The sequence below is a fragment of the Aotus nancymaae genome, unplaced genomic scaffold (assembly GCF_030222135.1).
Source record: "Aotus nancymaae isolate 86718 unplaced genomic scaffold, 86718_ANA_hifiasm-v0.15.2.pri h1tg000088l, whole genome shotgun sequence".
In the NCBI taxonomy this organism is placed as follows: domain Eukaryota; kingdom Metazoa; phylum Chordata; class Mammalia; order Primates; family Aotidae; genus Aotus; species Aotus nancymaae.
Window position 1 is genome coordinate 17,907,091 of NW_026988503.1, and position 72,089 is coordinate 17,979,179.

The 72,089-nt window shown below is 37.8% G+C and overlaps 1 protein-coding gene across 2 annotated transcripts; it reads right to left on the reverse strand.

Annotated features, from left to right (window-relative positions):
* Positions 1-4,132: 4,132 nt before the first annotated feature.
* Positions 4,133-46,097, reverse strand: OBI1 (ORC ubiquitin ligase 1). 2 transcript variants are annotated; one of them, XM_021675790.2, is made up of 7 exons: positions 45,980-46,097; positions 33,656-33,791; positions 31,507-31,598; positions 28,671-28,919; positions 24,936-25,024; positions 10,378-10,449; positions 4,133-6,929 (listed from the first exon to the last, which is right to left on the reverse strand). In XM_021675790.2, exons 1-7 carry the CDS (start codon positions 46,049-46,051, stop codon positions 5,390-5,392), a joined length of 2,250 nt encoding a protein of 749 aa, XP_021531465.2. In that variant the 5' UTR covers positions 46,052-46,097; the 3' UTR covers positions 4,133-5,389. The 2 variants fall into 2 exon arrangements, with proteins under 2 accessions (XP_021531465.2, XP_064225175.1); XM_064369105.1 differs by lacking the exon at positions 10,378-10,449.
* Between the last annotated feature and the right edge of the window lie 25,992 nt (positions 46,098-72,089).

Sequence of the window (72,089 nt, forward strand, 5' to 3'; positions counted from 1 at the left end):
TCAAATTCCTTGGGAAATTTTGGGAAAAGGGTCTTTATATCCCCAAATTACAAACGTCGCATAAGGCCCACACTTCTACACACCAATAAACTAACACCATTTATTAGAGAGAGTCTGCTTCTTATTAAGACACAGCACTTTTTTTTTTTTTTTTTTTTGAAATGGAGTTTCGCTCTTGTTACCCAGGCTGGATTGCAATGGCACGATCTCGGCTCACCGCAACCTCCGCCTCCTGGGTTCAGGTAATTCTCCTGCCTCAGCCTCCTGAGTAGCTGGGATTACAGGCACGCGCCATCATGCCCAGCTAATTTTTTTTTGTATTTTTAGTAGAGATGGGGTTTCACCATGTTGACCAGGATGGTCTCGATCTCTTGACCTTGTGATCCACCCGCCTCGGCCTCCCAAAGTGCTGGGATTATAGGCGTGAGCCACCGCGCCCGGCAAGACACAGCACTTAGAATCTATGATAATGAAATGAAAAAGACACAGCAGACCCAAGAATCCACTTTGTTTCAGAAGTGGAGCTGTAACTGAAGGCATTCTGGACTGTCTCAGTCGTATAAAACTGAAGATTGCCCTAACTTGCACTCCAGGTGGGTTCTGTAAAGAAATCTGCATCTTCACAGATGCTTCCCAGCTGAGTGGGGTTCCGAGAATTAGGCAATAAATGTTCACTGTACACTCTTGAGATCATTGCTTAAAAGGTTATCTCTCTGCCAAGTATTATTAAAAGGATCAGGTTACATCGTGATAGGCAAAAGCTGTGTTGTACAAAAGCTGTTTTGTAGGGCTCCCACAAATAGGAATGAAAGACCTTCTTATGAGGCTTTGGGAAACCTTCTAATCTAATAAAGCACATCCCATAAACAGTTAATCTCAGTTTGATTTTCTCTACAAATATCCTACAAAGGTACAAAAGGGGGGGAAATCTAGTGTATGTATTTCACTTTGAATCACTGAAAACCATTCACGTAGAAACAAGAAGTTCCTGAAACGTCATAGATTCAAGACGAAGTTCGTCTCTTTTTCAGTAGTTTCTTCAAACCAACATGGATGCCCAAGAGATGATTGGGAAACAAAGCAGACTTGAAATTAAGGGACTGTAAATCTTACTGTACCATTTTCTTTATGTCAGCTGACTCCATAAAACAGGAAAAAGACTTGTCATTTCTGGATGGAATGATTTTAAAACAAGAAATGAATACTAAGCCATGCCCCCCCGCAAAAAAACCTCGATAGCATCCTGTCACATTCCTATAGCCAAAGCATTTTAGATAAGCAGACAAAAGATGTTTTTCTAAAAACATGAACTGTCTGCTTCCTTATCATGAGTACCTCTTTTTCTATCATAGCCTTAGTGAAATTAACCAAGACAGGAAGGTTAACTTAATCTAAATGTCAGAGTCAATGTGGCACACACAACTCCCATCGTTGAGCTTCTGTTTAGTAGTCAGACTCAGGAACTAAATGCTACTGTAAAAAAAAAAAACAAAACAAAACAAAAAAAAAAACATGCTGAGCCCAAGAGGTCAAGCTCTAGTGAGCCGTGTTTGCACCACTACACTCCAGCCTAAGCAAGACTGAGACCCTGTCTCAAATGTAAAAATAAAAAATTAATAGCTAATACTTCCAAAATATTACTTTAAAAATAATTGGTGGCAAATTTCAAATTTGTTCATCTGGTCTATAAATGTGAATTCTTTATTACACGAGAGGAAGAGCAGAAGCTCTAGAGCCACAGACCCAGCTCCAAAATATGGTTCTACCCATTCCAGTGGTGTGATCACTCTTCCTCGATTTGCTTTTCTGTAAACTGGGGACAATAGTATTTGGCTTGCAAAGTTTTAAGTAGGAATTAGATGAAATAGAGGTTAGCTTAGCAAGATACTTAGTTTCAGTACAAGATAGGGATTTTTTTTTTTTTTTTTTTTTTTTTGCTTGGAGTGTGCATACCTAATAGATATATTTAAACATCTATGAAACCATCGTTATTTACCATGACGTCACATTATGGTAAAGCGGTAGAGTACAAATGAAAACGTGTGATTAAAATCAAATCCTACAAAGATTAACGTCCCTTTCAATAAAGAATGGCACATGTTTAACTAATGTATGCAATACCATTTTAGGGAGAATGGAGGGATGTTTCTGAATATAAGCAGTGGGGAAATACCTTGGTCCAACATAGATGCTCTCACCCAGGTTAGTCATTAGTAAATCAGGTTACACACTCCAGATATCCATGTTACAATGTCAGTGTGTATTTGGACTAAATACCCCTTGTCTTCATCCATTCGTGCTGCTATAACAAAATATTTTAGACTGAGTAATTTTTAAACAATACAGTTTTATTTCTCACAGTTCTGAGAGGTCCAAGATCAAGGCACCAGCAGATTCTGGTGAGGTCTATCTGCTTTAAAGGTGGTACCTTCTAGCTGTGTCCTCCTTCCATAGAAGAAGCAGGAAAACTACCCCACGCTTTTTTTTTGAGATGGAGTCTCACTTTGTTGCCCAGGCTGGAGTGCAGTGGTACGATCTCGGCTAACCACAACTTCCACCTCCCAGGTTCAAGCGATTCTCCTGCCTCAGCCTCCCCAGTCACTGGGACTACAGGCACGCACCACCAGGCCCAATAAATTTCTTGTATTTTTTGTAGAAACGGGTTTCACTGTATTAGCCAGGATGGTCTCGATCTGCTGACCTCATGATCTGCCCATCTCGGCCTCCCAAAGTACTGGGATTACAGGTGTTAAATCACCGTGCATGGCCCCCAGGTCTTTTTTATAAGGGCATTAATCCCGTTTAGAAAGCAAAACTCTCATGACCTAATCACCTACCAAACGCCCCCACCTCTTAGTATTATTAGCTTGGGTGTTAAAACATATGAATTTGGAGGAACATATAGATTTAGACCATAACACCACTAAATTTAACCTGTGACAGAAAAATCTTAATTTCTACATTTGAGTTTCTAATGTGTAGTCATATTATCAAAGACATTTAAAGTGCCAATGGCTCTGAATGCATTCATTAGCTTTAACATATCAGAAAAATAAAATAATGAATAATTATTGGAATATATGCATCATAAAGCAAAATTCTGCTTTAAATTAGGTCTTTCTGGCTATGACTTCTGTAAGTGAAGGGCATGATTCTCCAAATCACAAATGATTTTGTTACACATTTATGGTTTCATTGAATCCTCAGTCTATTATAAAAAGGGTCAGCAAATATTTCTGTAAAAGAGCAGATAGTAAATATTTTAGGTGTTGCAGATAATAAGTAAACAAATGAGTTTAACTGTGTTCCAATAAGACTTAGAAGCACTGAAATGTGACTTTCATTTTCCTGTGTTATGCAAAAATGTATGGATTTTTAAGAACCATCTACAAATGTAAATGCCATTTTTTGCTCACAGGACTTTCAAAAGAGATTTTTAAAAAGATTAAAATGCATAAAATTTAATTTTATAAAATTGGCCAGCTTTGGGAGGCCGAGGCGGGTGGATCACGAGGTCAAGAGATCGAGACCATCCTGGTCAACATGGTGAAACCCTCTCTACTAATACAAAAAAAAAAATTAGCTGGGCATGGTGGCGCATGCCTGTAATCCCAGCTACCCAGGAGGCTGAGGCAGGAGAATTGCCTGAACCCAGGAGGCAGAGGTTACGGTGAGCCGAGATCGCGCCATTGCACTCCAGCCTGGGTAACGAGAGCGAAACTCTGTCTCAAAAAAAAAAAATTGGCCAGGTGTGGTTCAGCACTTCCAGAGGCTGAGGCAGGAAGATCACTTGGGCCCAGGAGTTCAGGACCAGCCTGGGCAACATAGTGAGACGGCACCTCTGCAAAAACTATAAACTTAGCTTGACATGGTGGTGCATGTCTGTAGTCCCACAGATCTTTGGCAGGGTAAGTGAGAAGAATGGCTTGAGCCCAGACCACCTGAGGCTGCGGTGGGCCATAATTGCACCACTGCACTCCAGCCTGAGAAACAGCTGCAGGCCAGATTTGGTCCATGGACCATAGTTTGTCAACGTCTGCAGTATAACATCAATTTAAAAATGGTAGTTTTTCCTAGTCTTTGTAGGCTAATTCAAGATATGAGACAAAGAATCATCATCAACATCAAGGAATACAGTGCTTATGACATCCTTTATTCAATTCACATAGAAAAGCATGCAGTATTAATGTAAAACAGTATAATATTCATGTAAAATGTTCAGTGCACATCAAACAGCATACAAACCCATTTTTAAAGGCCTATATAGGCATACCAAATATGTTTAGAACAATACACTTTTTCAGAGCCTAAATTAAAAATTGTGCTTACCTCTTACCTATTCTCATCCCAACGCTCTTCACAGAAAAAAGTTTTGTACTACATAAAAGATATTCTATTAGCCAAACTGAAACCTCTTTTTCTTAAGTATGGAAAACATAGCAAAAATGCTACCATGCATACAGTTTCCACAAAGAACAGTAACATGCAAACAAGAAACATATTACTCAAAATAAAACTCCCCTGGAATGTAAGTGGATCAAGAACTTGGCGATGGGCTCTTTCAAACCTGTACATCTGGAGCAATGAAGCTATATTTTACATTCCTGTAAATCCAAGTTCTTCATGCCTTCTTTCCAAAGTATGCTCAATTTCTGATTTTACACACACAGACACAGACACACACATACACACACACACGAGAAAACATAAGCTAACATAAAACAAATGTTTTCATATAGAAAATGTATTCTTTCATACCAGCAGAACATTTTCACAAACTGGACAAAACACAATGCTAAAAAATGCAAACATAGACATAAAACCTAAAAAAAAGTAAATCGACAGTAGACTAACATTAGAGTGCTATTTCTCTGTCACGGTCCTGCAGAAAAATTAGGCCATCACTAAACATAAATAAAAAGGGACAGGTAAAATAATTTCCACCCTAGGAAAAGTTTTAAAGAAACTCAAGTTTCTTATTGAGCAGTGTATAGACAACACTAAAAGTTTTATTTAAGAAATCTTAGTTCTGAAGACAAGTGGGGTTTATCAACAGGCCACTATATCAAACAGTTAAATAACATTTTTTAAAAAACATTTTTTTAAATGTACACCCGAGATACATATCAAATTCAGGAAAAAAAAAAAAAACACAAAACACAAAAACAACCACCTTTCTAACTTCCCTGGTCACAAAGATCCCCAAATAAAAATGAAAAGACCAAAGTCTTTTCAAAATGAAAAGCATTCTGTGTACAGGTTAATCCACCTGACTTGATACTTAACTAAAGATTATTAATTCAAATTTGTATAGAACTTTTATGAGGATAAAATAACTTTAACAACTTTTCTCTCAGGATAGAACTACAAATGACACCTTTCTAATGAGTCAACTTTTAGTTGCTTTTGATGGGCTGGCATTGGAAAGGCTGCTCTGGATCTTTCTTTTTGTTGATTGATTCACATTTTTATTCCTCTTTTCAGGCACAAAGGAAGTAGACCAAGGAGACTGAAGGTGGTTATGAAGACTGTGCATCTCTGAGGACATCTTAAACAAAGATGACCCAAACCTTTGATCTTCAAATAGTCGATGTGAACTGCTTAACAAAATGCCTTGGGAAAACTCTGTCTGAAACAAACAGCTTGGGGGTTTGAGTTCATTAGTTCCTGGACTAGAACTAGAATGGAGTGAAAAATCATCATTCATTTCTTGGTCAGATGGAGAAAGGAGAAAAAAAGAAGTGGGTTTCCATTCATTTCCATTTTCTAACTGATCATCAGTTAGAGAAGCTTTGGAAAGGTTTAGCTTAGTTTTTTCTTCCAACTTATCGGGTTCCTCAAGAAATTCACTGCCTTGAGATGATTTTGATAACCCATCCAAATCCAGTGACTTAAAACCGTTATTACAAGGGCTCTTGCTATTGTCTGACTCTGACATCATTGAATCCAACTCAGAGATTTTGTCAAGGTAAGCAGCATCCATCGATGCTTCACTGGATGTTCTTGTTCGGTTCATTTCAAAAGAGCGAATAGAATTCAACCTCTTGGATATACATGAGGCTGATTTCTCATTCAGTTTTGAAGATATTTCTCCAACAGAATTTGCTATCGTGTTCGCCTCTGAACTTTCAAAATCTAAGCTTTGAGCAAAGCTTGTAGAACAACAGTCCCAAAATCCTGTTTTTGGGGAAGTAAAACATTCTGATTTCTTTTCATTTTCACTTCTACTTATATCATCTTCTGAAGAATCTTTATTAGAAACACTGGAAGAATCACAAAAGTCATCAAATACCAATTTTCTCAGATGGTTTGAGTGCTTTTTGGAACCTCCTGCTTGGACCACAGAGCTCTCTCTACTTTCTGGAGTACTGAGCTGAAGGCAACTAAGGGACAAAGGAGTACAAGGAGCTGGAAGATCATAAAGTTCTTCACCTTTGTAGGGTACACAATCACTTGGTTTATTCCCCCATTCTCTTTCCAAATAAGTATCCATACTTGTATCTGTCACATCTAACATTATTTCTACCTGTTTTTGGTATAGGTCTTTGTTCTTAGAACAGTTAAGTTCTGCTTTGCTGGTACTTTCCTGCCTGGCAGAATTGGTGTCACAGAGTCTGCTGCTGGAAGGCTTTGCTAGGCGAGAACTGGAGGTGGATGAGCCAGGCTGCTTTCTGGCACTATCGCCTTGATTCTTTGATGCCACATCCTCCTCACTGCCTTTGCTCCCCTTGCCATCTGCAGAAAGTGCTCTCTGGCAAATGGAATTCATAGCTTTCTTCTCTTCATTTGAATTTTTTAGCTGTGCAACTTGAGATTCTAGTTCCTCTATATACTTATCACTTCGTTCCAGGGCTTTCTTGAGGCGATTGGTTTCACGCTCATACTGTTCTACTTTGGACTGAAGAGCAGCAACTGCAAACCTTCCAAATCTACAAAGAATGAAAAGATAGTTAATCCTGTAAGTCAAGCTTTTTTTCTTTTCAAGGTTTGAGAGTGTAAACTGTCCCAGGCTATTCTAATTTCACATAACAGTGACATTTCAGACCACTCAATGAGCAGGGCAAATGCCAGATGCGTATTTTCAAAAAAAGGTTTTCCCACTTACGTAATAATAAACATATGACAATAACAGCAAAACCTAATGGGATATTTTTGTGGTTGAATCAGACTAGTGGTAGCAGAGAGGCAGAAACGCACTGATGATTTCCCCTCCAAGAGCTGGCTCTATCAATTCAGCTCATATATGCATGAAGAGTTATCCCCTAAAACAATGGCAAAGATTTATGATAACATTTGAACAGTGGTCTACATCTTGAAATATTTACATTCAATCATTTTCCTATCATACAGCAGTGTTTTACAATACATTTCTTATACAATGTCACCTTGTCAAACATAAAATGCCAATTTGAAATTCAGAAATCTTAGCAGTCCCAGGAGGGGTGATTTTAAATACTTATTTGGGCCCTTTCAATTACAGCCACCCTTGATCTGAAGCTTTTCTGTGGCTTTTCAGAGCACAGGCCTTTAATTCATGTCAGCACTACTTATTTTTGGCATTTTACAACTGTGTGGGACATCAATCTCATTTCTTTCAACTTTGAAATACGAAGTCAGTGCTTGTGATTCCAATATACTAGGCAAAAAAAAAAATTGTACATTTTCTGAAAGAGAACATGTTGGAGAGTGACTGAAAAAGAATTCCTTTATTCATAAAAATCTACTCCTTTTACCTGGGATTATCTTGCCTTTATTTCCATCAAGAATGTGTGCTGGGTTAAGCTCAGGAAACAATTTTTGAGTACCTAGTGTAGGTTAGGTGGTATTTTGGGGGCTGAAAACACAAAGATAAAAAGACTGTCCAGCTCCACGGGACATAAAATATCTACCTTAAATTCAATCACATCACTAAAAAAATTCTATCTTTCAGGAAACTTCTTATGAGTCAATAAACAACATAAGCCTTTTTATAATCCCATGAAAGACCTTATCTCCTCCAAAATTATTTTCAAAAGCCTATTCTTACATCTTTTTGATGATTTATGTATTGCCCCATTTCTAAGAATTTAGGGATTGTCTGTCTAAGAATTTAGGGAGGAAGATATGAGAAGATGATTTTTAAAATTATTTTTATCTTTGGGCTTATCTTTTTCTTCCTTTTTTCCCCCTAATTTAAAAAATAATTACAGTTAAGAACATAATCTAGTATTAAAAAAATAAAAACTACCAAAAAAGCAGAAGCCAATAGCAATTGCCCCTCTTAGAATCAACCACAACATGTTTTAGACTCCCACTTAATGCCCATTACCTCCCAAACCACTAGCCTAATTCACTCCCCATCCCAACCCCTACATAATCCCTGCACTCTTGTCACTGAAGGAAAAGGCAGAGGCAAAGGCAAATATAGAATCATAAAATCTCAAGATTAGAAAGGGCTTTAAAAGACATGATTGCTGAATATTGATCTACTCGCTGCAATTAACTGAACCCCTAGAGAGAGCACACTCCCTTCAACTTCTAAAAAAACAAAGAAAAAACCACAGGTATAACAAAAACAAAAGCAACTATAATAACAAGCCTCCCGTTTTAAAGAAAAAGTTTACTCTGTATTTGGTTAAATGAACTATGGGAGTTTTTCTTCTTTGTTAAAAATGTTTTGGCTTATAAATGTAGTACTTCACAGAGTTGTAGTTCCTTAAGAGAACTTTTCAAAAGTGGACAAAGACCTTTCAGTCCATTAAGTAAAAATGTCTGAGAGTTCTTGATTGTAACTACTCTGTCATAATCAAATAACCCACGTGTTTTTAAATGGAAAAAGTGTGTAGCATGTTTATTTAATGCAAATAAGCAAAGTGACAGCCTTACATTTGCTTACCAAGATAATTTTCTCAAGCGAAATTTTTATAATAAAGGTATCTCCTCAGATAAAAACAAATCAAATGACTTAAAATCAAATAATGCTACTAAATAGTAAGTCAGTTGCTACCAAAGGACATCTTTGGGAACTCAGAGGCTTATACACAGAAAAACTAATAAAAAATAAAGAATGCTTCCCAAAATATTAGCAACTCCTTGTTCCAGGGCTTTAGCTCGGAATTTCAAATACAATATCATCTTAAGACATTGTATTTGCCTCTATATTGTTTTTTTAGAAATCATGTTTTTAAAAGATGTAACATATGGTTTGAAGTCAGTGAGAGCCATAAACATAATGTTTGTGTTATTTCAGAGAAAAATAACAAAGGCCAGCAGCAGATCACATATGAGAGGAACAAGCAAGGAGAAGTCACTGATGGGAGTTAGGCTGTTTTCTAAAAGGCCACTGCCCCCAATTTCCCTAAGTTTCATTTCAATACTCTATAAATCTATAATACTTTCAGTGATCAGACCATTCTCCCAGGGTAGTAAGGGACCTGTGCTGGTGGGCAGACTGACAGAAATGTATACTAAAAGCTATGCAACTAATCAATTAATCAATTCATGTAATTTGTTTGCTTTCTTTCTCCCATGTTAGAATAGAAGCTCAAGGAGAGCAGGGAGCTGTCTTATATTCACTGTAAGATTCCTAGAACAATTGATAGTATACAGCACTTGCCTGCTGTATATTTCCTGAATAAAAGTCATTCTCTTACTTTAAGATACATTAGTGCCTCACATTAAGACAGGGTTAACACTGCAGGATAAGCTAAAGGTCCTTGGCCTTCTTTTACATGTTAAGTATTATGACAGTCACTGTGTTACTAAACTACACGTTTACTTTACTGCATTTGACTGGTTCTTTTTTTCACTGACACCCAGGAAAGCAACAGAGACTGACATATATACAGTATAGCTTTTTTGCTACAGGCTGGGCATTCTATACTGCTCCACCCAAAAAGACTTCACCTTAGTAAGACTGCAAATCACGAGATTTTCAGTTTATCCAAGATAACTATATTAAAATTGGCAAAGGGCAATTTATCTTATTATACAGAAATAACAAGTATCTGATGCTATACTTCCATAGAAGACAAGGAGGGTAAGAGTTTATTTATCTTTGGGTTTTAATACTTTCTTATTCATACTAATTCCAGATATTTCAAGTATATAATATTAAATGAAGCAATGCCAAGGCAAGCCGGAGGGATTTCTAATATCATTTACCATACTTCCTTTTCCTGAGCAAATTTCAAAATGGAGTATTTTTTATAAACATTCCATTAGAGACCAAAAGGCTTTGATTTTCAAAGTAGCAGTGATGGCCAAGGGCTTCATTATGCCAGAGAAAACACTAGAGCAGTTTGGGAGCTACAACTGATATCAGAAGTGTATTCTGCCAGAATCTAACAGAAGCTTAAAGGATTTTTTTTTCAGCTTGCAATATTAACTGATACATACATTCTGGATGAGAGAAAAGGATGAGAGTTCCCCTTGTCCAAATGGCTAAAGGAGACAAGATCATTTCTGTCCCTAGAAGAGAAATGGAAGTCCTATTGGTATGACCTTTGAGGTAGTATAACTAAATAAAGAGCATCTCTAATAACAGAAAGTTCTTAAGACCATATTTTCTCATAGTCTATCACACAGAAAAACAGGATGTGTTTGAAGGGGGTTTGAAGAAAACAAATATGGTAAAAGAATACCACACCTGAGTACTAAAAAACTAGTAAGTGCTAGTGCTACGCTACTATTAACTAGTTATGAACCTTGCGTAATTCACTTTGCCTTTCTTGTTCTCAATGGCAATTCCAACAAAATAGGTAAATGTAGCAAGCCTAGTGGGTGGGCAAGACTGCCAAAATTCAGAAATGCCTTCTTTAGGAACAAGGGGGCCACTGGGGAAGTCAGTTCAGTTGCCTCCTCTTCAAACTTTGACTTTATATCTTTTCCTTATTTGGTAGCTGAGGTAATAATGAAAACAAAGTGAAAGCAATCTTTGGACCTGGACCAGCTTTTGTGGTCTGGCCTATCTGATAGGTTTTCAGTATTGATATCCTTGCTTTATATAGTTTGAATATGCACACATTTCAGTTACCATGGTTTAGTTAAATAATACCAGTCACCCAAAAACATGGTTCAAATTTTAGTTACCACACCATATTAATGAGTAACTGCATAAAGTAAAACCTTCACTTCTAGCTTTTCAGTTCACAAAATGCTATATAAATAATAGACATGCTTCATGATCAGTGACCCATCAAGTCACTTCTTTCAAGGTCAGTCAGTGATTAGTCACTGCATCTACCTGTTTTACAGTTAACACACAGATAGCAAAGTATGTAGTTGGGCTGCCTCCTTGTCTCCTAGTAAAAAACCCACATGACGTTTCACAAAAACAGATAATAAAAAGAGCTGATCAACAAAGATGAAGGTGTAGCAAAGAAATAAACAATAATAACATTGGAAGTGAAATTGGAATCAAATGTAAATGTAGTTTTGGAAGAAATCAGCGACCGTGGGACTATGACAACAATGTCAGTCTATTCAAGAGATTCTAGATATGCCAGAAGTACTTTGTAGAGGCAAACTTACTAATCTGGATGAGAAAAAATTTGTAGTGAAAAGCATGAAGATGTCGAGAGAAAATGACGGGCTAACAAAACACTTCACACTAAAGCAATGTGGAGCTCTTTCACAACATTGAGAGCAAAGGATAAAATGTTGGAAGTTGATGCAAACTTAGAAGTGTGAAAATTCATCAAGGTATCAGAAATGATGCTAGCTTCCTATCATAAATTATATCAGAAGGGAAGCACTATTCAAATTATTCTCCAGAAGTTTTTCGCAAAACAACCCACTAATTCTCAATGTTTCTCATGTTTCAAGTTGTACTACATATATAATAATGTACTAAGTAGTAGTTTTACTGTTTTTGCCTGTCCATATACATATATAATCAACATTAGGAGTTAAATATTTTGATCAAAATTTCTAAAGGTCATAGAACAATTGTGATTTTTCTCATTAATTACTAAGATTGCTTTGGGCCATGGCTTATGCCTGTAATCCCAATGCTTCGGGAGGTGAGGTGGGAGGATGGCTTGAGTGCAGGAGTTCAAGACCAGTCTGGGCAACATAACGAGATCATGTCTCTACAAAAAAACAAAAATTAGGCACAGAAACATGTGCCTGTCATCCCAGCTACTCAGGAGGCTGAAACTTGAGGACTGCTTGAGCCTGGGAGATCAAGGTTGCAGTGGGTATCATAAAGTAATGGTTGATATGGGAGAAAACCAAATAAATGTATGTGAGTCTCAAATACTTTTCCTTAAAGAACTGTCACTTAATCTGAGAAAGAATGATCCATATTGTGGAGTTGCCTGTCTACACAGCTGTAGTAGCTTCTCATTTCCTGAATTTCAGAAATATTAGGAAAGTATCTTTTTTATTTTAAACACAGAGAAAGGTCAGGTTTTAGAGAAAAGAGCCTCCCATTAGCCCTTTCCTTTCTTAATTATATCTCGCAAAGCATAATCTACCAGTTTCAGATTCTCTGAGTTTCCTAACTCCTCTTTTGATTACACTTAATAACTGAGTAGCTTTAACAGAAGATCATTAGAAATCTGAATTTTGACAGAATTGGGAAGAAAACTGAAAGGTCCTGGTACCGGTATCTATCTCGTGTATATGTGCAGAGTTGGTGAGTGGGATACATTTTAGGAAAAGCGCACAGGGAGGACCAGGGCTGTAGGAAACTCAAAACTGTATTTGGTGGTGGGGGAAAAGGTTCAAAGTGTCTGGCATCCCTTTTCTCTCACCTGCTTCCTATGTGTCATTTGTGCATTGCCCATCATTGTATATGCCTTGAGAGGGTAGAGGGGAATCATTCTGTCTTTAAACTACTGGGGAAGCTTTGGGAAGCAACACATACATTTATACTGTGGTTGAACTGTACAATTTGCCATTGTTTCCTCAAGAGAGGTTTCTTTCTTTTTTTCTTTTTTTTTTTTTTTTTTGAGACAGGGTCTTACTCTGTTGCCCAGGCTGGAGTATAGTGGTGCCATCTTGGCTTACTGCAACCTCCGCCTCTGGGGTTCAAGCAATTCTCCTGCCTCAGCCTCCCAAGTAGCTGGGATTACAGGCACTTGCCACCACACCTGGCTAATTTTTGTATTTCTTAATAGAGACGGGTTTCGCCATTTTGGTCAGGCTGGTCTTGAACTTCTAACCTTGTGATCGTGATCCGCCCGCCTCAGCCTCCCAAAGTGCTGGGATTACAGGCTTGAGCCAACGCGCCCTGCCTTTGTTTTTTTAATTTATTTTTAATTTATTTTTGAGACAGAGTTTCACTCTTGTTTCCCAGACTGGAGTGCAATGGCACAATCTCAGCTCACCACAACCTCCGCCTCCCAGGTTCAAGTGATTCTCTTGCCTCAGCTTCCCGAGTAGCTGGGATTACAGGCATGTGCCACCACTCCTGGCTAATTTTGTATTTTCAATAGAGACGGGATATCTTGATGTTGGTCAGGCTGGTCTCAAACTTCCTACCTGAGGTGATCTGCCCGCCTTGGCCTCCCAAAGTGCTGGAATTACAGGCGTGAGCCACTGCACCTGGACTGAGTTTTCTCTTTTTAAAATTAAACTCTCAGTTACAAAAACGCTACATTCCTAGAAATTTGTTAATTATAAAAGCACTATCTATGGCCAACCCTAGATACACATGTTGGTTCCACAAAAATGCTAAATGAGGTATACTGAAAGAGAACATTAAAAAGAAAGAAAAAAGAAAAGAAAGGAAAGTGAACTTTTGGCTGGAATTTACCAAAAGTAAGTGTAACAAAAACATCTTTAATACTATAATAGTACAATTACAACTGACTACTATTGACAACGATGACAAAAAGAAAAGCAGCTGCCACAATTCATTAAATGTTTACCTGATATCAAGCACAGCACTATATACCCATTTAATCCTCATGTCAACTTTATGAAGCAAGATCCATTATTCTTATCTTAAAAATGAGAAATGAGAAGTTTAAAAAGGGTGTAGTGGCAGGAATAGGATTTGAATCCAAGTCTTTCTGACCACATACACCATGTTTGAAACCATATTAAATACTTGAACATAAGGTCCCTTCTTAAATAATATCAGCACCTATTTACATTTCATATCAAAATATAGACTAGATTTTTGCTGGGCACAAAGTGTGTATACACAGTCTATGAACCAGCATTCTTGTGCTATTTATTGGTACATACATTTGCTAATAGAAACACAGAGCAGAAATACAAAAATTGTAGGAAGACATACCATATGTATGCAAAAATTCAGTGAACATTTATCAAACAACCACCATACTTTAGGAATAAGTCCAATAATATTTTGAAATTTTAAAAGATCATTTATTAATGTGGCCTTGCATGGAAGTACAGCATTGACAGACCACCCTGATAAATGTCAACCCAAATATTTAACCAGAGATATAAAGACTAAGTTTGAAACAGAGCTGAAAACACAATGCTTAAATGTGCTATATACAGAAAGTGTATATGATCAACTTGTCTAGCTCATGCACAATTGGTGGGTATCTTCAACTAATCTTAGGGTCTAAACATCACATAGGTTCTTTATCTCAGGGTATAATTAATTAAAAAAATACAAGCTATGTTATGTTGCATCTTTTATCACAAAACAGAAAGTGTTCCAATATTTGCAAGAATAAAAAAGCCAGTATTTCCCCTTAAACACAACCTTGATAAAGACGGGAATAAGACAAAGAATTAGGCCCTTGCAGTAATTCCCTATCCCTCCATCTTCTAAAAGTACCATTTAAAAATCAAGGTAGAGTTTGCTTTGCAAGTTTTCAGATGAAGAGCAGGGTTAATAACTAATAGCTCATATTATTAACACTATTTTATTTTATTTATTTATTTTTGATCAGGGTCTCATCCTGTCACCCAGACTTAAAGGACTGGCATACAGTGACATGATCACAGTTCACTGCAGAACAAAATTTTAAAGGAAATCCTTTGTGTGTTTATTTTATTAAACCAACTATGCATTTGTAGTGAAAAACTGTGGTGTTGAAAATTCTAGCTAAGATGCCTAGAAATTATTAATAAAAATGACCTGAGTGTTGAGCAGCATATGTGAACTGAAGAGGAATAGCCCCTTTTGTGGTAAGCCTCTAATAAGGGCTAAACCACATGGTATTGGGTCAGTAGGTGCATAAGGAGAAATACAGAACTAAACTGTGTCCCATGCTGGCCAATTTCACCCTACCTGCTTCTATGGCAATTGGGACTTGGTCTCTGTTCTCCTGTCTGGAAACTGCAACTAGTTAGTTGCATTTCCAAGTCTTCTTTTCCTTCTCTCCATTTCCAAGGCTTCTTTTCCTTCTCTCTGGGCAGCACACTGGGCAAAGTTGCTCAAAACAGGTTGCCTAACTCTAAGTACTACTTTCTCTGCATTGCTTGTGAAGACAGACTACTCTTTTTACTGTAGAATAAATTCCATTCTATTTGACAAATATATTTCATTTTGATTTCATGCAGAAATGCCCTCATTTTCTCCCCCAGACCCCCTCAGCCAACAAAGACCAGCCTTGAAACTTGCATATTAACAGGGATTCTAATCTGTCACAGAAAGGAGAGAACATTAAGACACACTATTTCATACCTTTTTCTATTTCTAAGAGAAATAAAGGACTTACATATTTTCCCAAAATAAAATAACCTTAACAACAACAACAAAATCTCAATACTGTAAAAGAGTCCAACTACTGTTGAGCGATAAAAAAAAAAAAAATACTTAAAAATCTCTGGATTAGTATCTACCTGTCTATACATTTTTCGCCTTAACTAAATTCTCTCTTATTCTCTCTTAGCATGAAACAAAATCTGAAAGAAAATGAAACAAAACAAAAAACTGATCTAGATACCCTGTAATTATTATTCAGATGACAGTTACTGAGGACTAATGTGTGCTCAGGGGCTATGAAGAAGGAAAACAAAGGAATAGAAGTGATCATTCCTCTTCTCAAACAGTTCATAATCTCTCTGACAACCTTATTGTTTAGTCATTAGCATACACTGCTGCCTCCCAAAGTACCTTATCAATACAATAAAGACAAGCTGACAGAAAACTGCAGTACCTGTCTATCACCAATTAGCTGAATATCCAGAGAAGGGTCCCTCAGGCAGCCAAGGGGCCATAGCACAACTGGCTGTCACAGTCTGGCCCCAGGGTATCATCAGGCTCCCCTGACAGTCTACAAGTTCCCCTTCCGGGAAAACCAAAGGGCATAGCAGAATCAGTCATTGGATCAGGCTAGGGTCAAATACTAAGAATCACCACATTTGTCAGAGAAGAATCATGAGAAACAAAAAAGGCCAGAATAGGTCAAGAAGGGACAACAGCAAGAGCCAGCCAGACCAGCGTTGTTGATAAGGAAGCAGAAGGTTACAGCACTACTAACATCTTGAGACATAGTTTAGAAAGAGCAGACCTGTGAACTGGAACTGGGGCACAGATTAGAGTCAGCATGGAGGTAGGTAAAGGAAGGAAAATCTGGTCCAAGTAAATAGATGCAGACAAGAATCTCAAGACTGTAGCCAGGCAAGCCCCTACTATCACCTCCTCTGCTTCTCTAACTCCAAATCTCCGGTATAACTTAAAGAGAAACTTCAGGAAATCCTTTACTCGAATTTGGAGAAAGTTCCAGGAGTCTCTGATTTCCTGCTTTCTTATATCCTTTGTACTTTAAGCTTCAAGTACAATATTGGAGTATAAGGACTCCTTCCTTCTGTAAGACCCCATAAAAGGAAGATACACACACATGTATACATATTTTGTACAGATAAACAAATGTGCATTTAAAAAATATGTCTTGGTGCCAAGGAGCTGCCAGATTAACTGGGTACAATAGTCATGGAACTGATCAATATAAAACATGATCATTAAAACCACAGAATAGAAGAGTAATCAAAAGAACAAAAAGAAAGTGCTACTTCTGTCTGAGAAAATTATGGAGGGCCTCACACATAAAGCAACAACCAGGCTAGATCTCAAAGGACAAACAGTGATTAACCAGGAAGAGTAAAAACAAGAGGGGCTAATGTGGACAACCAGGGAAGACACAATATGATCAATGTGGGCCCAATGAGAAGTTCAGCATAGCCAGAGCAGGGCACAGAAGAGAGGGGCTAGAAAAGAGGCAAGGAGATTAAACCAAAGTCAAATAGTAAAGACCCTTTTATACTAGACTAAGAACACTGGGATTTAATATACAGACTATGAAGAATCACCAAAGGTTATTAAAGGAGATCATCAAATTTATATTTCAGAATTCAGGAAACAATAAAGCATGCTTGAGAGCTCAGCATAGAAAAGAAAGGTAAGCAGTAGGAAGGTTGTTAAAACAGGCTAAGCAAGAAATAATATGGATCTAGGATAGTGAAAATGAGAAGATGGATTATAGAGGCATTTAAAAAAGGTCGGCTAAAGAGAACATATGAAAAAACACCAGGTGTGATATGAGAAGGGGTGGAGAAGCAAAGAAGAGTGAGGTTTTAATCTCAGGCAACTAGATAAGTACTAAAGTCATTAAGAGGGACAGAAACAAAAGGAGAGGATAAATACTCTTTTGCATGGGATGGGGGATTATGGATACGATTTTTTAGATATACACATTCCCCCATCCCACCTCTCCCCATCCCACCTATATCCCTTTTTTTAAATTTCTTCTAAAAAAAAAAAAAAAGAAAGAAATACATGTGCAGAACATGCAGGTTTGTTACATAGGTATATGTGTGTCATGGTGGTTTGCTGAACCTATGGACCCATCCTCTAAGTTCCCTCCCCTCACCAGGCCACCCTCAACAGGCCCTGGTGTGTGCTATTCCCCTCTCTGTGTCCATGTGTTCTCAATGTTCAATTCCCACTTATGAGTGAGAACATGTGATGTTTAGTTTTCTGTTCCTGTGCTAATTTGCTGAAGATAATGACTTCTAGTTTCATCCATGTCCCTGCAAAGGACATGAACTCATCCTTTTTTATGGCTGCATAGCATTCTATGGTGTATATGTACCACATTATCTTTATCCACAGTCTATCAGTGATGATCATTTGGGTTGGTTCCATGTCTTTGCTATTTTAAATAGTGCTGCAATAAACATATATGAGCATGTGTCTTTATAGTGGAATGATTTATATTCCTTTGTCTACTCATTCTTTATACAACATATTGTGTCAAGGTAATAGATTTCCTTTAATTCTCACAATAACACACCCACATTTTATGTAAAAAAAATAACTTCAAGATATTAATTTATCCAATGTTATTTACTAATTTATTCATTTAATTATTCAAAAATATTTATCAGGTATCTTCGGGGCTTTGGAAATGAAGGGGATAGGCAGCAAGGAGCTTAGAGTTTAAAATGGAGCTTAGAGTTTAGAATGGAGGAGACAGAATGCAAATAGATCAAGCAATTAAGTGAACAAGATAATTTCAGACAGTGATAAAGGCTATGAAGACAATACTATAATATTAATTGCTAACTATGAACTCTGTTGTAAGTGTATTTTAAGTTTTATTTCATTTAACTCTTACTACTACTTATAGGATAGGTAGTACTATTAACCCCATTGCACAGAAGACAAAAACTGAGATACAAAAAGGTTAAATACCTTTGTCTAAATCACAGAGCTAGTAAGAAAGACAAGACAAATGTTTGGTCATATGGAGTCTGGCTCCAAGGTTTGTGCTCATATTTTACCAAACCATGCCCTACTATTTTACCAAATCACGATTTTATTATTATGATCTTCTAATAAGGAAGTAGAAGGTGATGAGTGAAAGGGTAGCTTTAGATTGAATGATCAGAAAAGGCTTCTCTGCATCTGAGAATTGAAGGAGACAGCCATGTAAAGATCTGCAAGGAGAATATTCTAAGCAAAGGAAATATACCCAGCATGTGTTAGAAATAAAGTCCAGTAGAACTGGAGTAGGATGAGCTGGAGGAGTTAAGAATGAGATTAAGAAGAGGTGGCAGACGTAGACTAGCCAATGAAGAGTCTGGATTTTATTTTAGGAAAACACTGAATAGTTTTAGGCAGGAGATTTAAATAATTTGATATGTACTTTATTAAAAGACACTTTTGAGTATGGTGAAAAATGAATTGGGTAGGGAAAGGAGGGATAAAATGGAAGAAGGAAAATTTGAATCCAGGAAGTCTGATTCCAGAGTTAAGCTCTTAACCACCATGCTCTGTGGTTAATTTAAGGTACAGAATCTCTGGCAAAGGTACAAAAAAGATAGATGAAAACATAAACCTAGTTCAGGAGAGAAGTTGAGGTCAAATATTTTGATTTTGTTTTGTAATCTCTGACAAACAGGCAATTACTAAAGCGATAAGATAACTAATTTTAAATTTGATTTCTGATGGCTCAAGAAATACAAATACAGCAAAAAAGGAAGCACACCCAGGTCATAAAGTCTATTCTTTCCTCTTCAGAACACTTCTTGTCATATATTAGTAATAGGAAATATTACTGCCCAGAGTATCTAGAGCCCTTATCCTTCTCCAAAAGGAGCTGAGGCACAGGTAAGACTTGTCTATAACGACAAGGATTGGGGATGTTGCCGTGCAGTAAAATGAGCTGCACTCAGGGAGACATTATCAAACCCATAGACCTCACTAAAGCCACAATGACAGAACACATAACACTCCTGCATACATATTTATAGAAAGAAAAGCCATTAATTTGATTATAACCAAGTTTGATATAAATGGCCTAATAGTACTCCCGTACTATTAAGGTAAGTTAGTAGCTGAGGACAAAAATAGTTGCTCTGCTAAAGCCTCATAATAGTTGGTGACATAGCATGATCCCTGCCTCAAGTGGCTAGAGAAAAAAAAAAAAGTGGCACAACTGAACAGAGATATGGAGAGAGGGCAGGGAACTTTCAAATGCTTTACAAGTCAATTCTTCACATCTCTTAAACTTAAAAAATCACTAAGGAACTTCTAACTCTACCAAGCACAAATACATCCACGTTGCTTTGTACAGTTTAAGAGCAGTAACTGAAGTCAAGGGAATTTAGGAATATGAGAAATCCAGTACTAAGTGTTCCCTTCACCATCTTCCCTTTCTTGAAGTTTCTTCCCATGTGGAGGTGTGACACACTTCACATTCCCCACTGAATATTCAGACTGAAACAGGCCTTTCTGCTTAGAGTAGAAAGTGGTGGATGTAGTGGAGTCATGCTACCAAGCTGTAAAAGTAGAGTGATGATGGTCACAATAGAAACATGTAAAAATTACATGGACTTTTGCTCTAATGAATTTGAGAAGGAAGCCACTGTGCTTACTAAGTAGTACCACGATATGTGGCTACTTTACTGGAGAAAAAGACTGGGGCTGAAGGGACCACTTAGTACCCCTAACAGCACATGGGGTTTTCTCTCACTCAGAATGCCTTTCTCCTCCTGGTAATCTCCATCCTTCAAAGCTGGGTTAAATCCTTTTTGATAAAGACTTTCCTTATCCCTGCAACCCAACTGCCATTCCTCTGAACCCATACTGCTGTGCTGTCTGTTATTTGGCTCACTGTTTAGCATTTAATTGTTTCATGTATTTTCATGTCATGCCTTCATTCACTATGACTTTTCTGGAAGCCAGGACCATATTTTGCTCTTTTTCCCCACTTTACTATAAAAAATTTAAAACATTCACAGAAGTAGGGAGAACAGCATAATAAACTCCCATTTACTCATCATGCACATTCAACAATTATCAAGATTTTTGTCTTATTTCCTTTGTATGTATATCCTTTTTTGTCTTTTGCTAAAGTATTCTACAGTTCATGTTTTAGGATGCATTTCCAAAAGAAAATATGGTTCCATAGACTAAATGTTTATGTTCCCCATAAACTCTTATGTTGAAACCTAGTCCCTAATGTGATGGTATTTAGAGGCAGGGCCTTTAGGAGGTGATGGTATAATATTTAAAGGTAAGGGCTTCTGGGGCCTATAGGTCAAAAGGTTCAAGCCCTCATAAGTGGGATTAATGCCCTTTAAAAGATGTCTCAGAAAGCTCCTTTGTCCTTTCTGCCATGTGAAGACACAGCAAAAAGACTCAGCTGTCCATGAACCAGGAAGTGGGCCTTACCAGACCAGCTGACACCTTGAGCTTAGACTTCTGAGCCTCCAGAACTGTGAGAAATAAATTTATTTTCTTTTAATAAAATACCAATCAGCTTATGGTATTTTGTTATAGCAGCCCAAAAGGGACTAATATAAATAGGTATTGTCTTAAGTAACCATGATACCTAAACAAAATTAAGAGTAATTCCTTGGTATCATTTCATTTAATACTTTCTTCATGTTCAAATTTACCCAGCTGCCTCAAAAATGTCTTTCAACAATCAGCTGGTTACTAATCAGTATCCTAACAAGTCCACATTGCATTTGGTTATTATGTTTCTTAGTTCTCTTTTATTGAAAAGCAGCACCCTCCCTCAATGACTTAATGCAGAAACCTAGTCATTTTTCCTATTGTGTATCCCACATTCTGGATTTGTCTGTATGTTTTCTCAGTCATAGGAGTTATGCTTTTTCATTCATTTACACAACAAATATATATTAGGAGCAGCATAGGAGCGAGAATCTTATAAAATGAAGTGGTTGCAATAGCATACTATAGTACTGGCTCAAACAGAACAAAGTCATAAAACAATTACACAAAATATTAATTATTAGCAGTTGTGATGTGCTAAGGGAAAGTACAGGTAATAAGAAATTATAGCAAGGGAACCCAACCTCCGTTAGGGGTCAGGGAGAGTATTTATTTTGTTCAAAGCATCTAGCACAATGTTAAGTAAGAAAAAAAAATCATTATTTCTGGGTTGGCAAGTAAGTCTTCTTCACATATTGCTTTTGTAAACTTAAAGGTAGATCACCACCCCTTGGGCTCCGAAGAACAAATCTGAATCTCTCAGGAGTCCACGTTAGGGGAAACTGAAGGGGCAAACAGGTGGTTTCCTCTAGGTGAAATAAATAATTTAGAAGCATAAGAAGAATTCAGGAAGTGGCCACAGAGATAGAGTTAAAAAAAAAAAAAAAAAAGACTGCATTTTCTGGACCATGAGTATGGATATGAGGACAATGAATTTTTGGCAAGGAACAGAACATGCTTAGTAGGCTATCTGCCACATTGCTCAAGAGGGCTTTTAAGTTGAAAATGAAGAAGGCAAAACATCCAGGTACACTATAGCAGAGAAGACAAATGATAACCAACACTTTCATTTTAAAAGATTATAGCACCAATTTTTAAAAGATTGTAAAATATATTACTTTTTATACCATACAATGTTCTTGAAATCAATGTAAATGTTTGAGTCTCCTTTGTTAGCATCAAATTTTAGGCAAGTTTTTGGGAACTAGCATGATATCTTTTGGAGCATTTTAGAAAGAAATACATTCTGTGATGGACTGAGCCATGTCCTAACCCTTCCCTCCAAATTCTATGTTGAAGCCCTGACCCCTAATGTAACTGTATTTGGAGATAACATCTTTAGGAGGCAATTAAGGCTAAATTATCTTATCTGGCTCATTTTGTTATGACAATCTGAGCTAATACACCTTCCTAAGATTTTTCCCTCTCTAGGGAGGGAAAAATCTTAGGAAGGTGTATTAAAGCTCTCTCTTCTGTATGATTTGTAGAATATGTTTGCTCAACTTGCAGGATACATTGAAGACTAAGACCAAGTGTATTAAAAAAGTATACCCTGACACCTAACCAAGTAAAAAAGAGAAAAACAATTAGTCAAGGCATTTCCTAAATCAAAGTAATAAAATGGAATGGGTGATTTTATTTGTGAACTCTTGAAATGTCTTATTCTTTTCCATACAAATAGGAGCTCTCCTCAGGTGAACCAGGTCTGGGTATTTTCAGCTGTGGTCAGCTTCTCTCTGAATCCCACTAGGGTTTGGTGATGCAGAGTAAACAAGGCTATAAATCAAATGCAATGCATTTAATACCTCGATGCATTGCAAATTGATCTGGAATACGGTTTTCAGCTCAAATCACTTTTCAAGTGAACTGTTCCCTTCCCCTAAAGGGAAGCAATGGAAGTTAAAGATGGAAAAATCCTCAAGTTATATTGGATTCAGATGTGCAGCTCCTTTTTCGAGAGTAGACAGAGGCCAAGTCTCCTGAGGTGAGATTCTTCAGTTCTTTATCCAGTTTGAGCCATGGATATTTAAAAACACACAGCCTTGTGGCTGGCATTAAATGTGAAATCTGGTGGGCAAGTTTTCAAGAAATAAGAGCTACAAACAAAATAGCTTTCGTTCCATTCAGCATGCTGTGGGAAATGGCTAATGGACAAGCATTACTATGACTAGCAAGGCACGCTGCCAATAAATGATAGGCGTAGAGATTCAAACCACTACATAACAGCAACACTTCCTAAGCTTATTTCACTAATTTGTCAAAGTAGGACATTATCTGATGTGAAAGAAAAACGGGGTTGGAGAGCACAGGGGAAGAAACTATTTAAACGTTAAACCTATGCTTCTTTCTCATTGGTTAGTTATCTCTGCCTCCAGTAATTATGGTTAGTTTCTGCCATTTCCTGATACCACATCTGGTTTTACCAAGGGCAACATTTCCTCCTTTTCAAATGACAAGCAGAGAGCTATTTCTGGTAGGATAAATTTCCATTGTTTGCTTATTCCTGCATTGTCTTTTTCCATTAGAAAGAAATGAAGTCCAGTGGTTGCAAGGGAAGAAAGTGTACAGTTCTCATATGCCATCCCTCAGAGAGGGTGCTAGACATTGGGGGCCATATTGTCTTCTCATTTGTCATCTTTTTTTTTCTAGAAAAGGAAGAACCTTAAGTGCTGTCTGTGATCTTTTCTCTATTTGCAACCCTTAAATCCCAACTGTTTCTTAAAATTTTAAACAAATTGTTAAGCAGTCCAATACTTGTATATTATTATCTTCTGGAATAGAATAGAAACTATTCCATAAGTGAAGAATAAATTCACTTATTTGTATAGTTTTAAATCTGTAAAAAAATTCAATGAACAATGTCCTAAATGCTATTTCAGACAGGCTTTTTAGTGTAATAGGTAACAGCACAGACTCTGGGGCTGGGCTATCTCAAGGTCAAATGCTATTTCTTTTGTTTGTTTGTTTGTTTTGAGACAGAGTCTCCCTCTGTCACCCAGGCTGGAGTGCAGTGGCGTGATCTCTGGCTCATTGCAACCTCTGCCTCCCAGGCTCAAGTGATTCTCCTGCCTCAGCCTCCTGAGTAGCCAAGATTACAGGCGCCTGCCACCAGGTCTGGCTAAATTTTGTATTTTTAGTAGACACAGGATTTCATCATGCTGCCCAGGATGGTCTCAAACTCCTGACCTCAGGCAATTTGCCCAACTCAGCCTCCCAAAGTGCTGGGATTACAGGCAATGAGCCACCACGCCTGGCCAGTCAAATGCTATTTCTAACACTTCCACTCATGCAGATTTAGATAAATTAATCTATTTATGCCTCCATTTTCTCATCTGAAAATAGAAAATAATAATAGTTCTTCATTACAGGTTGTTGTACCTTGCAAAGAGAAGGAACTATATGAACATTAACTATTTCTAAGACTATCTAAGAAAATGGCTAAAGGGCATTACCTTAATCTCACTATTATTTGTTAGTTCTATTAAACAGTTATACGTAAAACCAAATCAATGTTCACCTGTGTTAGGTCACATAAAACAATTATCTTATTCATCAGATAAGAAAAAAGGAAAGGCATAAAATTCTTTAAAATTAGCCTTCACCGAGACTAAAATTTTATCAATAACATGAAGTATAAACTTGACTTTTAGAACAAGACATTCTACCTAAATCTACATGATTAAATGAAGAGTCAAACAAAAAACAAACCCTCACATCAGCCTAGTCTAAAATACTGATATAATCTGAAACATTGCTCTGTGAGCAAAATACATACTTCTGAGGTGATCTGTTATCAACTTCAGCCTTCAGTCGTAAATTCTCCCTCACCAGGCCACCATTTTCCAATTTCAATTTTTTATTTGCCTAAAACAACAAGTTGAAAATAAGTAAGCACAAGCTAAAACAAAAGGGCCTTGTAAAAATTACATGAGCCATCTTTTTTCTTTCAGACTGATATCAGAAAACTGAATAGTAGAACATGGCCTTCAGAAACTTAAAATCACTACTGGGAATGACTTCTGAAACTGTGAATACGACCGAGCATTTTAAATCCATATTCCCCAAGCACTTTGCAGATCTCCTATCCAGGGAAATAAACGAAGCTATGTTAGTTAGCTTAGAGTCATTAAGGGACCATATTAATGGCAAATATGTGTGTTTTTTTTTTCTTTTTCACATAACTGAATACTCTAGGCAAGGTAACATTATACCACATTCCGTATCGGCAAATGAATGCTGAAGAGAATTCTTGAGCTATGAGATTAATTTCTGGGTTGCTGTTAAACATTTTTTTTTTCCTAGTGATAACAAAACTAATATGATTTAGCCACTTGATTTTTTCTTCAAAAGGGTTTTTCAATGTCCTGGTTTATAACAAGGGCCCTCAAAATTGGATCTATCTCTCTATCTATCTATCTATCTATCTACCTACCTACCTACCTACCTACCAACCTACCTATTTTTTTTTAGACAGTCTCATTCAGTCACCTAGGCTGGAGTGCAGGGGTATGATCTTGGCTCACTGCAACCTCCACCTCCTGTTCAGGTGATTCTACTGTCTCAGCCTCCTGAGTAGCTGGGACTACAGGCATGTGCCACCACACCTGGCTAATTTTTATATTTTTAGTAGAGACGGAGTTTTGCCATAGTGGCCAGGTTTGTCTTGATCTCCTGACCTCAAGTGATCCACCTGCCTTGGCCTCCCAAAGTGTTGGGATTACAGGTATGAGCCACTGTGCCCAGCATGGATCAATATTTTCTAATAAATTCCATGAAATTTTCCTTGATTAAGAAAAATAAATAAAACTTCCAAGTACAATTTTCTTTCTTGAATTATATAATACCTAAAAATTACCTAACAGGACACTAATTGCTAGAAAATCTAGAGGCTCAATATTGATTCTGGACATACTGAACACTAGTGTGCTCAAATTTTAGAGTCTTCTTAGAAGCTACTTCCTTTAAATTCCCTAGTCATTGCTTTTATGTGTTGTATTACAAAGAAAAATAACACTTCTTGGACTAGAAACCAACCTCACTCACTTGGGCAAGGGAAATTCTTTGACTAGAATATTTACATTCAAAGTAAATGGGTCGCAAGAATAACTGGCACCAAAAAAAGGTTTAAACCAAGAAGGCTTAAACACATTTTTCAAAAATTTGGTCATTACTTTGACAAATTTCCAGAACTTCTGACTGTATTATTTATCTACCCACATAAGCTGCACCACAAGGATCACAGGAGAAATAAGGTAGAGAACATTATTTTGGCAAAATTCTAACTCCCTTACTTAGACTCATCTAGCTTCCCTGTAGGGTCTAAGCACCTGCTTATCTTCATGGATGCACACCAACCAGGACTGTGGAGAGTTAATTCTTTAAGTGATTGATAAACACCATTACTGCTTCTCTGAAGATATAAGGAAAGTCATTTACTTCCTCATATATGCAGACAATGAATTAAGCTCTCAAGCATAGCACCATAAGGGGAGGCACTTAGTGAATGCTTTTTGATGATGATGACAAGCTTAAATTAGAAACTCATTTGACTTCCTTTCCCCTTCCCTGGCCCCCACCACTACCATATGGCTATGTTTCAAAGTCTCTCAACAGTCCTGTGACTCTCTAATACTTCTCATTATAGGCTTGCTAGTTCCTCAACTATCAAAGGTATTTTTAAGTTCAAGAGGGTTAAGCGAGTTGAAGTTAGGAAGGGCAGAGTTCTGCCTACCTGTTGCACCTAAAAGTAATGAATACTTCAGCTAATACTTCTGCATTTTTAACACTGACTGGGTAGTGACAATAGCCTTGTGATGGTTCAAAACTCGCCCATTCCAGGTAACATCAGGAAAAAAGTCCACTTCATTCATGCTAAGCAGTCCTTTATTCTGAATCTTTGGTACTCCTGTATTTGATTTATAGTATGTTACTATTCTGCACTCCATACTTCAGTTTTGTCTCTGCAGTCCATGTTTTTTCATTCACTTATGATCCCAGTTTATAGCCTATTACCTACTAGCATCACTAGGCATAGAAAATGGGCTTATTCAATATCCCAAATAATTCTGAAGTCCCAGGATAGCTTTGAGTATTGAATTTAACATGTGACCATTAAAAGAGCAAAGGAAAATTAACTGTGCTTTATGTATTCTTCTTTAATAAACATCCCTCATATCACGCTTATAAGCTTCATATTCTAAGAAGTATTTACTGCCAAAACTTTAAACAAAGTTTAACCACTATAAAGTAGACCATATAGTGCTTACCAATGGCTCAAGAAGAACCATGGAAATTAAAGGAAACAAGGCAAATTGATAAATACTGTAATTTCCCAGTTGGCATTCCTTTTAGTATCCTTTTATCTTCTAACAAATCAACATACTAATGATGGCCATCAATAATCAAAGAAACTACGTACTTCCCCTTCCTATACACTTATAACAAACTCAGTGTAATTATGTCTGTAATTTCTTTTTTCTCTGAAAGCACTAGGTTCTCTTCTTCCTCTCACCCTAGCCTTTTCAGAGCAACAGAACATTTATTTTATATGTGGAAGATGGCTTACATCTAAGTTGCAGGCATTTCTCTGCTACTTAACCTGGGGACCTGAGAGCCAATATACAGGGGAACTTCTTTAAAATATCACATGGAGCTCATTAATAATTTGGGGAAGCAAGATTTAGTAATTTCACACAGAAATAGTATTTTAAGGAAATGCAAATAGTTGAGCACGTGATTGTAGAACTGAGTACTACAAAGCCATCTCCATTCAGCGCAAGACGACTCCACTGTGGATCAACCTGAACTCAAGCTAAAAGCTGGTCACTTGGGTCAGACAGCATTGCAGCAGTTGACTATAACATCTAGCTGATGGCATGGATCTTGCTGATGGCATGGATCTTGTCTCCCTTTCTAGACTGAAAAATCCTAGAAGTTTGCCTTTTTCACCATGCTCTATCGTGCTCAAATAATTGAAAAAAATGAACCAGTTTCATAAACCACAGTATTCTTTTGCATGAAACAGTCCTGGAATTAGTTACTAAGCCTTTATTTGTCTATCTACAATCTTAAAAATAAGAGAGTGGTAGCAATAGAAAAGATAAGGTCAAAACTCTTCCTTTTATACATGGGAAAATGGGTATGTGCTTGTTTATACCTACACAAGGAAGTCATTGACATAAGCTTAAAAAAACTAAGGCAAACCACAAAGAGGAGGAAACAGAAACACATCCTTTAAATTGATATTACTCTTCTAGAAGATGCAATCTTATACAGAAGCACTACACAGTCTCCAATTATAGTTAACAAATGGAACCACCTGATATTTCTCGGCAGTTAATAATATTTAAATGAGAAAAAGTCTTCTTATTGCACATAAATGCTCATCCAGAAATTCTGTTCTTTCCTCACAAATCATCTGATGATAAGTCAAGATCATATGGCTATTTATAAAGATACTTGAAATAATTTTAAAAACAACCATAATAGATTTTTTAAAACCACAACTTACCTCCTTTAGCTTATCCACATCATCTTTCACTTTTTCATAGATTTCATTAGCTGTTCTGAGTTTTTTCTTCCACTCTGCTACAGTTTCTGCATTACTTTTACTTGGATTATCTGTGACTAGATGTTTGTCTTCATTTTGGTTGCCCTGCACCAAGGTTAGAGGATCCAGAATAGTCTTGATCTGTGACTCCAAGCTGAGATTTTTACTCTTAAGCTCTTCTACTTCTTTCTGTAAACAATCTATTTCATCCTGAAAAAGCATTGCATAGTCATGAGGCAGGCATAGACACTAAACACATACACACATATGCTAAACTGAAGCCAACACGGTTTGAATTTTTACTTAAAATTCTGTAGATACACAGATTCTTTACACATCAAAAGAGTTTTGTAGGGAGAAAGTCATATACAGTTTAAATTCTCAAAATTTGGCCTGACTGATAAAAATTGGGATTTATGCTGCTTTCATTTTAATTCAATGATAGTTTTGATTTTTAAAAATGCCAAATCTTTGATTCTATTTAAGACATCATCCAGAAAATAAGAAAAGCCACATGAATTCCAACAGGAAAGTAGATTTCATTTCAAAAAAAAAAAAAAAAACTTTTAATTTTAGTAGAAATGGGGTTTTACCATGTCAGTAAGGCTGGTCTCAAACTGCTGACCTCAGGTAATCCACCCGCCTTGGCTTAACTAAAAATACAAAAAATTAGCTGGGCATGGTGGCGCATGCCTGTAATCCCTGCTACCTGGGAGGCTGAGACAGGAAAATCGCATGAACCCAGGAGGCAGAGGTTGCAGTGAGCCCAGATCATGCCATTGCACTCTAAAACTGTCTCAAAACAAAACAAAATAAAACAAAACAAAAAAAACCCTTGAGGCATATTAAACTGCTTTACTGAGGGGAATCAAAAAGTACATTGAGTGGAGCAGGGTGAAAAAAAAATGTACAGCTGGTGTCCCACCCCATCCCCACCTCCACAGGGGACTGGTTCTAGGACCCTTAGGGATACCAAAATCCATGGATGCTCAAGTTCCTGATGGAAAATGGCTAGTGCTGTATTTGCATATAATCTATGTACATCCTTCCATACATTTTAAATCATCTCTAGATTATTTTTAATAACAAATACAACGTAAATGTCATACAAATAGTTGGTAAACTGCATTGTTTACTTATATATACATATGTTTTTTTCAAAAATTTTCAATCTTAGTTGGTTGGTTGAATCCACAGATGATAAACCCTTGGACATGGAGGGCTGACTGTACAGTTATCAAGATGATCGTGCCTGTAATCCCAGGACTTTGGGAGGCTGAGGTGGGTGATCACCTGAGGTCAGGAGTTTAAGACCAGCCTGACCAACATGGTGAAACTCCATATCTACTAAAAATGCAAAAAATTAGCTGGGTGTCATGGCAGGTGCCTGTAGTCCCAGATACTTGGAGGCTGGGGCAGAAGAACTGCCTGAACCCAGGAGGCGGAGGTTGCAGTAAGCTGAGATCTCACCATTTGCACTCCAGCCTGGATGACAGAGTGAGGGTGTCTCAAAAAAAAAAAAAAAAAGAAAACTTGTTAGGGTTTTGTTTGATATTTATATTTTCACTTCTATATCTGAAGTATGAGTGAAACCATCTATCATTTCAGAATAATACTTGTAGTTAATTTTTGATTTTTCACTTTTCTGGGTTCTAGTTCTTCAATTACTACTATGACTATTGCAAGTATTAGCTTTCCCACTCTGGAACTATTTATTATCTTAAAACCAGTCGCTAAACATTTGGGTTAGAACTCCTTACTATAATGTCATTTATTCATCTATAATAAATACGTCACCTTAAACTGAGGTTATTAAAAATTCTGTTAGAAAATAAACTCCCAAGTAGCTCAAGTGATCTCTCAAAGGATTAATTTGTTTACTAAGTATGATATTCATTATATAAAAATACATTTTAGCATTAAATGTCACACAGATAGTACTACTTACTGTTTTAAATTGCAATACATTTCAAGTTATATAACATTTTTATAAAACAAACAAATTCATATATGTGGGGAACACATAAATGACTAAACACATATTCAATCATGTATTTATGCATTCCAAAAATTTTTGAGGCAGTTGAAGTAGCTTCTATGTATACAGTTTAACTGAAAGATATTTTGAGTCAAAAGAGGGGATCAATAAGATCTTCCTCTTTAGTCAATGTAAAAAGACAACTGGGCTTAATGTATACTATTCGAAAGTGTATGTATTCTATTAGCATGAATTTATTTGTAAAAGTAGCATCACTATGTCCAATCAGCCTGTTAATTCACCTTTAGACAATAACTAGCAAATAGCATGTTTCACACTAAAATCTCTGTGCTGGCAGTTGACATAAGGTACAGTATTTACTAGAATTGATCAGGCTTATAATCATCAGTAAATTAATAGGCAAAAGCAAATGATGACTGTAGAGGTCAGACGGGCTTTCACAAGATTTGCTTTTTCTCCCAACTATTCGAGGAAGCAAATATAAAATGACATGTCTGTAGAGGTATAAATTTTAACTTAAAAAAGAAAAAAAAGAAATACTGTTATCTGTTCCTTTTTTCTGGAATCCCATTCCCCCTTTCCTTGGTACTGAAAGGAAAAAAATAAAGCAAAAAAACTCTTTATTTAAAATAGGAAAGGGAAAAAGAAAAAGAATTTATCAAATAAGTTTTTTTTTTTTTTAAATACGCATTTAAAGTTTCATTGGATATTTAGTCTAAGAAGTCTGGGGAATGAGGTAGGTCAATTTTTACCTTGAATTCATTGCTGACATAATTTTAAACTTTAATTAATGTTTACCTCATATTCTTTGTGTAGTAATTCAAATCTAGTTTTCCGAAGATGCTTCCTGACTGTACGGCTTAGCATAGGTTCACTTTCACTTGTTCCTCCTACAGGAAAAAAGAAATCCTAATTTTTCATCCTGATTCAGGCAGAATGAAAATGAACCTTTTCCTTATTGTTTTATATAGCTTTCCAGCTTAGTATCTACCCTTTCCCTTATATACACACTTGGAGCTAACATCTAGGCCTTTTCTCTACCTAATCCTGAGAAAAAAATAAATATCAAGTAACACCATAAGAAATACCTTCAGTAATACATCATATTGTGTTTACATATCTATATATCTTATCACAGCAAACTCAGTGGAGGAAAGGGCTATATATTACCACATTTGGACTACTTCAAATTATGAAAAACAGACTATATTTAAATAATAATAATAAAATCAATTATTACATTTACATTTAACCAAAATATTATAAAATATATATATATTCCTGCTATATACGTATGTAGTTAGATTATTGTATCTTTTCACGGATTCTAACAACCTAGTTACCATGGATTATAACTCATGGCATTAACTGTATATCATGACTTGTTACAAATGCACTCACAATGAATTCTTCCCAAGAGCTCGTCACTGATGCTGTGGTTACCTTCTTTGTACTTCTTAGCATTATAATAATAGCAAAGGTATTTTACAGATTTTTTTTTTCAGGATGTTCTATCCAAATGCAAAAATGGATGAACCATTTCCCTTGAGAGAATTTATGAAATATCACTTAGGTATGAATAATAAAGGTAGGATATGGGATAAGAAGAAAAACAGGGGTAAAATGTTCAAATCATCAAAGCTCATATTCTGCAAGAAAAGAATTGACTCCTTGGTGAAATTCAGCAGGTAAAAATACAAAAACAAAAACAAAAAACAGAGGTTTACCCCACAGCATGCAACAAAGCAGAGAATTAGTCCTCTACCAGATTTTACCCAGGTACCAAAGCCAACTCTGATTCCTCCTTCAGGTCTCTTATTTCCTAAGTCCTACTAGTTCTTATTTTGCTCTGTAGCATATATATTCCTTTCTATTTCCCTTGTAAAAATCTTTTAAATCCATTTTCCTTAACTTGGTACTATTACAATGGCTTCTTAAGTTTTCTGAAAGATGTTTTCTATATTTGGCTAATTATAGATTCACTTTCAATTTTTCCTATAGCAAAAACAAGTAGAAATCATTTTAATTTTTGCAATCTAAAATAAATAACTTATATGAGTAGAATAAAAACCAAACTAAAAAGGCTCTTTAAAAGTTTTCTTTTTCAAGGATCTCTAGTTCGTTTTATTCCTCCTCTGCCCCACCAATATTAGTGTGACACTGAATTTGTTTTATACCCTTAATCCAGACTTATATTTCCTATCACACCTAGGCAAAAGTCTCCTACTAGACCTACTCACAACCTGTCTAATCCTATAGTCCAACATGATTTATTACCACATGAGTAATATTCGTAAAGCACATTTTGATTCATACCACTCCTTTGCTCAAAACCATCATGCCCACTGCACCCTTCTTCTCAATCCTAGAGCAAGTCCCTGATTTAGCTGTCATTCAGGGTTCTCTGCATTCAAGTATCAATTGACCTTTTGTCTTATTTCAATAGTCGGACCCAAAGTAGACTTTTGATCATTTCTAAAAGCACGCTCTGTGTTTTCCTATATCTAAACTTCAGTTCATGCTATTCTCCCCGCAGGAAACGCCATCCTTAATTTTCACCAGTTGAAATGTTATCCATCCTTAAATTTAAATGTCCAGCTTAAAGGCCACCTACTTTATGAAGCCCTTCTCAATGTTCTTAGCTGAAGTTTCTTGCCTGGACTCTCTGGGCTTTTGGGGGAGGCCTTAGCACTTGCTGCTTTTCTTTTGGTTCAGTTGCTACGAGAATGTAAGTTCCATGAGGCTCTCAGTGTTATTCCTCTTAGCACCTCTCAGCGCCTTGTGCCCCAGCTGCTCCACATATATATTACACAAATTACTCATCCACTCAGCATTATGCTGGCCAAATAGCATCACTGAAAATTGTCTATTTAAGTCTTCCCTAAAATATACATTATTTGGAGATTGTTTCAAACCTATTCCTATATGTATAAAAACAGATCCTTACCTATAATTTCTTTGCAAGGATTTTCAGGAGTGATGGGGACTCTGCAAGCTGGACATTGGCTATTATTCTTCAGCCACAAATCAATACATATCGAACAAAATACATGGTTGTTGATGCATATAACAGGCTGACGGACCTTTGAAAAAAGAAACAACACTTTTAGTAAAAACAACAGTCATAACTAGAAGACCAAATGGTTTAGTTTAGAGCAAACTGCTCTAAACTTAAATAGGTGTTTAAGAAGGGTTATCTAGGGCCATTAAAAACACTGCTTCCTTTCACCACCTTTCTTTTTACACGTTTAACAGAGATTCTACCTGAGATACCGGGTCATGGAGACTGAAGCTTTTGACATATAAAATGCTTTATTTTGTACCTAACCACAGAACTCATGTCAAAAAAAAAAAAACACTTTTTGTTCCACTAAGGCTGGGACAATTTCACTCAAACTCTTCTACTTTAGCATTATGGTACAGCAGGATTAGGTTTTTGAAAATATCATTTAGCACAATCATCCATCTGATGCCTGAATCCTTTTCTCAATTCATTCCTATGTCACAGAGTAACAGCAACTAACTATTAAGTATTGACATTTTACTAGAAACTCCCAAAAACCAAACAGTAATGAAAGCTAAAACAACCCAAAAAGCCTGAGCTCCATTCTCAAGTAGTTTATAATCTAAACAACAAACAATGCAAACAGAAACACTGAGATATACCAAATACACAAATCCTTGACCCCATTTAAACAAGCACAAATAATAATACTTACATTTATAGTCATATTTTACAAAGGGCTTTCACATGCATCTTTCACCGCCCCAACTCTTTCCATCTCTCTTTTCAAAAATACAATTCATTGTGAGGTGAACAGGGTAAATATACTTTACAAATAAGAAAACCAGGGCATGAAGAAATTAGGTAGCTTGCTCAGGGTTAATGGGGTGTTTTGACAGTGTAGTAGTTTTATCAGGAGGAAAACTGAAAAAGAGAAGCTGCTTTGGTTTTCTCCTCAGCATTTATATTACCTGATATTATATATGTGTTTACATATTTATTGTCTGTCTCCCTTATCAGAATGGAAACTCCATGAGAGCAAGAACTTATTTACTCTCATTCAGAACTAAATCTTTAGTGCCTAGTAGCTTGGTACTTATCAGGTATTCAACAAAGATTTGTTGAATGATTAACTGCTATTAAGACAGTATTAAGATTCAACTAGCTAGGAAAGTTGTCAGAAGAAAATAATGATTTAATATTTTTTCAAATAGCACAAATTTAACAATACAAACAAAAACGGCACAGAAAAATGTAGTCTTTTACTTGATTTACATGGTATCTTTACTGTGGGACTCAAAACATTTCATAGCCATTTTCAATATTTCCCTGTTCTAATAATAATTACAGTGTGGAACCCTTGTGAACTAGGAACTGGAAGTCTAGAAGGTCAAGGAAAAGCGGAGTAAGTAGAGGGAGAATGAAGAGACAGAACTGCCACAAACCATTTTTACTCAGAAAAAATCCTTGTGCTGCTCTATGTCTGCCTTAAAAGGATACTACTGAGCATTCATTAATTTGAAAGTGGTCCCTACACTCAAAGAAATAATAGATGCATGGCTATTTATGGCAGGCAGGTAATCATTTGAGTCTCATTACAAAGAGCTCTCTGGTCTCAGTCTGGCTTTCCAAACATTTTGGTTCTCCCTTAATTATGAACACTAACCCAAGAAAACTAAACAAAGATAATGTGGAATATATTTAAACTTCCTCTTGGAGAAATTTAATTCTAATCATTCATTTCAACTGGTTTGACAAGATTCATTTTAAAAAAAATCATGAATCACAGTGTTTCAAACTCTTCTTCCAAAGTGCTCTTAAGCAGCAGTCAGGACCGAATGCTTATCTATAAAGGATTCCTGGTCAGAGTCTCAAATGGCAGACAAACCTGAACTTTCTTTGCAGGTTCTATCTTTTTTGTCTCAAAAATTCATGTAATTTGCAAGTCCAGACCCATAATATATTCATATATGTTTTAATTTCATCTTTATGTCATGAAATCTTTTAAGAACACAAAAATCCCAAACCAAGAAGATATTGCTTTATCTATTCTGTAACTCCGCACCCCCACACACACGTATACACACACACACACAATCATATTCCTGCAATATTCCTAAAAGTACTGTGTACGCCAAAATTAGGAAGCTCAGGTAAAAAGGGAAGTTATCTACTTGGACTGGTATCTACTTTTGCAGATCATACACTAAAGTGGCAAAGACAAGAGAAGCAGATTTCACACGAGGTAAAAATCAAGAATTCTGTTTCAGACATGTTAAATTTGTGATGCTAAGCTCATTTTTAAGTGGACAAGTTCAGCAAGGCAGGTTTTGAGTCACTGGCACCAAAGATATGAGCACGTAAAGCCGAAGGACCAGAGGAGATCCCCTGAATTAACAAAACAGCTGGAAAAAAGAAGGCATTCCAGCAAGTAAAGGAAGAGGAAGAGCAACCAGCAGAGGAAATTGACAAGAAGGGGGCCTGCGACATAGGAAAGAAGAATACATTATCACAGAAGTCAAGGCAAGAAAGTTTTTCAAGAGAGAGACAGTGGCCAGATGAGTAAAATATTGATGAGAGACTGAGTTTGATGTGTACTGAGATGTGACTATGGGATTTAACTACTTGGAAGTCACAGTGATCAGTTACTAACAAGCACTGTTTCAGTGAATGGTGGGGATGGAAACCTGACTGGAGGTTGAGAGACAATGAAAGATAAAGAAGTGAAGACAGAAAATACAGGCAATTCTTTCATGTTTTGCTGTAAAGAAGAGGGCATAAAAATGAGACCATGGTTAGGAATGCCAATGGGAATGATAAAGAGAGGGTACTAGTGATGGAGGAGGAGTGGTAGGGGTATTACAGCAATAGGCAGCAAAGTCCCTAAGAAGTCAAGAAGGGAAAGGGATTCAAAGCACAAAGGGAGCTTTTGGCTTATATGGGAGTGAGGGTTTGTCTTCTTTTGCAACAGATGGGAAAGTAGAAGATGTGTGAAGAAATACAAAGGGATTGGAAGATCTGTTGATGGAAAGATGAGGAAATACATGTTTCAACTTTCTCAGCTGCTTATCTTCTGTCATTAAATATGAGGTGAGGTTATCAGCTGAAAATGAAACGGTAGGTGGGTTACAGATTTTAGAAAACAGGAGAATAGAATAAAGCAGTAATTTTGAAAAGTGAGAAAGCAAATTTATTAGGGATATGTAGTAGGATTGCTATATATTGTTGAGTTCCTTTTCCAGGTCTGTGGTTTCTAATGCAAAGTAAGATCAATTAACATAGGTGTGTATTTCTCATATCAATATTTAGCTGTGCAGATTTAGGCAGGAAGTAGATGAGTAGTTTGGTTTACCCACTGTTGGGGTTTTGCCAACGAGGGAGAGACAGCAACTGATGATAACAAATGACGACGAATAATAAAGCAAACAAGTACATAAGTGGTAATGATGAGAGTGAAAAAGTGATAGAGTCAACAAAAATGTCTCAATAAGGCTAAAGTAATGGTGGAGAGTAAGTACGATGGAAACAGGATCAGCGAGTGGGATGCTTACAGTCTAGGTATTAAAGGTGGTGTAACTGCTTTCTCTAACGTTTTGTCCTGGGCCATCTTATCGGATATGTTCTATTTTCTCTCACAATCTCATGTGTCACATGTCATTAACATCTATTCTATGCTGACAACTCCCAAGTCTCCCTCTGTAACTGGACCTCTAAGTGGCAGAGCTTAGGCTCTGACAGACAAACCTGAGGCCAACTCCAGTTCTGCCATTTATTGAGCAGTCTGACCTTGGGTAAGCCCTTTAGCTACTGTGGGCATCAGTTTCTGCCTCTGAAAACTGTGGTTTAACCTAGTAACCTTTTTATTCAGGTGTTGTTTAACATACTATAATGGATGTTAGCATGGACACTTCCACACAGCTATACCTCAAAAAAAAAAAAAAAAAAAAAAAAGGTAATAATATTACTAAATTCAAGTGCCCAGGAGCCAACTACATATAAGGATCCTGTAGCTGACTCAACCATAACATGTCCAAAATCAAACTTGGCCTCCTCTACACACTTGCATGCCCTCTCGCCTAAGTTAATGAGATCACTACTTCTCCACTTGAGCTACAACAAAGCTGTCTCTAAATCACTTTATTTTTTTTGTTGAGACAGAGTCTTGCTCTGTCACCCAGGCTGGAGTGCAGTGGCACAGTCTCAGCTCACTGCAGCCTCTGCCTCCTGGGTTCAATCAATTCTCCTGCCTCAGCCTGCTGAGTAGCTGGGACTACAGGCGCATGCCACCACGCCCGGTCAATTATTGTATTTTTAGTAGAGACAGGGGTTTCACCATGTTGGCCAGGATGGTCTGGATCTCCTGACCTTGTGATCCGCCCACCTCAGCCTCCCAAAATGCTGGGATTACAGGTGTGAGTCACTGTGCCCGGCTTTTGAATCACTCTTTTTACTTATCCTTACTATCCACATTGTCATCAGATGCTGGTATTATAAAGTCTAAGAAGCCACAGATTTGAAGATTTACCAATATTTTATGTATCACTAAAAAAAAAAAAAAATGAAAGACACTCAATTACAATTGTTAAGATACAACCAGATTTCAGAGATGTTACATAATTTGAAAAAAACATGTACATCTCAGAATGGCCAAAACATGACAAATCTGCCTCCAAATGTTCTTTTACCTCTCATCTATCCTTTCCTTTGCATTTTCACCCCAGTGAATTTAAGGTTCTCATACTTTTACGTTTGATTTATTCCAATGACTACTCCCTAGCTTCCAAATGTTCATTTCAGTACACCTTTCACAACGATGCCAGAGCTACCTTCCTAAAATATGAAAGAGCAGCTTTCACTCCTCTCCTACAAAACAGCAATGACTTTTTTCCTGCTGATAGTTGTAGGTATAGCCTTCAAAAAACATAATCTAGTTCTTAAACAGCCATTTCCTTTGACCTACCATTTCAATATTTGACACAATGCACACTTCAACCTCACAAATCTACTTGTGTTCACCAGTAAGAATATGAACATTGGGGACTCCCTGTTTATGGGGCTCCCTACTTAATGGAGCTCCCACTTCTTAGCTTGATGTATCCTCCTGGTCTCTCATCCTCCCCAGATGATAATTAAAAAAAAAAATCCTTCCCTCCTTTTAAGATGCAAATAAAATGCTACCTCCTCTGCAAGGCCTTCACTCATCTTTTTCAGAATTAACTAAGAGGTCTCTGTTTATTTATTTAATATTCACCTCTTTCTGCATTGTGCTGTACTTAGAAACCGTTTACATCCTGTCTGCCTTATTAGATTTCGGGCTCACTGGCAGCAGGGTGAGTCCTTCTCATCTCTAACAGCAACTATAAGATTAATAAAAGTGAATTTTGATGTACTATAATGAAAGGCTGAGATAATAATCCTAAAAGTGTTTCAAGAAGCAAAAGGTCAATGACTACTGTCAAACTGTGAAAAAGCAGAAGATTAACCTCCCCATTTAATATGCCAAAATGATACGGAACCACCACCACAGGCAGACTGCTTGGGTCTGTGTGCTAACAGCCACTAACAATGTGACCCACAGAAAAATTTTCTTCACTTTTAGACACCCGGTATTATCACCACTTTTGTATTGGACACTTTCTGAAAAAGCTGACTAATTCATTTCTTTGGAAATGAATATTGGAATGAGTGTTTATCAGATGATGACTTCTAGACAACGGAATAATTTATCTTAGGAGAACAGCAATTTCTAAAGAACTACTAAAACAAGTTACTTGTTATATATTTGACTGTAACCGGTGATAGCAAAATACAAAGAATCTAGCACCCATCCTCTTCTACCCAGATTGTGCTCTATACAATACCAAAACACACACATTATTTTAATAATATCTTCCCAAGACAAAAAAAAAAAGTTATCATTTGCCACATTATTAGAATTTCTATCCAACTTACTCTCAAATGAGACCTGTGGAAATAAAACAATACTCCATGAAATAAAAATACAAGACAAAAATGGCAATGGTAAGTAACATACAATTCCAAACTCAACTGGAGTAAGCATATTAAAGTGGTATCCTAGGGAGTGATCTCCAACTTTTTTGGCACTAGGGACTGGTTTCGTGTAAGACAATTTTTTCCACAGATTGGGGGGTTTCACCTCAGAACATCAGGCGTTAGAATCTCATAAGGAACACACAATCAGATTCCTTGCATACTCGGTTCACAATAGGGTTTGTGCTCCTATGAAAATCTAAAGCTGCCTCTGATCTGACAGGAGGTGGAGCTCAGATGGTACTGCTACTCACTCCCTGCTCACCTCCTGATAGGCCACTGACTGACCAGTACCAGACAGGGACTGGAGACTCCTATCCTAGGGTGTATCCCCCAGGTGTAAAGAATGGGCCCTTCTTACTGGAATGGACCTAAGGGGGCAGTCCTTAACATCTTGCAATCTGTTACTCTACTCTGATATTTAATTTCTTTTCAAGAAGTTTCAGTCTCAAGAGACTCCATGCTACCACCAAATACCCTTTCTTAAAAAAGCAAGTATACTCGGGCAGAGCCATGCCTAAAGCTGTTGTTCCTTAATATCCATAACGTCCTAGACTCACCTACTAAGAGCTATATATTGGCTTCAAATAGGGTTTCTCAACTTTGCCATTACTAACATTTTGGACTGAAGAAATTTGGTGGGGGGGGAGGGGGCTTCACCTGCATATTATATGATGTTTAGCCAGCAGCATCCCTGGGCTTTACCCACCAGATGCCAGTAGCACGCCCTTGAAAACGATGAGAAATGTCTCCAGACACTGCCCAATGTCCCTGGGGGACAAAATCTACCTCCATTTAATTGAGAACCACTAGTGTGGGATATTCTCAGGAATCTTACTAATAAGCTAGTGGGGCTGTAGTAACAAATCCATTTTCAGTTGTGGAAACTGAGTGTCTAGGAAATAATGATATGGGTTATAAATGGTAGATCTAGGATTTGTACTGGATTTGATTCAACTGCAAAATCAGGTGTTCTTTCAACTTAGAAACAGTTATTTCTTCCTTGGAGCAGGGTTAGTAAACAATAATCAGGGAGTAATACAGGACAATGTGCCTGGAGGAACTGAGATCCTGGACACTGATGGAGGTGATGGGAGCGAAGAGGGTACTGATCAACTTTACCAACTGGTCTTGCAATTATACCTATTATAAAATCAACTCCCGTGCCCTTTTGGCAAACTCCCCTCACTAGAGACAAGAGCCAACACTGCTTCTAGAAAGAATACTATTACTTTCTGTACCTTTTCAAAACTTTATCGGTTTATCTAATGAAGAGCTTGAAAGACTATGAAAACGAATTAGCCTTCAGTGTAAAAATGACTACGGTAGGGGATTTGGAAATTTTTAAAAATAAAATTCCTAGATAGCTCTTGGTTAAGAAATCCCAGGCTCTGGGCCAGAATTTAGGTCCTAAAAACACACATACACACACAAACACACACACACACACACACACACACACACCCCCTATGAAATAAGTCACTTAATGCCTATAGAACTGGGTCCCCATTCCTGTCCAGGTAAAAGGAGAAAAGGAGAAATGATACATCTTTTCTCTCCTACCTTCATCCCTACCAGAAATACTTTAGGATGAACTAGAATTGTTATTTGTCAAGTAAGAATGTCAGCTATTACTTACCAACCCTGATCATTACTAAGATATAGCTACGATTTTTGAATTAATTTGTTATACTCTATGTAAAAATACAATATTGTTATATTTTTCTGAAAGTGACTGAATCCTTCAAACTTATTTTAAGCTGGAAAAGAGAGGAAAATGTAGAACTTGCAGTCCATATGGCTTTTCTCCAAAGTAAACTGCTTATGACAATGACGTGCAAGGCTGGTTCTCAAATCCACTCTTGGGAACTGAGAGGCAATCAGGACTCAAACATGGGCTCCATGTACTGATGTGGATGACTTGCTCGTCAATTAATAGCTCCAAGTGAACAGTGATTAACAAATTTTGTCATCATAGAGTGAGGACCCTAAATTGCATAAGGCCTTGTCCTTAGCCCTATCTTTTCAATATTTTAAATAAACAATAAGGGTGAGAAGCAGAGAGGCATCCCTCAAAGAAGGGATCCTTTTGACAGCATTCCTATGGGAAACAGGATACTTCAAGACACAGGAACTCCTGTATTATAAGGAAGCTGATTTCATTTCTAGTTATTTCAGCCAGAAAGCTTGCTCTTAATATTAAGTAGAAACCTTAATTTTATGGAGCCACACAAAGCTTGATTCCCTTCCAAATGAAAACTATTTTAATTATTTAAAGATTCTCTATCATATCCATTCATTACAGCACTATTCCAGTCCACCTACATTCCAATCCCAATTTCATTCTCTTCCAAATGCTTTCAAAATACTCTGGTTTATTGTTTATCTTAAAAGGTAGTACCCAAAACTGGACTCATAGTCAAATGAGAAATAACTGAATATGATACATTAATGCTGAAAAGTATTAGTTGCTTTGCACTTCTCTTGAGAATCTCCTTTACCCTTTCATGAAACCAACTTCGGGCCACATTTGGCTTTCACTCATGGCAAAACACATACACAGCCAATAAAAAGTATTACATGCCATAATTTGGTTTCACAGCTTGAGTCCTAATTCAAAAGATAAACCCTGGAATTATCTAGAGGTAAACTGGTTTGTAACAGCCTGGCAGCACTACCAAATATCACTTAACAAATACCCTGGGATAGACCATTACCACATTTCTGCTTGCTGGCCCACTATTCTAAGAAATAGAACAAAAAATGCGAGAAGAAAAGGCAAGAAAACATGTTATACATAAATCATCCCATGGGATTGTACCTAACTTCCTCAGGCCACATAGAGCTCTTACTTACAATATTGGCAAAGTTGCTAAAAACATTATAGGGTAGAGAGAAATTCACCTTTCACACTGAAGTAGAGACAGTTCTAAATTTTCCCATTTTAAGTGCAAAGACAAAACATTAACAGGTGAATACTTAGGCTCTCTCTCCTTTCTCTCCATACCCATTGGCAACTATCTCTTCAGATTTAATACCCTGCCCCACTCCTCCCCCTTCATGGTATCTACTTTTTTTTTCTTTTTAAAGTGACCCTCCAGGAATAATGGCCCTTAATTCTGTTGAATAATCAAAAGAGAAGACACTAACTGTGAGATCTGGGGACGTATGGTGACAGTGCCACAAGAACAATTTTCTTTAAAAAGAGCTAGGCACGAAGGACCTTAGGGCCATTCTCAGAAATGGTCAGAGATGCTTTATGACATGGAAGCAGAAGTGAACCTGGGGACACAACATTTTTAGTACCTCCCAATATAATATGTGTGGAAGGGAGAGAAGCACAATCATACTGAATTTGCTTTCACTATATAAAAGGCAAGAGTCATGGAACCAGCTGAAAATTCTGGATGTACTCTGACAATTTCCAGAACACACAGGTCTCATTTAGTTGGGAATGCAAATCTTCATTTAGAAGAACAATTACTGGGCTGGACACAACATGGTGGCTCATGCCTGTAATCCTAGCATTTTGGGAGGCCAAGGCAGGAGGATCACAAGGTCCAGCGTTCAAGACCAGCCTGGCCAAGATGGTGAAACTCCATCTCTACTAAAAATACAAAAATTAGCTGGGTGTGGTGGTGGGCGCCTGTAATCCCAGCTATTTGGGAGGCTGAGGCAGAGAACTATTTGCACCCAAGAGGCGGAGGTTGCAGTGAGCCAAGACTGAGCCACTGCACTCCAGCCTGGGTGACAACAAGACTCCGTCTCAAAAAGAAAGAACAATTACTGGAAAAGGCTGATTTCCTCAATTTGAGGGCTGGCCTCAATGTCTATTGTAAAGGCTAACAGTTATTGTGCCAAATTTTATACTAAACTTTTTGCACATGCTTTGTTTAATCTTCTGAAAACTGAAAGGATGGGAAGTTGATGCTATTACCATATTTCTACTGTTACAGATAAGGAAACTGAGGCTCAAAGGAGTGAAGTAACTTGTAAAAGGTTGTATGACTGGTAAGTGGTAGAATCTAGATTAAAACCCAGCTAGTCTGAAGGCAGAACTCAGGCCTTCAGTCACCATACCTATCTGCTTCCACAGTACCTGGGGCGGGGGGGAAGGGGGCCTGTTCAAAAATCCTTAATCTTTTTTATTTCTTTTTTCAAGACAGAGTTTCGCTCCTGTTGCCCAGGATGGAGTGCAATGGGGCAATCTCAGCTCACTTCAACCCCTGCCTCCTGGGTTCAAGTGATTCTCTTGCCTCAGCCTCCCAAGTAGCTGGGATTACAGGCATGCGCCACCACGCCTGGCTAATTTTGTATTTTTAGTAGAGAAGGGTTTTCTCCATGTTTATCAGGATGGTGGTCTCGAACTCCCGACCTCAGGTGATTCGCCTGCCTTGGCCTCCCAAAGTGCTGGGATTCTCTTTTTATCTTTATTGTCTGATTTTTATTTTAGAATAAAGTTAACCAGTACAGGAAAAAAAAAATAATAACTAACTAAAAGTGCCTACTGCCATGGATGAGGTTACGTGAATGTTTTAGGAAATAATCTGAAGACAAATGATAATGATAGAGGTTCAACCATGAAGACTCTAAGCCTTAGTATTCTGAAGACACAAATGATAATGTAGAGGTTTAACCACAAAGACTCTAAAGCTTGCCAAGCCTATCTCAAAGCCTTAGTGTGAAGACTAAAAACAATATATGCATACAAAAGCATTTTGTAATCCGCAAATCACTATATTCTATGAGGTATCACTTTCGTTAAATACAAAAAGTACAGGTTTGGTAAATCAAACAGAACACATTGTCAACACAATTGCAAAAGACAGCCTATTAACTAATGGAAATTACGTATAATGTGTACAAAATTACTTCCCAAGAATATTTTCATCAGCCGTTAAAGCTAGTGTTGGAGGAACTTAACTCAGAATTTAATACATATTTCCAGGAACTTTATGTTAGGAGCCAAATGCAGACTGTGGCAAATAGAAACATCGCTTCTTCCCTCCCCCTAGCCATGCAGGCAGGCAGTAAATAGTAGCAAATACCAGCTCAAACACCACCCTCGAGGAGGTCGTCCTAGATCTCTCCAGTCAGAATTGATCAAGCCATTCCCTATATATGATCTCCCAGCACATTTGCTATTTCATTGGCATTTCATTCTGACTGCTATCAGGAATTATCAGTTGCTTCCAATCTGACTTTCTTCTACTTTTTGAACCCAGTAAATTCACACAGAACTTCAAACATCTAACGCAGATCGTTTTGGCTGGAACTCAAAGGCTTGCTCTGGAAGTTTGTATAAGTTTCAGACTGCGCTGGGGGTGTGGGGGGAGAGGACTAACACACCCAGACACACCACAGACGTAAAAATAATTCAGGGTGGAAAAAATTTGCTAATTGTATCTTTCCGCCTCGATCTCTGCGGTAAAGAAATGCTCATTAAAACACCGAAAGGGAGGCACAAATGGAAATGAAAGAGAGGAATGCATTAGAAAGTTCCAAACTCCGTTTCTAATTCAGAACCACTTTCTCCACCTTGTTTTACAAACACATTAGGCATCTCTTGCATCACAAAGAGTATTTTATCTCCTGACTGACCTATTCTTTGAGTTAAAGGCCACATCTCTTATTCTGAATACTCTCCAGGAATACTTACTACTTACTTTTCAAATTAGGAACTCAAAGCAAACGTCGTCCTCGAGGCTAAGATAAGAAAAGGCCCTTAAGGGGTCTTGGAAATGGAAAAGACTCAATACACAGCACTGTAGGCCCTAGAAGATGAACACTTGTTATACAGAGGACTAAGGAGCCCGGGGTGAGGCTCCCAGGAAATGTGTTTTAATGGGCTTCACTACACGCCACGCGAGGCTGCACAGGAAAGTGAAATATTGCTGAAATGCATTTCTTATGGGGCGTCCTTCGAGGCCAGCGCCCTGCCCGTTGAGACTGCGGGCAGCGGCAGGGCCGGTTCGCCGCCCTCCCGCCAACCACCGGCCGCTGTCACCCTCCTCCGAAAGGCGCCTAGATGAAACCATTAATCACGGCGCGCTGCCCCAGTCTCCCAGGACGCGGCCTCCCATCAAGAACGCTTATTAGGGTTTTCTCCCATCTCGGCGCCTGACGCCCCTTCCCCGCCTCCGCAGGAGACCGCCCTCGGCCCGGGAGAGCGACTTCATATCCCGTTTTATCGCTGTGCCCGCAATCACCCATTACCTTCCCCAAGCAAATGTGGCATGTGATGGGCAGAGTGAGCGACAATGTAACATTCTGCACGGTCTGAGCCATGGCAGCGTTCAGAATCCCGCCAACACGGAAGTCCCGCCGACCTACCGCGACTCCTCGCCAAAACTGAGGACACGCGGGCAGGCTACGGCGGCCCGGCAGAGCCATTTAGCCAGCCCAGGAGAGAAAACGAAAACGCGCTTTCGAAACGCGCGATCTCCAAGACATTTCCCTTTCATTAAAAAAAAAAAAAGAAAAAGAAAAAGAAAATCACTGGTTAGGGAGCTGAAAGAGTCCTGCGAATGGGTAGGAAGGTAGTTTACTACAAGCATCGAGGATCTTGGAAAATCTAAAGGAAAGCGTAGTAGTGGAGGGAGGAGAGGAAGATACGGGAAGACGATTTTTTAAAATCCCCAAATTGTTTTCGGGGATTTGATGGGGTGAAGGATGGAGAGTTTTTCGCCTAATTATTAAACCCCACACAGTCCGTCAACACGGCACAATCAAAACATAAAGAGAATAAACGTTATCTACACATTTTAATTTTTTCAAAACAGCTTTCCACCTCTGTCAGTTTTCTTTCCACTCAAATAATATAATGTGCTTCTAGAGGGCACAATAATTCACTTAAGAAAACAGTGATTGTCTCCTTATCTGTGTCCGAGATGATCTGGATACATTTAATTGCAGCTTTTCCTGAAAACACGCTTTCACTGTGGGCTTTTCTGGGTAACGAACGTCTTCATTTCAGGCGCATGGTTGGACGTGAAGTGTACCACTGTGTTGTTGAACCCTAAGGGAGAATTTGTGAGGTTATATATTAGCGCTTCCTACCAACAAAAAAGAAAAAAAACTGAAAGTTCCTAAATTCATCTTAAACGCAGTATAACAGATTTGGAATTTATCTGCAACTTACTTTAAGCGAAGAAGAGCTGATGTGATAAATTATGCTAACAAATACAACCTGTGAGTTGAGAGATTTAAAAACAAGACCACTGGGACAACTTTTAGTAATCTTTCTGAAAAAGTGGTGATATGACTTCAAGAAGCAACCTCATGGTTAAGAGAAACGGGTTCTGGACTTGGGTTGCTCCAGCAGAAATCCCCACCCCCCACAACAACTTCTACCTAAATGGTAGCTCCACGGCTTCAGGCATTTTTTGTTTTGTTTTGTTTTTTGAGACAGAGTCTAGCTCTGTCACCCAGATTGGAGTGTAGTGGTGCCAACACAGCCACCTCCCAGGCTCAAGTGATCCCATTGGCCTGCCTCAGCCAGCCTCATGAGTAGCTGGATTACAGGCAAGCGCCAGGACCCCTGGCTAATTTTTGTATTTTTAGTAGAGATAGGGTTATACCATGTTGGCCAGGCTGGTCTCCAACTCCTGACCTCAAGTGATCTGCCTGCCTCGAGGGTAGGGGAGTGGTTTTCCCATGTTGCCCAGGCTGGTCTCGAACTCCTGGGCTCAATGGATCACCCTCCTCGGCCTACCAAAGTGCTGGGATTACAGGCATGAGCACTATTCTACCCTCTACTTCTATGAGATCAACTTTGTTAGATTGTACATGTGAGATCATGTGGTAATTGTCTTTCTGTGTCTAGCTTATTTCACTCAACGCAACGTCCTCCAAGTTTATCCATGTTGTTGCAAATGACAGGATTTTATTATTTTTTATGGCTCAATAGTATTCTGTTGTAAAGACATTTCTTTTCAAAACCACATTTTCCATTACGTAATGGAGCAAGTCCATTCCTTGCAATCATCTTATTGATGGGTGCCAATACCTAGTCACAAAGATAATTTTAAAAATCATATCCTGCATTTTAAGTAAATTTTACAAATGTAGACTATGTCTAATTTCTCTTTCCACATTTCATACCATTGTCACAGCTTCTCAGTGTTTTGATGTGCTGTTCATACAGCTATTTCTGTGCTGATCACATTGTATTATAGTTGGTTATGTGTTTGTCCTCACAACAGACTATATTTCTTGAGATCAGGGATCACAACCAATTTATCTAATGTGTATAAAAGTTTACTGTTCCACGAATAGTAATATTCTCATTTGCTACAGCCTACCTTTATATAATAAACCCAGGCTGTTTTATTTTTATTTTATCTTTACTTGTTTTTCATCTCAAAATGGAAGGTTCTATTGCTTTTTTGAGAATCATAAAAATAACACATGCTCATTTTAAGACAAAATAAGCCATTAAAAAGTATATAAAATAATAAGCAAAAGTTCCTCTATATTTCTGCCTTACCTCTGTATCCAGTGTGGAAATCACTATTAACCTTTTAGAACATATCCTTATGAACATACTAATTCATCTATTTACTGTATATATATAAGCACAAACAAGGTCAATAGCATAACATACTTGCTTTATTCACTTAATGTATTATGGATTAATACACACATACATTCACACATGGACACACATATCCAAATAATATTGTTAGCAATATAGATTGATTAGGACTCTTCCTTGGTCCAGATTGATGCCAGTCTAGATTTTAGGCTTTGCTTTTAATGATGCAAGTGGCTTAAGGTCAGGAATTATCTCTTCTCTGCTCTGTGAAGGATATGTCCCATTTTTTGACACATATGTTGTAAATAGATGTCATTTGGCCCAAACCATTAAATGATCCTGCCATTACCCTAATGGGAAAACAAAAATTATGTGGTTCACTGCTGCTTAATTTTGATCACCACATCTTAGTAGTTTTATGAGGAGCCCTGTGAGCTGAAGAGTTCTATTACATTTGACACTTGGAATGTGTGTTATGCAGGCCTTTCTTTTCACAGATGAGGAAATCGAGGCCTACATAAGGTAAACCACCAGATAACAGTAGAATTGGAGCGAAATCCTAGATCACACTTGCTAGACTCTCTGAGAATGTTGGCCCAATGCCTTTGTGTAAGTGCAAGATGTATTATTATTAATAAAGTAGCTCAGTAATAAAAAGTCAGTCATAATTGAATTTCTTTGCTAAGAAAACCATCAAATAGCTATGGAACACCTTTTACCCCATGTTTAAATCAGATTCATTTTGATGATAAATTATTTAAAAGCAAGTTTAAAAAAATATAAAATCTTAAGTGCTATTAAAAATTGATTAGGAATGCATTATTCTTTCATTGACCCAGTTCAGATTGTTTTTTTAATTTTTTTGGTCAAAGCTAATAAATTCGAGTAGATGTTTCAGACAGACATTTTGTAATCATTTGGTCATCAGTCAATTAATCACAACTTCATAAATATTGATTTCAGCTTACATTTATTTCTCATTCCTGAAAGACTTTTCTTGTTTGTTTTAAATTTGTACACCCCCATCTGGATTGTGCTTAACACTGAGGAAACTCATAAAGATGACATTAAAAATTAATCAGAGGTGCTGGCCCAGTGGCATGGATGTTAGGTATGGTACTGTCCTCTCGCAGGCTGGGAATTCTGAACTAAGGTATCTCAAGATGGTGGCATGAAAGATACGTGTTACTGCAGCAGAGAAATTTGGGTTTCTCTTAAACAATGGGTTTCAGTTTCAGTTTTGATTTTTTAGAATAGATTGACACATGTTGTCTGCTTTCACTGTAAAACTCCTAGAAGTTAGCAGTCATTCATTTAATGTATGTTTATTAAAAGCATCAAGGCACAACTAACTCAGACAGAGCTCCATCTTACGGAGCTTACATTTTAGTGAGAAAAGTTGTGTGGCACTGTTTTGGAACTAACTCTAGCCTTTTGAGTAGCCATTGAGTTTTTTTTTTTTTTTTTGAGTCAGAGTCTTGCTCTGTCACCCAGGCTGGAATGCAATAGTGGGAGGATCTTGGCTTGCTGTAACCTCCACCTCCCCGGTTCAAACAATTCTCCTGCCTCAGCCTCCAGAGTAGCTGGGATTACAGGCACCTGCCCCTGTGCCCGGCTACTTTTTGTATTTTTAGTAGAGATGGGGTTTCATCATATTGGCCAAGCTGGTCTTGAACTCCTGATCTCATGATCCGCCTGCCTCGGCCTCCCAAAGTGCTGGGATTATAGGTGTGAGCCACTGCACCCGGCCACGGTTGAGATTTTAATACTGAACCCACACATCAAGTTTGTATGTAATCACAGTGTAGTGATTTCAGAATAAATAAATAAATAAAATTAGTTATTTATTTGTTCAGTACACCAATATTTTGAACTGCTTTCATGTGCCAGACACTGGTGTAAGAATAGTATACAACTGTGAATCAAACAAACAAGATCCTTGCCTTCATTTATTCATTCAACAAATATTTTGTTTACTACCAATCATTTGCCAGCCACTGTACTATTAATGAACCACTTTATAAATGGAACAAATGAGCCCAACTCTCTATTCAATCATAAAATGCCTGTTTGTATAGTAATTTCTCTCTGGATGTTCTTATTTCTCTCTTGTTTTGTCCCTGGCCATTGTGACACAGCAAGTTATAATTTTAAATATTTTTAAATGTTATAAATTGAGTGATTGTTTTAAATTAAGTCATTTAAAAAAGAATATTTTAGTTCTACCTAAGGCTAAGGGGTGCTTCACAAATGTTTGTTGAATGCCAGAGAATAAATGAAGGAACTGTCACTTCTAGGAATTGTAACAGGAACCACCAAGGAGGAGAGGTTGTGAGACAACGCAGCAGAATAGGGAACCCAGCTCTGAGACATAACTCCTTTTTTCTCTTAAGTTGCCCACCAGAGTGTATTCATTTTCTTCCTACCTTATTTTAGATGTGAACAGAAATTCAAAGGTGACACTCCTCCATAGGACCCCAAAGTCAGGCCCCTTTTAATAAAACTAATGTTTTCATTCTATTTACTGAAGCTCTACAAATAATCACATTCTGTCTGAGGGTACCTCTCCTTCAATGGCATCCTACACTTAGCCATGGGGTCCTCAGCAGCTGGCTGGAGTCCTGTCAAGTTGCTTCTTTTGGAAATTATCTGGGGTAAATACTAAGGTTCTTGATCTCACAGCCAAGGAAACTGAGGTTGCAGAAACACACACACACACACACACAGACACACACACACACACAGAGAGAGAGAGAGAGAGAGAGAGAGAGAGAGAGAGAGAGAGAGAGACAGAGACTGGAGCACGAGCTTAACAGGCAAAAGGATAGAACAGTTTTCTGTCACAGAGAGGGGTCCCCAGTGGGTTGCCAAGTTGTAGTAAAAATGTTAAGAGTTTTTATAAAAGGGCTAGTTGGTGGGGTGGGGGGATGGGCGCGTGTTATCTTCCTAAGGCCCAAAGATTTAGTTGGGGCCAGGTGTGCTATCAGCATCAAGAAAAGATTTCTATCAGCTCTCACCCCATTCACCCATTCTTTTTTTTTTTTTTTTTTTTTTGAGATGGAGTCTCACTCTGTTGCCCAGGCTAGAGTGCAGTGGCATGATCTCGGCTCACTGCAACCTCAGCCTCCTGGGTTCAAGCGATTCTCCTGCCTCAGACTCCTGAGTAGCTGGGACTACAGGTGCATGCCACCATGCCCAGTTAATTTTTTGTATTTTTAGTAGAGATGGGGTTTCACCGTATTAGCCAGGATGATCTCAATCTCCTGGCCTTGTGATCCACCTGCCTTGACCTCCCGAAGTGCTGGGATTACAGGCGTGAGCCACCACAACCAGCCCGGTTACTTGATTACGTAGGCAGACTCTTAGTCTGTGCTGCTTTGCTTATCTGAGTGGGGGAGTTTCTGTGTCTGTTCCCAGACATCTTCCTGCAGCTGCAGGCATTCCCCGCCCCGCCACCGCCCGCCCACCTACCCTCAGTCCGCTTTTGGCTTCCGTATCTTAGTGTGGCTAAAGGGAAAGGAATGTGCTTATTAAGGCCCAGTGTTTTTAGTGGGGCCCATCGTATGAGTGTGAAGTTTGGTTACTACGCAGGAAACTCCCCCAGTCTTTCTGTGCCCAAGCTGTTTATCTGTGTGTTTATCAGGCTGTTTTTCTTAAGAGAAAAGTGATTTATTTGAACTGCATGAGATTAGAAAGGGAGCTACTTCTTAGCTGCTTTCTGTTAGAAGGAACATTTTCTACCGGGAGCTCTCTTTACCCTATCTACCTAATCATTTCTTTCTGTCCCTTATATATTTTGCCCCTCAGGAATGGAATCCCTAACTGCTGTTGGGGGAATTGGGCGACGACTTCTGGCTCCTTCCTGCTGGACAGGGGCGTGGTATGGGAACAGCGGCGTGGTATGGGAACAGCAGCCAGGGCTCCTCCTGGGGTTAATTTAAGGGTCCCCAGTAGAAGAGTTGTTTTGTTTTTGGTCCCATTTGCAGCATCATTTGAAGCTTGGTGGTTTCTAGGTGAGAAGAGATAAACTTTGCAAGGAGGTTTACAATACAGGGTTTAAATATGAGTATTAAGACTACCATTATTAGTGGAGGCACTATAGGCCATAATCATGTCAACAGAGTTTGTTTGATACCTGTGAGCTGTTTAGATGGGTTGTGCTGTTTGTTGTAAGTGGGTGTATGGGGCTTGTCTTTGTTAAGCTTTCTTGGTTTTACTTTCCCCAACAAAGGAAACCTGTTAAATATGTTTAGAATTTAAAACACTTGATACTATGAAATAGAATTTTAGATTATCATAGTTATTTGTTTCACCAAAATGATGAGTCAAAAATTTGAAAGAGCAAAAACCATTCATCAGTCTTTTTTATTACATGAAAATCCTGTTCAAGAGAGAAAGTTAAATTTCATCTTTGCATCAGTTTGCTATTAATGTTAACCCTAATTTTTAATGAAACCGTATAGACAATCCTATTTAATCTTAACCAGTTTGATTATGAAGTGAGATTTTCACAAACCTTTTATAACTCTCTGCAAGTTTTGCTAAAGAATGGATTGGCATCTTAAGAAAACCTTGTTATGCTTTTATTTTAGTTTTTAATTTAGAGAGTAAAACATATAATACCCTTTTGAATTTAGTTATGTTCACACACAAAGCTTCCTCTGCAATATTAATTTTTACAATCTTTCACACTTTGCTTAAACCCTTCACTTTTTAATTTAATTTAAGACAATCCTTTATTTCTAGGGAAAATGTACATTTCCATGCCTTTTTATACTCTTTAAATAAAAACACCCTTTTACTGGTTTCTATATACCTTGCATGTAGATTTATATTCAGAAGTTTCAATTACATGTCATAATGGTAACTCTTAGCAATTTTCAACTTTAATGTAAAACCCGATAGGTTGCTTTAATTATGTGCTATATGTAGATAAAGTTTGACTTCTTTTAGCATAGTTAGGGGCATGGTTGCTTCCGTATGTTCCCAGGCCTTACTAACTGTGAAGCAGGCAAGTTGACAGGTTTTAAAGGCTAAAGAAGCAGTTTACAACCTAAAAACATTTAGCAAGCCTGTAGTATCTGACATGCATAATTTAGACCCCATTTTTACACCTTGAAAACATTTGTATTTTACCAATAATCCCTAAGACTCTTTTTATTTTTAAAGATTAAAGTTACAAGAACCAAAAGGTACCACAGCTTTTACTTTTCCCTTAAAAATATTTGATTTAAGCACTTATTGTTCTTGGGCCAATTAATTAGAGCTCTTTTTGATAGACATTACATACATAACACATGTATGACCACACAAACAGAAGAAGATCTGGGAATCTGAATTTTTCATTAAGATTTTTCATTTGCTAATTTCTCAATTGGATTATTGGCCTTCTGGTGAGACTCTTTATGAAAAGGGCTAGTAATACATTTTCCAGGGCCTAGTAAACAAGCATAGCCAGAAGACAAAGACAGATTTTGAGAGGTACTTGTTCACCTCTAGTTCCGGGTGTTCCATGAAGAAACCAGATTTTTTTCCAAAATGGGATTTGTGGTGACTTTTCCGCTTTCCCAAGAAGTCCCAGGCCACCAGAAGTCATTCTAGGGTCTTTAATGCATGCACCAAGAGTGGCAAGAAACAGTGAAAAAAGTAATTCAGTTGACTAAGAAAAAAACCTCTTCCAGAAAAACAAGATTTGTAAAGAGAAAAACATAAAGGCCTTTTTAATACACCCATTAAAAAGAAAAACCTTACTGAGGACTCCCATACCCTTGCTATTTCCCTAAGTGATTTCTTCTTAACTCCTATTTCATAACCCCCAATGTCAAAGTATCTGAAGATAGTATTTACATAGTAGTTAAAGATAAATGAGCTCATAAGGGTGAGGACCTCATCTTTTAGGACTGTGGCCTTTTAAGAAGAGGAAGAGAGACCAGAGAGCTCTCTTATTCTCCACCATTTCAGGACATACAAGAAAAGCAGAAAATGTCTGTCTACAAGCCAAGGAGAGAGCCCTCAGCAAAACCCAGCCACATTTTGTCACTCTGAAAAGACTTCCAGGCTCCAGTACTGGGAGAAAATAAATTTCTGTTGATTAAACCATTGAGTCTATGATATTTCGTTATGGCAGACTGAACTAAGATCCTTTTTTCCTTATTTATGTGTTTTTCTTATTTATACCTTTTTTATTTATGATTTTTGTTTATGCTTTCTGATTTTCTTAAACTTAAAAATTACTTTCATAACCACAAAAGTTTTAACAGTAAAAGAAAACCTTAAAAGCACCATCATTATACTATATGTTTTACTGAATATGCTACCTAGGTTAGATTTATAACGAGCAAAATTCAAGGAAAATCCACATGAATACGAAAATTAAATTCAATTTTATGGAAATGTATTGAGGGCCTGCTGGGTCCGGCCAAAGCCCTAATAAGTGCTATACTTAAGGGCCTCACACAAATCTCACACTCTTTCAACAGTTATAATACACACCATTGCTGTACTTTATGAATTTAAATGGTGACTTGCAGAATTGTTTTTGGTCTCCCTAGAATGTTCCTTGGGATTAATGTAGCTGTGAAAAATTTATAATACTGGTCACCAAAATCTGCTTCTCCTCCCCTTCCTAGAAGACAATTATATTTATAATCCTATTGGCTTGATCATGTTGCTTTCTTTGGCCAATTAAATGTGAGAAGTAATATAGATAGGTGTCTTCCACACTCAGACTTTACAAGTATGTGCTTACTTCCTCACGCCCCTTTTTCTTTTGCTGTGAGTACTGGAAGTGTATCAGTAGAGGCTCCTCTGTGAGCCTGGCTCCTACAGTAAAGACAGCATAAAGAAGAATTTCAAGCCATGTGCAACAGACTTGAAACTTAAGTTAGAAATAAGTCTTTATTGTTATAAGCCACTGAGATTTTGGAGTGGTTTTTGTCGATAGCTGCAAATGCTAGCTCATCCTTCCAATACAACAGCCCTGCCCTCTAAGTGCTCATGTTGTGTGAGTCCGTATATGTGTCTGTGTCTATGTATGCAGCACAGGCTAGCCCTTTCCTGGAAAAATATGTGCTGAACATGGATAAACCACACAGATTTTCTTTCAGGGGGATCTTGTTGCCCCACTTGTCAGGAGAACTGTCAACAGACTCACTTCAGCCTTCATCCCTTTCAGGGTTTGCCTCAACTACAGAGAAGGTCAATCAAAGTCATATTCTTCTTGGGGTGGCTCACACCTGATGACTAATGGAGGCAGGGATATAAAGGCTTGGCTATTTGGGGACAATGCAGGACAATTTTAATGGGTGATTTCAGCTCTAGAGCTCCCTTTGGGATCTGATGAAGTGTTGATGGGTCTGCATCCCAGCTTGACTTCTTCCTGCGCCCTATCCTACTTCCCTCTCCTACTCTTTTACTGGTGTTGGTCACAAGGTCACTTTCTGACAAACCTCCTGCATATTCAATTCTGTCTCAGAATCAGCTTCCCAGAGAACCCAACCTGCAACAATTTACTTTGATCTTGGTTTCTGGTACATAGGATATACATATGTGTGTACATGCATGTGCTCATGTGTGTATTAATGGACATGTATATTTAATTATCTGTGCATCTAATCCTAGCTTCATGGATATTCCCATAATTAGTCTATAAAGAAATGACTGGGTTTAAGAAACAACAATAGGAAAGAAAGGAAGGGAAGAAGGGAGGCAGAGAAGAAGAAAGGAGAGAAGGAGAGAGCAAGAAAGAAAGAGAGAGAGAATGAGAGAATGATTGAAAGAGAATTGAGAGGCATTTCCAGCCCAAAGTTCTTTTCTTCACCCTTGTCCCAAATTGTACATGGATGTATTTGACGCTGGGCTTTTAGCTTCCATTTCTCCTAATTTTCACTGGAATATCCTACTTATCTTTATGCTTTCTCTCTCTGACCCCATATTAAGACAACCTAAACACATTTTACTGCGAAGTTATTGACTACACATTCGATTCTCAGTAGTCTCAGCATTAACTGCCCTGGGAACCAAGGAGGTAGAAGGTTACCTTGGCACCACACCTTACCCACCTGCATGACGTAGGGCAAGTCACTGCACCTATGTGGACCTCAGTACTCTCAGCTGCATGTCAAGGAGGTTGGGCAAAATAACCTCCAAAGGTTCTTTCAGGTCTTAAAAGAAGGCTAAAACATTGAATCTAATTGCTAAATCTAATTATAGCATAAAAACAGCTACCAAATACAGAAGTTCCTTGTATAGTTCTGAGGAGGGTATACGTGGCTGAGGAATAAGGGCCAGAGAGACACCCAAGAGCTTTGGGACATGGATAGAAGCATCAGAAGAACACTATAAGTGGTGCCATCATTCTTCACAGTTGGCATTATGTTGGTAAACTCAGTTTCCTTCAGGTTTGACTCTTAGCCTTGAAAGTACAGAAACTGCAATATATCAGTTCAGTTAATACTTATCAGGTTCAACTTAATCAAACTGTTCAGCACAGATACATAAAGAAGAATGCAAATACATTTTTTACAAAGAGGAAAACCCCTTTCTGATAACTTGACATCTTTCATTTGGCAGCCATTACTTTAGAGCAAAGGAAAATGGAGAGTCTGGAGGTACGCTGTTTCTGGGGCTGCAGAGAATTCTAAAGAGATAACACCTAGGGGACTTCTCCTCTCTGATCTTTGCAATCACTAGCTCTCTCTGCTGGAATGGGTTGGGCACATACCTACTGGCTTTTGTGCCTCAGGGTCTTCCCACTTCCCTCCTTTGGTTACCTGTTTGTTGTTGATGTAGGTCATTATTACTAATTAGCTGCAGCCCCTCTGCTCCTGTGGGCCTCAGAGACTATCTTCTTCTAGAAGATATGTTAGATGCACAAGTTTATCTTTCAGAGGGAGACCTGGTTTTCATGTTGAAAGTCATTATCAACTACAGGTGTGTAAGAAGGACCTTTCAGAAGTCAAAAGCCTGAGCCACTTTTTGGTTTTTGGTTTTTACTTTTTAAACTCTTTAGGCTACTTTCTTTTAAATGAAAGAAAATGCCAACACAGTATTACAGTATTATAGTATATTTTGAAGATTTACATTTAACAAACATATTTCTTTAACAAAAATAAAATGTAATAAATTTAGTTCACATTGTCCAAGATAATTATAGTATTGGCTGTAGAATATCAAGTCCTGGGGCACTATAAGAAGTGCTGTCTTGGGAAGTTTTTGTTTTTTTCAATCCATGGGTCACATCTCCATCAGTGGATCATGAAATCAGTTAGTGGGTGAACAGCAGAGCAAACAAGAACAGGTTCAGGTGTAAAGAAAATTCCTTCACTCTCTCTCCCCCAAGCCAGGGTTTGTGGGTTGAAAATATTTATGTGGGATTTGTGTTTTCTCCCCACTCCCGCCAGCCTGCAGAACGTTAGTAATTTATACTGACTCTATCCATCTTTCCCATCCCCTCAACTTCACCTGATTGCAACCTATACTTTAAGAAACTTTCCACAGAAGAGAATGGAATACAAACACACAGTGCATTTCATGTGGTAATGGTAAGTATTGCTTTGTACTTGTTGTGATGTACAATACGTTTCTGACTGTGGTTTACACTAAAAAAATTCAGAGCTGGTATTGTAGTATACAAGTTTAGGCTGAATGATGGATGTTTCTTTTTCATATTGTCAGCATGTCCCTATGATGAGGTATTTACATTCTTTCTGAGATGATGTTGAACATCAAAATTTGGTTCACCTGATAAATGTAAGACCTGGGCCAAATGAGTCTTCTAGTATTCCCCCACCCATCCACCCTAAGCAAGGTGTTTTACCAACCCAGTGATGCCTTAATTAACACTTTTTTTTCTTTCCCTATTCCCTCCTTGCTTTACCCCTCCACCAAAACATAAAGTTAAACTTATATATTTTCAAGAAATAGTCTCAACTTTATTGCTCTGGCTTTGCAAAAACTGAGTGCAAGCAAAAGAAAAAAGTATTAATTTTATTGTAATTTCTTTCTCAGACACATAATTGACATGGTTTGGCTGTGTCCCCACCCAAATCTCATTGTGAATTGTAGCTCCCATAATTCCCACATGTTGTGGGAGGGACATGGTAGGAGATAGCTGAATCACAGAGGCAGCTTTCCCCAAACTGTTCTTGCTATAGTGAATAAGTCTCATGAGATCTGATGGTTTTATAGGGGGAAACCCCTTTCACTTGGTTCTCATTCTCTCTTGACTGCCACCATGTAAGGCATGTCTTTTGCCATTCTCCATGATTGTGAGGCCTCCTCAGCCATGTGGAACTGAGTCAATTAAACCTCTTTTTCTTTCTTTTTTTGTTTAAAACAGTCTCCCTCTGTCACCCAGGCTGGACTACAGTGGCACAATTTCAGCTCACTGCAACTTCCACCTCCTGGGCTCAAACAATTCTCCTGCCTCAGCCTCCCCAGTATCTGGGATTACAGGCACAGGTCACTATGCCCAGCTAATCTTTGTATTTTTAGTAGAGATGGGGTTTCACTATGTTGGCCAGGCTGGTCTGAAATTCCTCATCTCAAGTGATCCTCCCAAAGTGCTGGGATTATAGGCATGAGCCACTGTGCCCAACATACTTATTTTTCTTTATAAATGACCCAGTCTTGGGTGTGTCTTTATCAGCAGCCTTAAGACAAACTAATACAGTGCTGCAAAAGGTAACCCAATACGAATAGTGGTTAAGCCCAGCAAATATTCTGCATAGTGTGTACTACATGTTCTTAGCAACACTTATAGATAGGCTGTCATTCTATTTTACAGTATAGAGAATTGAAGTTCAGAGAGGAAACAAAACTACATAGCTATTAAATGCCATTGATGGATTTTCTGATTTGTGTTCCAGTGGCTGGTCATTTACAAATCATTTGATAAGGATGCACTATGTCCTAGAAGCCATGCATTAGGAAACCTGAAGGATATTAAATTAAGACATAGTGTCTGCCCTCAAAGAGCTTGAGTCACTCTATGGCTATAGATACATTTCATACTTAATCAAATGTAGCAAGATAATATAGCCATAACAGTCATCACTTAGGGAATATTAACTTTGGCCCAGGCATGAGGTCTGCATAGTGCTGTGGGGATCCTGAGAACATCTCCTTTTAAGGATAGGGATCAGATAAGTTTTTCTATCTTTAGTAAATGGTGGTTAGAATATTCGGCAGCAACCAAAGACAGCAAGGTCCTCAGGACAGAGGAGACTGCCTGTGCAGAGAAATTGGCTGGGAAAGAGAGTGTCTTCTGTCATGTAGATGGAAGCAAGGAAAAGAGAGGAAGATTCCAGGATTTCTAGCTTGGACAACGAAGTGTGGGTTAAGACATAAGCAATCAGTGGATTTTGTAAGTTTACTCAAGATTCAGTATTGTGGAATGATCTCACTTATCTGTGGAATCTAAAAAAGTCAAACTCGGGGTCAGGTACAGTGGCTCACACCTATAATTCCAGGACTTTGGGAGGCTGAGGTGGGAAGATCGCTTGAGCCGAGGAGTTTGAAGCTGCAATGAGCAGTGGTGCTCACTGCACTCCAGTCTGGGTGACAGAGCAGGACCTGTCTCTTCAAACAAACAAACAAACAAACAGACAGGCAGGCAGACAGACAAATGAACCACTAAGTTTCAGGAAAAGCTGATTGATTTAAAGATTAGATTTTCTGTTTGTTTGTTTTAGGAGTTTATTTTGAAAAAAATCAAAAACATCAAAAATTGTACCTCAGTATTCAACTATTTCAGTGAATGGGACTCATCTTTTGATTTAAAACCTACACCTAAAAATTTAATGAAATAGTATAACTCAGTTTTAGAGTGTTTATGCAGATATGGGAAACCAATATAGAAGATGGATAATAACAGGTAATTACCAGAAGATGCAATCTAGTTGAATGACAACAGGATATCATGAATTTTGAAGTCATTCATGTTTGAATAGCTCTGTCTTTTTTTTTCTTTTCATCTTAATCATTATTTGGATGGCTCTGCGGGGAATAAAACATCATTGTTTTAAAATAAACTTTTAGAATCATAAAGGCACAAGTATTTAGGATTCAAAGGCACAAGTATCTAGGATTCAAATCATATGCTGAATAAAAAAATTTTTTTAATTTTAAACTGCTTAGAACCCCTTTTTTAACTGATAAAAATGTTTTAGAATATGTTGCGCTTTTTTAGGAAAAAGATGGAAGTGTTTTTCCATTTTTTTAATTCTAGAAAAGGAATGCAAAGCAGGAAAGAAATTTATGCACTCTGTATTTACATCACACTCATGCTGTATGTGCATACCTGTACCCACACTGCCCCCAACACCTGCCTTCCTATACCTAAAAGACAAACATCCGTTATCCAGAATTCAATCAACACTACACAATTATAATTGGAATTCTTAATAATTCCACAATCCTGAATGACCTTGAAATACCTTTTGAGATTCGCAAAGGTATATTAAATTATGTCAAGGTCAATATTATTGATAATTATATTTTATTGTATTATTTAAATATTGATTACCTTTCTGTTATACATTGTTGTTTTCATTTGACCTATTTAACTATATTTTGATTTGCTATGTGTGATTATTTGTGAAAAAGAAATTTAATGTGCGCATTTGATTTTATAACTGGTCACTAGTAGTGGGTATAATGTATTTAATAAAATATCCCTTTGATACAAAAGGACTGCTACCTAGATGTCCTACTACTGCCTGGTACGTATGTTTGCTTCTAAGTTAAATTTTTTAGGTTGTTGGTAGGCAAATGATGTTTCTTTGGTTTAAGAAAAAAAATTGACATATGATGTTGGTGAATGGCATCTGTGAACTCTTTCTGTTTAGTTGTTTCAAGTTTTAATATTTAATCACTAATGCTTTATTTGGTATAGACATCTCTGAGTAATCTACATTTGCCAGATGTGCTTTCTAGTTCTTTCTAGACTTTCAATCAATAGTAACCAAGATTGGGTGTTTATGTTAGAAAACCCATACTTTTGGAGTCCTCCATTCAGCCAGTTCCAATTCGAAGAAATAAGTAAATGATTTTCAGAATAGTAAAAATAGCCAGTTTGCTGGATTCCACTTACTAGATTACAGTCATTCTAAAGAGCTGTTAGTTATTCTGTTCATTTAATTCACAATACAACCCTGTGCAATTGTTACTATTTTACTTTTGAAAAAACTGAGACTCATTTGTTCAACAAATACATATTCAATGTGTATTGCACACCAACCACTGATCTAGGTTTGGGTAAAGAGCAATGAAAAAAACAGACACAAAGTCCCCACCTTCTTGGACTTTACATTTTAGGGATGGCTCAGAAAGGTTCTGAGACTTTGCCTAAGATAGTGTAGATATTATGTCATGAGGCATAGAGCATGTGTTCTTAACCAGTACTCTTTGATAGTATTTTTTCAGTCAGATAAGTTTTCAAGGGAACTATCTGTAGTACCTTTTGAAATTTCCACCAAAATGTCATAGAATCTATTTGGTTCCACAGGTATTTGAATGTCTTATTAAAAATGGCTCAATGGCAAAAGCATAAGACTGAGAGTTGAGCATTGTGGCTCTGACACTAATACTTAGGGGCAAGTCCCCAAGCTTCTCTGACATTAATGATATCAGCTGAGATGACATTGAACTACTCAAACTTTATGATGGGTTTATATACCTAATACTTTTAGTTGCAATGTATAAAAATGTGTGTATTCCCAAAGCATGTGCCAGATGCTGAGTTTGGGGAACGTAAGCCTCATGTGAGACTTTGGAGTTTTCAAAGCACTTTCAACACATTATTTGACATTATAATGACCCAGCAAGTGGATTGGAAAGATGATTTTATTCCAGTTTTACATTTGAGAAAACCGAGGTTAAGTGGCTTGCCCTGGGTTGCAGAACTAATAAACATTAGGGCAAAAACTCAAATTCCTCTCCTTTCACAAATTCTGGCCTAGCTATCTCTGTTTGGAAGACAAGATTGACCTTATCTTGAAAAGAATTGTTTATTAAACTTTTACTATACTCAAGGCAGTATGAACAAAGATAAGTCAAACGTGGATCCTACCTACTTTATGGCATTTGTGCCAAGCAGTGGGAGACAACACATACTCTAATAAATCCTAAAAGGAAGTAAGTTGATAAAGGCAAGAGAGATTCAAATATGTGACAGTAAGAATTGGTAAGTGGGAAGGATTATTATTTTTTTTTCTTTCTTTTTTTTTTTTGAGACGGAGTTTCACTCTTATTACCCAGGCTGGAGTGCAATGGCGCGATCTTGGCTCACGGCAACCTCCGCCTCCCAGGTTCAGGCAATTCTCCTACCTCAGCCTACTGAGTAGCTGGGATTACAGGCACGCACCACTGTGCCCAGCTAATTTTTTGTATTTTTAGTAGAGACGGGGTTTCATCATGTTGACCAGGATGGTCTTGATCTCTTGACCTCGTGATCCGCCCGCCTCAGCCTCCTAAAGTGCTGGGATTACAGGCGTGAGCCACCGCGCCCGGCAGGATTATTTAAGTGTGGATAAAAGGTAGACTTCATTCAAAACACCTTTTTAGCTGGTCAGATATAGATGTATGCAGTAGGAAGAAGTGTATTCTAGGTGGAAGGGATAGCATAAGCTAAGTTATGCAGACACTAAAGCTTTTAGAAACAGTCTGTGGTTTAGCTTAGTTGAACCATAAACCGAGGAAAGGACTGAAGTAAAGACTCCAATGACATAGCCTGAGGCCACTTTTGAAGGTTCCCAGGACTTTGAACTTTGCTTTATAAGCTCTTGAGAACCAATAGAAATTTCTGAGCAAGGGAGTGTATGCATCAAAAAAATAAACCTATCAACTGTACAAAATGAATTGGATTGTGAAATAAAAAGGTAAATTCTATGTGATGCCTGTAATAAAGTTAATTGAATGTACTAAGAAGTAAGAGTGTTATAAGCAGGGAATAAGAGAGATGAATATAGGTTAGAATATTGAATATTGGAATAATATGGTCGAGGCTTAGAAGAATGGTCAGATTCAGTGAGAGGAGGTTTTGGTGGATGAGGATGAGGATGAAGATGAGTGAGATTATACCACTTATTTCCATCAGGGCTATAGTCATTTCCTTTGAACAGCAAAGTGATTAAACAGGAGTGCCCGCTGTGCTCCTGCGTGTTCAGAAAGAACTAGAATCATCTAAGGATGCAGAGATAGAGGCCAGACACACCTTCTGGGTTGTGTGACCTAATCTGAGGGCAAGTTTAGGCAAAGAGGAATACCTGTCACTACTCGGGTTCACTAAAAAATGGCTTAACGCTAAGGAAAATAGCAGACTTTGTGATACTCTCAATAGCATTTCAACTTAAACAATAACCATTAGATTTACAGACAGTAGATGGAAGAAATCAGACCAGGTGGCTGGACAAAGCACAGAAGCTCAGCCTGAAGCAATGTAGCTCTGCTGCAAACAAACATTTGGGAAACAGCTACAACTGACAGTACCCACTGGCATGCTGCTATTAAGGACAGGCATGCTCAGTACCTGGAGAGGCCATGTTGAAGTTTGCAAGGCTAAGTACTGGGGCATCAGGCTTTGCAGGCCAGGCCTGAGGTAGACATAAGAAAGCAGGCCTGTTTCTGCTACTTAGTTCATTGCAATTCTTTTTTACAGCAAGGGGAAACTATCAGCAAGTTATCTTCCTTGTTCTCAAAAGGAGATTAGGAAGCTCCATTTTGAATGTCTTGGATTTTTTTTGTTGTTGTTGTTGAGATGGAATCTCACTCTGTTGTCCAGTCTGGAGTGCAGTGGCACCATCTTGACTCACTGCAACCTCCGCCTCCCGGGTTCAAGCTATTCTCCTGCCTCTGCCTCCTGAGTAGCTGGGATTACAGGCTTGCAGCACCACTTCTGGCAAATTTTTGTATTTTTAGTTAGAGATGGGGTTTTACCATGTTGGTCAGGTTGGTCTCGAACTCCTGACCTCGTGGTCTGCCCACCTTGACTTCCCAAAGTGCTGAGATTACAGGTGTGAGCCATCACACCGGGCTGAATTTCTTAGATTTCATATCCTATTGGTATGTATACAGCAACCCTCCTATAATTGACAGACTTTATGAGTGTGTTTGTCTTTTTAAAAACTGCCAAAGTGTTGTTCAAATTGGTTTATCTTTTTACATTTTTACCAACAATGTATGAGAACTCCAGTTGCTCCACATCCTCACCAACAAAAGGTACAGTCAGGCTTTTATAAGTTTGGCCATTATAATAGGTGTGTAGTGACATCTACTATCCTATTAATTTGCATTTCCTGAAACAATCTTTTTATTTGTTTATTACCCATTCATATGTCTTCTTTTATGAAGTGACTGCTCAAATCGTTTACTCATTTTTAAAATTAGATGTTTGTCTTCATTTTTAGTTGTAAGAGTTTGTTATGTATTCTAGATACATATCCTTTATCAGAGATGTGTTTTGCAAATATTTTTTCCCAGTTTGTGGCTTGTCTTTTTATTTTCTTAACCATCTGTTTTGTAGAGAAAAAGTATTTAATTTTGATGAAGTTGTTTCTTTCTCCTTCCCTCTATCTTTGATTCCTTCAAGTCTAGAAGTGAGGCAGATTCTTGTACCTGACCTTGACCGATGTGTGAGCAGGACCATGTCAAACTGTGCCCTAGTTTAGTTCTGGCATTTCCCCTTTCTATGTGTTTTTGATTCCCTGGCTTCTGCAAGAAGGAATAAAGCATAGAGTGAAGGAGCATCAGGTAAGATGTCGCTTTATGGCAACAATCATCAAGCCTTAAGTTCACCCCAGACTGGCACTCAACCCACTCCAAAGGATTCTTTTTTTTTTTTTGAGATGGAGTCTCACTGTATTGCCCAGGGTGAAGTACAGTGGCATAAACTTGGCTCACTGCAACCTCCACTTCTTAGGTTCAAACAGTTCTCCTGCTTCACCTTCCAGAGTAGCTGGGATTGCAGGCATGTGCCACCATAACACCCGGCTGTGTGTGTGTGTGTGTTTGTATCTTTAGTGGAAATGGGGTTTCACCACATTGGCCAGGCTGGTCTCAGACTCCTGACCTCAAGTGATCCACTGCCTTGGCCTCCCAAAGTGCTGGGATTACAGGCGTGAGCCACAGCACCCGACCTGAATTTTGAGAGAGCTTCTCTTCTATTCAATGGAAGGAGATTATTTGACAAGAAATTGTCTCCGTAACTCACATTTTGCAACGGATGCAAAATGTGAGTTATGGAGCAAGCCAGGGAAGATTTGAGTCTGAGTTGTGTGACTTGTGGTAGATTTCTTTTAAAAAATCCTCTAGTGATTTTAAAGTATTGAATATTGCTGATCTATTTGCCTCATAACATAAAAGCTTCACGTTAAAGGAACAAGTGTTCTTTTTGACTAATCATTATTTAGAGAGAAAGTCAAGGTAAGCCTTAATTTCCAGAAAGATGTCTAAAATATCCTTTAAATAATTGTTTGTGTTTCTTTTAAAACTGTTTCTAAAAATATGTTTCTATGTCAGAATCATAGAAATCTGAGTTAAAAAGAGATATTAGACTCCAACCCCCCACTTACAGAATCAGAATTTCCAGGCTGCTGGTCTCCACGTGATTCTTATGTACACTCAAATTTGAGAATTGTGGACAGAAATGTCTTTTCTTGTATGTGTGTTTAGTTATATAATGTGGATGCTGGCCTCTGTGCCAGGGCAATAGGGTCATTGGAAGGCAAAGTCTATGTTCTGTCTCATGCCTTTTACAATAAAAATTACATGATTCTAAAGAAAGTGTAAGAAAAACAGAAAGAGATTCCCACATCTGCTTCTGGGAGAGAAGGAGCTAACTTGCAGGATGCTAACTAGCTGGGTCAGATTATTACCTGCTTTAGGCAGGAATGCACCTACATCTATTGGTTGCAGGCAACAGAGTCCCTAAGGGGCATGGGGCAGAGGCATCTGTGGTTGGGAGGTATTATTTACTGCCTATTCTGCAGAGAAAAGTGAGTGTCATTTTATTGAAGTCAGAGGAGTGAAGGAGAATGGCAGAAGTCATTTCCTAGAGGTTTGGCCCATGGTTGCAGAGATATAATACATGTGAAAGAATGGCTTTTAAATTATTTGCTAACAAGATAAAAACTTTCCTGTAATTAGTTATGGTAAACACCATTTATTACAATGCTAAGAAATGGTATGTACTAGTCCATTTTCATGCTGCTAATAAAGACATACCCGAGACTGGGAAGAAAAAGAGATTTAATTGGACTTACAGTTCCACGGGGCTGGGGAGGCCTCAGAATCACGGTGGGATGTGAAAGGCATTTCTTACATGGCAGCGGCAAGAGAAAATGAGGAAGAAACAAAAGTGGAAACCCCTGATAAACCTATCAGATCTCATGAGACTTACTTGGTATCACGAGAATAGCACGGGAAAGTCTGGCCCCCATGATTCAATTGCCTCTCCCTGGGCTCTCCCACGACACATGGGAATTCTGGGAGATACAATTCAAGTTGAGATTTGGGTGAGGACATAGCCAAACCGTATCATGGTATTTATCATGAAATGCAAAAAAACTGAAGGCAAGTAAGACATGCCTTTCATCCATCATGTAAGACCATTCAAATCCAATAAAACTTTCTAGCCATAGTGGATATAAACTGTCCTTTCCCACCTCCTTACCATTTTCCACGTATTTCCCCCTAATTCTTATCAACATTCTGTTTTCCTTTCAAGGATAGATTTTAAATACCAAGCATTGTTTAACTGAACCCCACCCACAAACCCCATCCTCTAGCTTGAAGTTTCTCCATATCTTACTACTGTCTACTTTCAACACTTCCTTTCTGCTTCCTTCCTGCAGGGACTCATTGCTTTGCACAAGTATGTCTTCTCACTGTCTTTGCAATGCCAGGCTCAATCTAACAGCTGTTTCATTGTAATTATCATTTGTTCCATTGTCTAAAATGTTTTCCTCTTTTCTACTATTTTAATATGACCTATATTTCAACATCAGAACAAATTCCACATCCTTCTCAAGTCCTTTCCTGGTATGAAAGTCTCTCATTATTTCAGTCTGTTCGGTACTCTGAGTCTATAACTCTTCTTTAGCATTTTTGTTATTTGTATGATGTATTATCTTTTTAATGAATTTTATCTTTCCAATTTAAATATAAGGTTTTTTCTTTTTTCTTTTTTTTGTAGGCTGCATGTCTTCAACTTCTTCATATTCTCCTGTAAGTCTATAATAGCAGTCTGGCAATTCTAATGTTTCATCACGAAATTCAATATATAAAGAAAAGATTCTAGTGGCTGGAGTAATACACAGAGTTATATTCTAATGTACAGTTTAAATCAGTATCTGGGTCATACTTGCACTTCCGAAATGTCTCACCAGATGGTGAACATCTAGATGGCAAAGTGTCTCATGTGTCTTTATATTCATAGTTGATGGAAAATTAATATTTGTTGAATTAATGATTAGGAAGAACTTTTCTGTAACATCAAAAATCGTGATATACTTCTGCTCCAACCTCATAGCATTGCCTCCTTTTTTCTTTTTGGATGTGCTTTTAAAAACTGTGATATCAATAGAGCTGCTTAGAACCAGATATAGTACTTCACATATACCCTATTATTTCATACCTCCATATCTTTGCAGTTCCTTCTACTTGGAATGCTCTTTCCATCTTTCTTTACTTGGGCAGCTTTAACTCATTCTTCAAGCCCCAGTTCAGAGTTATCTCTTCTAGGAAATCCTATCAGAACCCTTAGGAGTTGTTGTCACTCCTCTGTATTTCCAGAGCATCCCCTACACATCTGTATTATAGCACTTTTATATAGAGTGCTGAAATGTTCTGTTCACATATCTGTCTCCCTTATTAAACTACACACGCCTCCAGGTTAAATCTGTGACATAGTCTGACAGCTATTTCTCAGTATAACCCTCACTTATCCCCTATCTTGCACAGAGTCTTGTATATTATCACAGGCATTTAATAAATGCAGTTCTCAACCAGGAGTGCTTTAGTCTGCCAGGGTTCATTTGGCAGTGCTTGCAGATATTTTTTCTTGTCACAACTGGGTGGGGTGGGAGTTGCTACTGGCATCTGGTGAGTAGAGGTCAGGGGTGCTGCTAAATATCTTACCCTGCATAGGACAGCCTCCACTCCCCTGCAACAAATAATTATACGGTTCAGAATATCAATAGTGCTGAAGCTAAGAAATGTTGGCTTAAACTGTGAAGTGAAAGAGCATTGTTTGCTAGAAGCAATGATTTGGAAATGTTAGAGGACATGCTCTCATCTCTACATTATTTGCTTTCCAGGAAGACTTTTAGATATGCATTAACAGTTGGGAATGAACATATAATAACAGCAACTTCTGAAACGCTAGTGAAATGGCTTGGTTTCTAAGTGTGATCAATGCTGGAAATTACAAGTTAAAAGCTTTTGTTCATGCAGGGTTCTGTAGGTTTACTAAAAACCTCTCTACACAACTCCAGGAGTTAGATTCAGATGAATTTAAAAAGATCATATCTTTGTATGTGAAAAATCAGTCCCACAGGGATTTAGAATAGCTTCTCCTGGTCATTTATGAACTGAACTGGGGAACTTTGTGAATTTTATGTACTAAATGTAGCCGTACTCCCACATAAAACTGCAGGGGGAACCGTACTTATGCAGGAGAGTCTCTGGGATGTAACTGCACGCAAACACAGCTTTCAAATGACTTCAACTCACCTACTTAGACCAAAGAGGCTGTCAGTTAATTTAACAAACTATCCCTGTTCCCTGATCTTTGAGCCATAAAAATTGTTCATCTGCTCAGTCACAGGCCATTTAATTTTGGATGCATCGTTGCCAGTTGGTTACAGTAATTAGCATTCCCTATATTGTGGCAGCTTCCCTGAAGCTATGCTAAGTAGGGTTGCACTTTTGTGTGGAAACATAAGCTGGGTTGTGCAAATGAGCCCGGCCACCCATCTTAGAGACAGAAGCCCTAACTACCATCTTCTTGGCTCAGGGTGCCTTCCAGGCCCACCTGCAGATCTTATTTACTGATTATTAATGACGAGAACTGTAGGCAGCTGTGAAAGGCACAGCATGGCAACTCAAAACTGCAACTCAAAACTATCCTCGGTGGGACTGTAATTTTCTTGAATGACACCTGACTTCATTTTAATTTCTTTCTTTGCTCCAAATGCACTTGTGCTGGAGAAATGCAATAGAAATTCAATGAGCTCCATGTTTAATAGGCAGACTTGCAACATTTGTTGGTGCATCTGTTAGTTTCCTGGCAGAAGAGGGGCATTTGGAGAGGAAATACACGTTTGTGTTTGCTCCAGAGTTGGCACACAACCTACAAGGCCATGATTCAGCAGGGCCCCTGGAGAGGTACCAAAGAACAAGGTTACCTGGTGGTTCACTAGTTGCCAGTCTATGGAGATCCTATAATATATGGCTTCAAAAATCATATTTGATTGAATAAATGTTAATCTTCAAACATCATCTGTTCATGTTTAGGAGATCAGATTTTAATCTCAATTTGGAGGGACACGGTTTTCTGCATAAATATCTGAAAATGAATTGGTCTCATTAGGAATGAAAACTGGATTTAGATTTGTGAAATGCCCACATCTGCATTTTAGTTTGTACATCTGCAGAGTTTTGGTTTCCTGGGAAACCACCATGCAAGAGTTTGTAAGAAGAGCTCACCACACATTGCTTTGTATTCAGGGTGATTTTACTTCTTTTTCTAATATACTAGAAAGTAATATTTCACTGGTGGAATTCATTTTTGCATAATTTTCAGATTAATAGGAAAAACACCTTGAATGTAATTAAAAATAGGTTATGTTGTTTTCTTCTGTTTGACTGATGCTAATGCAAATATGGGGCTTTAGCTCACATTAGTTGCCTTCTTGTTTTTTATTGCAAGGCTGAATTGTTCGAATGAATAAAAGCATCTTAAATTGAAAGTTTGGGGGTAAGGAACTTATATATTTTATGATGGATTAGCCATTTTGCTGTCCTATTTAATCATCATATTCTATAAGCCTGGTGAACTCTGTTAATTAAAAAATGATCTACATAGTCTAGGTATAATTAATCTTTATTTGCATACATTTTGAGGCAAAATAAACATTACAAACAGAGGAAAGAACCACTTTTAGCACTTGGTGACGGTACATGTAGTGTGGGCAATTATGACTGGCCAGATGAAAAGAAGGAACAATGATTAGTATCATTGTTTTACTTGCCAATTCTTAATAGGAGTCTACAGAGGATCATTTTCATAAATGTGAACACAAGAATGAAAACTTAATAAGACCAATGGATTTGGAGAAGAAAAAATGGATCCAAGTCCAGTAATTTCTTATTTCATTTGTTACAAAAAAAAAAAAAAAGAAAAAGAAAAAAACAGGGGAAAAAAGGAAAGAAAGGAAAGACAAGGAATGCCCAACACAATAGTCGCAGCAGGAGGAGCAAGGAGGAAAAGGACTTCAGGACCCCATTTTTGAAATTCCTTTAGACCACATCACAAGAACTACAGTGGGAGAAAAAAGTGGAACAACTTCTTATTGTCCACGATGTATTTTTGTTAGAGAGGGTATCTTTAAATATCATACTAGGATAGAAAAGCTAAGGTCTGGCTTCCAATTGCCTGCTACTATGATTCATTTTTTTAAAAATAACAAAAATAGTCTTGCTTTTGATAGGGGAGGAGGAAAGAATGTAAATACTTGTCTAAGAGCATTGTGGTGAATGGCCTTTGGGAAGCTTTATTGACAAGCTCAACCTCAATTATAAATGAAGGGAAAGGCAAAATGTTTGTAAAGGCAGTCTTTTTATTGGGGTCTCCCAGCAGGTTATTCTGTTCAATGTCCAGAATGAATCAAGAAAGTGAGGAATTCAGAGGCTGTAAAATTCTGTGCTTCGTTTTTATCATCCTCAATGCCTATGGAGGGTTAGGGGATAAGAATCTCTGGAGAGTAAGCAATTTCTTAGATGATTGCAAGGAACTTTTATTTTGGTGAAGAAGACTTTTTGTACGGGAGTCAATGGGATAGGAAGAAACAAAAATTCTGAGTTTTTGAACTTCACAAGGTTATTTTTTTATCGAACAATACACATATTTTGCTCAGTCTTATCTGTTATCAATAACAATTCATACCTCCTAATGGTATCTCAGCAAATTATATCAAAAGTGGTGAAAAAATAAAATGATGGTAATAGTTATAAAATTATATAATATAAGAACTGAAAGGAATCTTTAACATCATTAAAACACAGAAAATAAATTAACAAGAAGTAAGTTTCTTCCCAGGAAATGAGTCAAACATAATTTTTGCTTTATTGTGGCTGGATTTCAAAAATTCTCTGAAGTCAATGCTTATCACTGCAATTCTGAGTCAGGGTTTGGAGGATCTAAATCTGGCCCAACTTTTCATGAGGACAGTATTCAATACTGGAAGTTATCCTTGGAAGGCAAATCAATTCTTCAGCCATTCTGGATTTTCACACCTACTCCCAAGTGGATTTTGAGGGAAAGTGGGGAGGGTTTACCATTAATGAATACTTTTGCACTCTGATGGTGATATGTTGGTTGGTGCAAATTTAAGGGAGTATTCAGTTAAAAAAAAATAATCTGAGACCGGTTTGACTTGCTGGCTAGTATTAAAGTATACCTGGTATTTGTTTTAATCAGGTGTAGTAAGACCAACAGATCAGAAGAGGACTGTCATAAAGAAAGAAGTTTTTATTTTTACTAACAATTCCCTAGGACCAGGAGATGCAGCA

Bases quoted from the DNA above. Each gene is read 5' to 3' on its own strand.
- OBI1 (XM_021675790.2), bottom strand. From the start codon at position 46,051: ATGGCTCAGACCGTGCAGAATGTTACATTGTCGCTCACTCTGCCCATC. The intron at 25,025-28,670 runs GTAAGTTGTGGT...TTGTTGTTTTAG, and splicing joins ATGTGGATAAGCTAAAGGAG to GCAAATAAAAAATTGAAATT. The intron at 10,450-24,935 runs GTATGTATTTTG...TTTCTCTTCTAG, and splicing joins GATAACAGATCACCTCAGAA to GGACAGAAATGATCTTGTCT.